A 72089-nucleotide genomic window follows, 5' to 3' on the forward strand; every position below is an offset into this window, starting at 1 on the left:
AATTTCGATTCCATGTTACCCTAGATTTCCTTGAGTATGATGATGTCGTCCTTGGTGGAACTTGGGTATGTGACTCGTTGTATTCAATTGATGAATCCATGCAAACTGTCACCTTGAACACTCCTACATGCATTGTGCAATTGCTATTATGGAAGAGAGAGACCTTGGAGGAGCTGGAACTTCCAACATATCTTACTCAGAATATCCCAAGAATTATGGTTGGATTAGAACTTTCCAAGAAAATCACCATAATCCAAGCATAGCTTTATCCACAATGAGAGCATAATCTCATGTCCCTCGAGTTATGGGATTTGTTAGGTCAAACAACGCTCATGGCTCATCCTGATAGAATTCCATTCACACAAGACTTGAACATGCCAAGTTTGGGGTACTTTGAACATACAATGTATATTGGAAACTAGCCCCCTTGCAAGTTTTTTGTGGTTTAGTATGTGTTGGAAGCAGATTTGATATTAGGGTATAAATGGACTAATGCTGCCCAAGCGTCACTGTGCTTTGCTGGCAATAGGGTCATCGTATGGTTCACGACACAAAGTTGACAACACCATACTGCCATAAGGAGGATCCAACCCTAATGGATTTCTATGATGCTGAACGCAAAAAGCTATAAACCTCTTCCTCAGAAGCCCCTCTACATGAAAACCTCCCATCTGCGTCACTAACCAACTCGGACAATGCGTCTACCCCTTCACCTCCATCCTCACCCCAACAAAGTCCAATGCCAAAACCTCGCAAATCAATAGCTATTCCTGAAGAAGCTCCCTGAGCGCAACCATTTATCTCTAAAAATGAACTCAAGGGAAAAGCCCTAGAGCCAACGCATCTTCAACGACCAACCTCACCAAAGGAGATGGCCGCATGCTTAAAAGCCTCAACATCAGAAGCCACTCCGCATGAGACTTAACCCTCATCGACACAACAGTGCCCACGAGTCTCAAAACCGCAACCTCAACGCCAACCAATGTGAAGGGGACCCAAAACCTTCCACTTCATCCAAAAAGAAAACTTCACCAAGACAGCAAAGATCAAGATGTCTAATGGTATCCAAATGTGGGTAGAAAAGCAACTTCTTGTAGCTCAATGTTGCTACAAAGGCGCCAATCCAATTTGGGTGCCTCGATAAAATCAAAGGAAGAATAAAAGTACTCCACAACATTGTCCACAAAAGACTAAACGAGTTCCTCATAGAACTCCGGTAACTCAACAAGTGTGGGTACCAAAAAGATTTATTGCGCCCAAGAGTACTACCAAGGTAATACCAAAGCTTGTATTCCCAAGTGCATCAAAAAGTCAACCAACCATGCACAAAGAAAGAAACCTCAACACCAAAAGCATCAGCCACTAATTCATAATGTTCATCAAAGATGGGTGCCTGTGCACGTGCTTCAGGAACAAGGGTATTATGATGGTAATCCCATCATATGGTTGCCAAGATCAAACAAAGGGAGGAATGCTTTACCAACACCTTCAACCCCAATAGCTTCACCTAAAGTTCGACAAGAATGGAGGCCCATGCAAAACCAAGCAAGCCACTCAACCCCACAACACATACACAAGAGCTCGTGTGTTCAGCCCACCCCAATGGTAACCAACTAGAAGCTGTACCTATCGCCTTGACAACACGAACCACAAATTCAAGAATCGATTCCCACATGTACAATGGAGACTTATGAACGCATCAAGGACAAACTCACAATGCTCTTTTCACCCCTTTAGATGAGAAGCATGAGTGCTGAAACTATGCGACAGAAATAAGACCCTATTCTCTCAAAAAGGAGAGTAGACACAAGAACCTGTTTCTCGCAAGGTAGTAACAAAAAAAAAACCACTTCACAAATTAACACTTCATGCCTTAACCCTTCACGCACCCTTCACACATTAACCTTTCACAGGTTAAGCCCTTCATAGGTTAAGCCCTTCACCGGCTTAAGCCCTTCACGCCTTCACACTTCAGGAATTAACATCTCACGCTTTAAGCTTTCATGCCTTAAGCCTTCACGCCTAACACTTCATGCTTTAAGCTTTTATGCCTTAAGCTTTCATGCTCTCCACGACACACAATTACTTTACTACTTCCCCACATCACTCCAGTGTTGTTATTACTCACTTTACGAACGCTCTTTCCATCACCAAAAAAAAGGGGGGGGGGAAAAGAAAAAAACACAAGGGAGTCACACAAATGGCCTACCTTTTAGGCTAGGTAACTTGGATAAGGATCTGAAAGAGGGGCTGGTGAAGTTCATTCCTAAGCAAGCTGTTTGTGAGATGTTCAATCATCACTGGAGGCCTATCACATTGCTGATGATTGTCATTTACAAAGTTCTAGCTAAAGTCATTGCTATCACGATTACTCATGTTCTTTAGGATGTTATCTCGAAGAGACAATATGGCTTTATTAAGGGAAAATCTATATATGACAATATCATGTTGTAATGCTAGGTAGAGACCTGGCCTTGAGGACAAATTAGAAATACATTCTTATACAACTTGATTTTGAGAAAGCTTTTGATAGAATACAATGGTCCTTTGTGGCAAGGGTAATGGAAAACTGGGTTTTAGTATCAGGATGGCCACCTGCATATATACCCTCACATTTGGAGGACATTCTAAATTTCTACTAAATGGCAGGGTGGTTTGATGTGAACAGGTTAGTTAGGCAAGGTTGTCCCCTCGCTCCTTTACTGTTTGCTATTTCTTCCCATCCTCTAATTGTGGCATTGGAATATGCTTTTGGTGAAGGGAAAGTCATTGGATTAAAGTTGGGCAATGAGGAGCAATTGGTAATACAATGCTTTGCTGATTATTCTCTTCTTTTCTTGAAAGCTGACAATGATAATGTGAGAATGGCCTTCGGGTATTATTCAAGATTTTAATGATGCCTTAGGATCTAAATATACATAAGTCCAAAATTATAAGTCTCTTTGAGGGCAATGATTTTGATCTTGAGAGATGGGGCTGTGAGGTCATCAGAAGAGGGCAGATAGTTAGACACAGTGGACAAAGATGATGAAGGAATTGGTTGAAGGTTCTTATGTCTATTTTGAAGGCAGATGGCTAGACTTAGGATGGAAAGATAAGATATTCTCCTATGCCCCCCCCCCCTTAAGGCTCCTTTCTTGCCGCCAGAATGTTGTGTAGGAAATGGAAAGACTTTGGGGCTAATGCTATGGGAGGGATGTTCTAGAGCCTGAAGAAACTCTTTGTTATGCCTAGGGATTTGGTGGAAACATAAATTTAACCCTCCCTTAGCTCATCAGGATCTTAAAACTGCTAAAAATTTGAATAATAAAGGCCTCGAAGCTATCTAATTGTTGGGATAGGGCTTTGGTGCGGTGGAAGAATCCTGGACAACTTGATGACGAGTTCAGCCTGAACTATAGGGAAGTACAACTAGTTAGATTTGTGCTCAAAGAGGTGCAAAAAGGATGGTCCTCTATTACCTATAATGAATCCTGTTGGGTAAAAGACAGGGTTTGGTACAATGGGGTCAAGTTGGATAGAGGGACCACTAAAAACTTGTATAAGGAATTAAGAAGGACTGAGGAGAATAAGGTTTACTACAATAAGATTTGGAGGACAAGTTGGGGTCCTAATAGTTGGAGAAAAAGATGGAAGACAATTTGGGAATTGGATATTCCTACTAAGTTTCAAGTCTTCCTTTGGAGAGTGTGTATGGGAGCTCTTTCTCTTGGGATCAAATTGGTGCAGAGAAACTTTACTAATGGGTGTTGTCCTAGATGCAAACCTACTCTTGAAGATGGGAAACATGCCTTTTGGGATTGCCCAGCTATCAAAAGCACATGGTCCAGAATTGGTAGATGGGTATATTGTTGTACTGGGATGCATTGACAATGGGAGGACTGGCTACTTGGAATATGGGCATCTAGTGAGGAGTATGCTGACTCTATTTTTAACATAATTAGATTTTGTTGTCTTTGGGAAATCTGGAATACCAGGAACTACATTGTATTTCAAAAAGAGGTTGATACGACAATGGATGTGACAAGACTGATGTATAAATGTGTTCATATGTGTTGGTCTATACATTTGGTTAATAAACTGAATAAGGATGAGATGGTGTAGATGATCCAGGCACTTCAAGTAGCCATATCTTGACTCTATTTATGGAAGGGGAAACATTTAGGCATACTGGGCTGAGCCTAATTAGTAGTTGTTTTTGTATTAAGGTATTAGCATATTTGAAGCCAAAGGTAAGACCAATAAAATTTGGCCCAAGGACTAAAAGATGGTACAAAAAAGTCAAGTAGGTGGACCATACCTTTGTGGCTTTTATTGAGAATCCAATTGGTACTAGACCAATTGTCAAAGTTTGGTCTAAAAAGGGTGATTTCTTTAAGCAATAGTCACCTAAAGGGTGCCCTTCTGAGGTCTTGATTGAACCTTGTATCCAGCTTGGATATCAAATATCATGGAAAAAATCTTCTTTTTTATTTGAAGATGATAGATGGACTTTGATTTGTGACTTGTTGAAAATTGTTAAATCAGGAATAAAGATACAAATTGTCAACTACTCGTGCTTCCACAAACTTTTCAAAACTTTTGCAAGGTCAATGCATGTAAAGAGTGGCTTGACCAAGCCACAACAGGCAAAAGAAAAAAGGTTATATTAAACTTTGACAAATAGACACAATCCCAACAAATCAAAGGATTTGGACCTTGCCCTTGGTGGGCATATCCTTTGATGAGTGCAGTCCAAGTGAGTACATCCTTGCTCATCTGCATGTCAAGAAATTCATTTGCTTTTGCAAGTACTGTACCTTGCTTTTGAGATTCATGCAAATGCAATTGCATTGGAAGAGATTCATGTGACATCTATTTGAAAAATTTTAGAACGTCCGAATTTGCCCTTGCCGGGCATAAACACACGATGAGTGCAATCCAAGAGAATACATCATGCATCTGGATAGAGGCCCCATATTCCATCTACTTGAAACAATTTAGTGCTTTCTCATCTTGGCCCTATTTGCCATATTTTGTGATTAGTGCACTCCAAGAGACACCATCCCAAGAAAGGAGATCCTCAACTACTTGTCATTCTTGTGACTACAATGCATTTGGCAATGCATTTGCAAACATTAGACCAACACATTGCCAACAACAAAAATATTAGTTCCTATATGAGCTTCTATTTAGAAATTTCATCATTCCCCCTTTCTAGCTATTCCTATGTTGCCATAGGTTACTACATTTTGAAAAGAGACCCTTTGAGCTCAGTGCTTACTCTACTTGGTGCTGTTGGACACATTTAGCAAATATCTATAAACTAGGTGGACTAGCAAGGTGAGTTCAAATCACAAAACTATAGATTTGTGCTTTTGGTATACCAAGAAAACATCCCGAGAAACGAGCTCCTCAAGTACATGTTTTTGTGCTTTCACAAGTGCACCACACTTGGCATACATCTCCACCAAAGCAATACTAAACAGTGGCATATGTTCAAAATAATTTGGAGCTCCCTAACCCTACTTCAGTTGGGCATATCATTGGAGTGCAATCCAACACAATAAATCCATACTCTTCCACATGTCAGGCAAAACAATTTAAAGCATTTGGATCTTCTTGGATGAGTGCAATCCAAGTGAGTAAGTCCAAGTGAGTACATCCATGCATGTCAATCAATCCTTTTGCTTTAGAAAATACTACAACATGCTTTCAAGATTCATGCAAAGGTTGTTGCATTTGGAAAGCAAGCCTTGTATGATATGTTTGGAAATTTTTTTAGCATCTGAACCTTTCCCTTATTACTAGGCATAAACATGCAATGAGTGCAATCCAAGAGAATACATCCATGCATTTGAGTAGAATCCTTGTGTTGCATCCATTTTAAATGATTCAATGCTTGCTCACCTTGGCCATGCAACCCATATTATGTGATCGGTGTATTTCAAGAGATAGCAATCTAAGGAAAAACACTCGTCGTGCTTTGGCAACTTTGCACATATACAACACATTTCCAAGAAAAATATTATTTGCCACAATAGCCCCTACTTAGAAATCTCATCATGACTTTCTTCCACCTTATCAACTGCTCCTATGCTACTATTTCAGGCTTTCACAATGCAAGAAAATTGGAGAGAGACACTCCCGAACCATTCGTTCAAAAGATATTAGTGCTTGATCTACTTGGCTCTGCTAGACATATCTTACGAAACGTGCATTCCAAGAGACAACATCCCAAGAAGGTATCTCCTTATGCTGTCATCATGATTTTGCAAGTGCACAACAAGTGGAAGTTAAGGACTCATCAAACTATCCAATAAGTGAGAGACCAACTAATCATGGAAGAATATGCTCTTGATATGGACCCTAACTAGTCTAGCTCGGGAACGAGAAGCACCAACCTTATAGGGGAAGGAGTAATCTTTCCTAGAACCACAATTGGAATGGTCACAGAGAAAGTGGTTACATCTATAGATTTTGGCCCAGCTAGCTCTCAAAACGTGAACCTTGGAGTGTTTGGAATAGCCTGGAGACCTAACGTTTCCTCTGACTTGCAACATTAGACCCATGTACGAGCAGTGTAAGAGGATTTAGGTTCAATAAGACCATAGAGGCCATAGTAACCACTCAAGCCACTAGGACTAAAGAGTTAATCCAAGATGTCGAGAATATATAACTATGGGAATCTTGCAGCCTGGAGTAGGGAGCTCTAGACTAGACTCAACCCTAGGAGGAGCATACATGCCATAGTATAAAGTGGCCTTGCATGGCTACCCTCCCCACTAATACCCCAACTTGCCTTAGGGTCAAGGGCAACACCCAGCATATACCACGCCTCCACCAACCTATCCATACCTATACTATCACCCCCAACCACACTGCCTCAACCTCCACCTACACCACTACCCTTTTCTCTAACCACTATTGAAGATATCTTAAGGATAGCAGCCCAAATAGGGAGGGGGTAGTAATGGGGCTATAACATAGCAAATATCTTGAGGATAGAGCCCGAATAGGGAGGGGGTAGCAACAGGGCTGCAAAGTAGCCAGATCGAACCCTATACACCAAATTTTTTTCAAACCTATGCAAATCGTAAAATTGATGACCAAGTTTAATGGGACTGGGGATCCCATTATGCACTTGGGAAGTGTTTAATCATACTCGTGGTCGGCCTGATGACCTTGTAAATGGGTGAGTTCTTTCAGCCTTACCATGGTAGGAAAGGCAGGTCAGTGGTTCCAATCTTTAAAACTAGAAGATAAGTCTAACTTTGACACCCCAAAGATTTCTTTCACACAATTAGGTACTCCTACACGAAACTCGATGTGAAACCTAGTCGATCAACTTTGACATGACAAATAGCAACAAGAAAAAGAATCCATCAAAGACTACATCAATAGGGTGAGAAACCTGCACTCTTGATGATCTAACAATGATAAATTCTTTGATGAACAATTAGCTAGGAGATTCCTAGAAGGAATCCTCGATTTAACTTTACATACGCTTTATACTTAGAAAAGAATAAAAACTTTGAGCCATGTAGAAGTTGGGAACTTCTTCAAGGAATCTCCATGAAGGAACCCCTTCTAAAGCATCCTTTGGTACATTGCCTTCAAAGGTCTATGATAAAGAGAAAGAGCCACAGGCCACACTAGCCATTAGAGGAAGAATTGAATCCCCAACCCACTAGAGACCTGGAAGAACTAGTCATTGATCCTAGCAACTGCCTAAGAAGCTGGTAGAGTATCCCAATCCTTTTGAGGAAAAGAGCAAGTTAGAAATAGCGTAGGAACTGGTAAGAGCATGCTAAGCGTAAATGGATGCTAAACCCCTTGGTGCCATGATGTATAGGCTACTATAAGGTGGTTGGATGTCAATTACAAAATATCTATCACTTCTCGTTAGTGCAACATGCTACTCAAGGTTGTTAAGTGTGGTAGTACAAGATGTCATCACCCCCTTGGGTGCATAAATTGCTACTCTCAGGTGGTGAGGTGTGATAAGAAAACACAATACACAGGAGTAGGTCTACTCACCGGTGACCTTTTTTACAATCATGGGCTAAGTGGTGAGGCTTGTCGATGTAGCTTTGGTTTAGAAGAGATGCTTGTCGGGAATCTTCTATTTTCTTGATAAAGCCTCCACGTAGTTGGCCTCCTGGTGCTTTAGTTTACATTCTTCTTCCTTATGCCCGAGTTTGTTGCAGTGTCCACATTTGGGCTTGTGTTTGAGCCTACATTTGCTTTTGAAGTGCCCTTTTCCTTCCGCAGTGGTAACATTATTTTATGCCCTTGTTGGTGTAGAGTTCTTGTTCCCTTGATGTACTTTGTATTCCATTCTTTAGTCGCTTCTCTTCTTCAAAAGTAGCGATGAAATACAACCCTCAAATGTTGGTTCAAGTAAATTCTTTAGAGTGGTCTCTAGTGCACCATATTCCTTTGGCATGCTTTTTATAAGTATGGCAATTTCATCCTTTTCACCTACCTTTACATCAATGCCATCTAACTAGGTCATGATACTTTTCATTTTTCTTAGGAATTGTGCTAGTGAATCATGAAATTCCATCTTTAAGCCATAAAATTTGATTTTCAAATGAATTTCATGATCTTTGGCCTTGGAAACAAATATTAAATTTAACTCATCCCATGCTTGTTTTGCCATGGTTTTTGAATCAATGTGATGAATAAGATTAGTGCCCAAGTGTAGTCCAATTAATTACAGTGCATATTCTTTTTCAGTCTAATCCTTAGTTGGATTAGCAGGTGCATTCTCCTTCATTAATTTCCAGAACTTCTTGTGCATGAGAAGATACTTCATTTGTGTGGCCCAGGTGTGAAATACTTTCCCAAAGAACTTCTCAACATTCATGATAGTGCCTGACGCCATTGCAAAGGTATTATCGAAGTTTGACTCTCGACAATGTCTAATTGGTTATACAAGAGTGGCAATTTGAAAGTTATGTTGCAATTAGTTATGTGATCGCATGAAATTTGCCCTGAAGGCTTCCCAAAACCCAATCAAATGACAAATGACAAATGTTGATACTTGTACAAAGCTACTATACCCAAAGATTTTAGTTTTACTTTCAATTGACCCCAATTTTAACTAATGGATGTGTTTAGCAAGAAAATAGGGTAATTAGTATGACTAGAATTTGGAGGAATCCATTTAGAACTAATCCATTCCATAACCTAAGAAAAATTGGAACATGGATTAGGGGGGACAAGGGTAAAAGCTTTGAGGCCATGGCCTCCAAACTCTTGGTGAAGTGTACCACACTAAAAGGGCCTGTAAACATTCTATACACCATTACCAACCCCAAAAGCTATGTAAGTGATAATAGACATACACCTACAGATATAATTTTGCACCTTCATTTCCTCTCAACAAGTGCATATTTCTATTGGCTCCTTACTCCAAAGGAAGTCTAAACCTATGGTGGAGGGACGTAAAGGATTGGACGGACAGAAAGTTAAAAAGCTAGTATGGAAGAACAACTGACTCAAGACTCCTCAGATGAGTTAGATAATGATGAACCCACTAAGGAAGAGCAGTTCACCAAGCCTTTCCAAAGGTATTAGTGAATAAGCTAGGCCACTACTTTAAAAATGACGACATAAATGCTATCCTCCCTGTAAAATACAAGGACAGCCAAGTCAATGCCATCCTAGATGAAGGGACTAGAGTCAGCATCATTACCAAGCAATGCTAGGAGAGGTAGGGTCAGCCACATCACTTGGCATTACATGAGGAATGTGAGATCTCAGAGTTTGCCTCAGTTCCAAATCTAGAGAAGACTCAAAAAATTAGATGCACATTCTTATAACTATGGAAATCCTCCCAAATGAGAATAGGCACAAGATATGCCACAACAGATGTCACACAAATTGCTTCCATATATATGTTGAGTGTTGCAACAATGCAATGTGCACCAAAATTTGAAGGTGATATCCACGAACAGGAGGTGGTAGATTAAGGTCCAAAAAGATAAAAAAGGGATGACCTATATCTCATCCCATAGAGGAAAAAAATACAATAAGCTTCAATGTGTCCAAGCCATAGACTCCCATGTAGACTTCTGCCACATCAGTGGTGGCAGAAAGAGCTCAATCTTTCTAAAGTACTAGTTAGGTTAATGCAATAGATAGAGATGAACCTACATGATCAAATGACTCTATAAAACTCTCTTGCTCCACAAAGAAGGGCAAGAACAAAGCCTTAGCAGAGGCTAAAAAAGAAGATAAGCATGTCCAACAAGAGAATGCATACACTAATGACCTTAGATAGGTGCCTGAGCATTTTAAAATGTACAATGTGGGTGACTACTTTGTACACTTTGAGAAGACAAAGAGAACCCTTGATGGTAGGGAAGCCTCAAACATCTTACGATGGACAGTACGTCAACATAATAGGACCTGAAGAGGATCCCAAACATGTATACATTGGAAAGGACCTATCTTCAGAAGAAGGAAAAACCTCATTGACACTTATAAAATTCTAGGACTACTTTACTTGAAATATACTGACATGAAGAGCGTACCCCTCGAGGGCGTACACCCTATCTTTAGCAGAAGGAAGAAAAAGACCTCATTGACCTACTCACAGAATCCTAGGACTGCTTTGTTTGAAATATACAGATATGAAGGGCATACAACCAGAGGTGGTCAAACACACTATTCCCATTATGGAAGGCGCACGGCCATCAAGGCATAGGTTATATTAAACGAAGTCAAAATACTCTAGAATGGTCAAGGAAGAAATTGACAAACTCATCGAAGGTAGATTCATTTATAAGATAAGCATATGGAATGGCTACCCCCAATGGTCAAAGTGCCTAAAAAAAATGAAAGATTCATTTATAAGATAAGCATACGGAATGGCTACCCCCAATGGTCAAAGTGCCTTAAAAAAATGAAAGATCCAAGTTTGTGTTAAGCTCAAAAAGGTTAATGTAGCCATAGTGAAGGACCATTACTCATCATGTGCTAGAACAAGTAGCAGGTAAGGAGGCCTACAGCTTTCTTGATGGGATCTTGGGCTATAATGAAGTGGAAATAGACCCGAATGATCTACATAAGATTACATTTTCCATAGAGTGGAACACCTCTACATGGGTGGAAGCATGGTTAGGTGGTACCAAAAAGTGGTGTCATTGACACTCCTTTTCTAGTGATTTTAAGGGTGGTTTGAGGACATTTTTCAAGATTTCATAAAAAAATTATTGTCTTTGTTTTTTTCCTCCCACATCTTCTTTTCCCATAACAGCTTCACGAGCCAATGGCCCACATCGTTCTCTCCTTTCCCGCTTGTGATTCGAATGACATGCTCTCTGAAAAAAGTTAATGTCTTTGTTTTTTTCCCTCCCACGTCTTCTTGTCCTATAATAGCTTTCCTCTCCTTTCTCGCTCTGAAAAAAGTTAATGTCTTTGTTTTTTTCCCTCCCACGTCTTCTTGTCCTATAATAGCTTTCCTCTCCTTTCTCGCTTGTGATTTGAATGAGATGCTCTCTCTCTCTCTCTCTCTCTCTCTCTCTCTCTCTCTCTCTCTCTCTCTCTCTCTCTCTCTCTCAGCACACATTGAGGCTTTGGATAGTAGGTTGCCTCTGAAACATGCTCTAATCACGTCTTTCTAGGCCGATACTTGGAGGAGATGGATTTTTAGCTGCTTGGGCATAGCATCATAGCCATCAAGATGAAAGTTCTCAACATGATGTTGAAAGTGCCCAACATGAAGCTGAAAATGTTCGACATGACAGGGGACATGATTAGAGTTTTCAGCTGGATGCACAACTAATAGTCAGTTCAACATGAGGAGATGGATTTTTAGCTGCTTGGGCATAGCATCATAGCCATCAAGATGAAAGTTCTCAACATGAAGATGAAAGTGCCCAACATGAAGTTGAAAATGTTCGACATGACAGGGGACATTATCAGAGTTTTCAGTTGGATGCACAACTAATAGTCAGTTCAAATGATATTAGGCAACAACAGAGAGCGAAGAGCAATGTTAAGGGTATTGAACCATTGTACATTGATGATAGGAGGAAAAAGAAGATTTGTAAAGTTATGGCTAGTTGTTGGCTTCAACAAATAGAGGGCATTAACCCAAAAACTCAAAAAGAGATTTTTAAGGAGCTCGTACAACATTCTAATTTGAGGGATTTGCAACCTGATGCATTAAACTATGATCGAGGATTTATGGCAAACATTCGAAGCACATTGTCTCACAGGTGAAAAGACCCAAATCAAAGAATGAACTTTTCTTGAAGAGATCGATGCTATTGACCCTGCTTAATGGTGAAGGATTTAATGGTGACAGTAGTGTAGTCAAGAATCTGTAAGCATGGCAAAGGCAGAAAAATTTCTAGGTGTCCATAAGAGAAATCTAAGTGTGCAAATTCTCGACTAGACTTGGAAGATAATGGAGTGTTACCCTTGGAAACATGCCAAAGACAGCCACACCTCAGTAACATAATCACACATGAGATCAAAGACTTGGTGTTTGACTAATGGGCGTCAGAGACGTGTGTATCTCCAAGCAAAAAAGATGTTTGTCATAAGAGGATTGGGCAACAAGCTATTCTCAAGCATCTGATCCACTTGCTCGATGAGCCTTAAGTACCTATCACTTTCTTTAATGGTTTTTGTTAGCATTTCCCAAAGGGTAATGCTATTGGGAACATTGGAGTGTTGGTTTGTAATGGAGTTTGTAAATTCATGTGGAGACAAATGTTGAGGTCAACTGACATCATCAAAAGTCTTTCATTTACTAATTTTGTGGGTCTTTTACTTTGAGATTCTCTATTGTGATGTTTCGCCCAATGTACATTTGCATTGCCATATTTTGAATATAGAATGACCCCTTAGTTGAATGACAGTTGTTGCCTTCCTCACCCTCATGTAGTTTCTTCTCCATGTTTTATTTTCTATCATTATGTTTTTTGCTTTCAGTACACTCAATGCTCTAGTGCTCCTTGCGCCTCTTGTTCTTATTACAATCTAAACTACTTGAAATTACTTATATAGTAGTTGTTCTTACAATCTAGACTACCCACAAGCACTTTTGAGAAGCACTTTAGTGTCTTTTTAGTGTGTTTATATGCTTAAAGCAGTGAAAAAGCACTTAAGAGTTTGATAAATAGCTTTCAAGGAGCACATAAGGGTTTTTTTCTATTGTTATATACTTATAGCGGTCCAAAAGCACTTTTGAGATTGAAAAGAAGTCAACAAGAACTTTTTAGTTTAAAAAGTGCTTTGAGAAGCACACAAGTGTTTTTTGCTATTGCTAAAACACTTTTTAAGATTGTAAAAGTGATGTTCAAAAGTCATAAGTGGTTTTGAGATTGAAAAAATGCTTTTCAAAAGTCATTAGTGGTTTTAAGATTGGAAAAGTGCTTATCAAAAGTCATCAGTGGTTTTTATTATGTTTTTCTTGTAGAGAAAAGCACTTTTGAGAGGCACATAAGTGTTAAAACAGTTTACAAGAACTTTCTGAGATTTGCAAAGTGCTTTTTAGAAGACATAAGTGATTTTTATTATGTAGATCTACCAGAAAAAGAACTTTTCATCTTAAAACAAGCACTTTTAAGTAGCACTTTTCATCTTAAATCAAGCACTTTTGAGAAGCCCATAAGTGTTTTGTGCTATTGTTGTCTGCTACTAAAAGTGTTAAAAGCACTCCAAAAAGCACTTTTTGAGATTTGAGGCTTCTCTAAAACAAGTGTTTTATGTTGTTGTTATCAGCTATTTATTGTCTCAAATGCCATTTGTTTTGTTTTCCCATATTGTAATGGTTGTTTTATGCTTTAAGCTCTCTCATGACTAAAAATTTCTCCTTCATGTAGGCGGAGCTATTCAAGAGATTTAAGTCAACCTATCCCCATCTCGTTGAGATACTTTGAGGGGCTGAAGCCCTATTTCATATGACAATTGAAAGAAAGATATACTTGTTGCTGCATAGCTCATGTGTAAATGATGTTTCTCAAGGATGCTTTCAATTATATGTGTCAAAGGCTTCATGATAGAACTTGCATATGTACCTGCTCTCTTTATGTCAAGAGTGTGGGAAATTTTACCTGTGCAGTAGGTCATTCTCTTTACAGTGGCGTCACATCTATTTGGGAGTCTTTGCTTTACACAAAAGTTGATGATTCTGCGTTTCATGATAGAAAATGTATTTTTGGAGCGTGTTCTCATTGTGAAACAAAAAAGCTGGCTTTGCGCCGACGACTGGAAATTGTATCACTTTCTTTATAGAAGGCCTAATTTGCATGTCCTTATTATGCAAAAATTCCCTATTGCATTGCGCTTCCAATATGCTCTATGCTAAACTCTACTCACCCTTACCTTCTGTCTCCCAACCTTAGTTGTCTCGTATCTTACAAGATGGTGGAATTCAAGTATCTCTCGTCCACCCTATACAAGGAGACAAATAAGCATGTTGAATGACTAGAGAGGATGGGACTAAAGAAATTCACGGAGCTACCTTGGGAAGAGCTCCAGCACACTTTCAGAGCTGCGACGAGTAGCTCGAGAAATCGAATGTCATCACACTACCCTCAGGTGAGAAGAAAGAATTTGACTCTCTATATATTGTAGAGAGGGAGAGTGAAGACTGAAAAAGGAAGTGGAGGCAAATACACCTATAAGAGTGACTAGAGGCAAAGGTGGGAAGATGATAATAAACAAGTTGAACATCCTTTGATAACAGCTAATGTTGACCTCAAAAAGAAAGCAAATCAGATGGAGGCTATGAAAAAGGCACATGCGGAGGAAGTACAGTCCAAGGATAAAATGCTTGAAGACTTCTAAAGCTGGGCCAAAAGAGAAAAAAGGGCAAGGGAGGACCTGTAGAGAAAAGTCCAAAGAGAAATGGGCCAAAAAAGTATGTGTCTACAAGGAGACTGCCCTTAAGTGTATGCAAAATATGGTCCAGAAGACGACACAACAGAGGCGGTGCCATGAGGCTTTCTAACTGGGACGACATTGCAAAATTCATGAGCCAGTTGGAAGTGCATAAGGCGGCAAGACAGGGCTAGAGCAGCTCTCCCAGGCAGCACGACATCTGGATAAGGTAGAAGCCCCTCCCTTGGATCCAAAGCCATGCAGGGAAGCACTAGGCTCTTATCACTCATGGATCTAGGTGAGAAGGCAACAACTCACTTAAAGAGCAATACTGCTAGTGCCCCTCACCAATGGAGTCACCTAGCAGACAAAGAAAGGGGGTGCCAGGGTCAAAACCATTAGGCATACCGCCCTATGGGTAGAAATGGAGTTGGGGTAGGAGAAGAGGGCCAAGAGAGCCAAAATAAGCCGTTTTTGAAGATGGTTTGGCCACCACCCAAACTGACTCGTTGTGCAACAAACTATTATGGTTTGACCCTTCTTATTTTGTAACAAACTTGTAACAATTTCTTGGAAATGGGGAGTACCCAGATGGATGTAAACAGTAAAGAGGGAATTATTTGGATATGTGTGGATTAGAAGGTAAGGAATTTAGGGGATAGTTGAGTACAATGTGGATGAGTTGAGCCTTTGCCATTGTACTGCATTATATTGTTCAAGCTATTTACAGGGGTTGGTCTCTAACTTATCTCTACTTTGATGTGCATTGTTTTGTCTATTCTGCATCCATTCCATGTTAAGTGCATTCTTGTTTGGATGTGAACTTTAGTTCGGAATCATGATGGGCCTAGGAACTAACCTGCATATGCAGACACGATTAACTCCCCTAGATTAAGCAGACGGGTAGCTCAACGTGCCAGTGTTGGCTTATTGCATTGGGCACATATGCATTAGTTGTCGCTCTTCAGAAGCTGACTAGGTGGTCTGGAACCACGTAAGTGCCGGATCTTGACTAGATACCGACATGGACCATATATTTGGCCTTAATATCCACCACCTATGGGGATGCCTCTCTATATCATATTGAGGTAAGTCTTAGATCTTGAGTTGGTGAGTGAAGGGTCTGGGTCGTCTCTATGTGTCTCGGATATGTAGGTTGAGTGTTTAGTTTGGCCAAAAAGAAGTTAGAGGGGCGCTCACTCAAGGGGGATGTCTAGCTTTGTCCTAATCTATGTGTTATGAGACTCACAGGCAACACTAAAAGGTAAGTAAGACTAGGAAAGATTATTTATATGTAAAAGGTTGCATATAAATAAGGTTCAGAGGATTTCAAATAGAAAACACCTAAGCAATGGTTAATAGGCATTAGAGTTAAAGTAAAAAGGGAAGTAGATGGTGCACAATGGAAGCCCAAGGGACACAAGGGGTAGTTGAAGAGGCATTGGACAAGGAAAAGACAATGTCTAGGCAATGAAAGATCAAGGGACTGAAGTTGGAAGGTCATGCACCACTTAGGCCTATATAACCATGAGGTAAGGGACTATTTGGGATATGGTTGGGTGGAGAATCAAGGTTATATTCTTATAAGTCCTCAAGCTTGTAATGCAAGGAGCATTACATTGGTATCAGAGCTAGCATTGACTCTTCATGCTTCTCTCGATGAACACAACGAATGGATAAGTTATCCTTTGCTCTTTTTAGTAAGAGGATACGGTGCTTTTCTTCATCTTTTGCTATATTATTTTGATTGAAAGCATGAGTAGCCATACCCATATTTTTGGCACTGATGATATGGTTTCTCTTTGTAAAAACAAAGGAAAGTTTGAAGTTTTGCTTATCAAAACTTTGCAATCCATGTGTAGTCTCTTGGGCAAAAGATGGAAGAAATTTTGCTTTTCAAGAGCAAGGATTAAAAAAAAAGAGTCTCTGTAGACGCTCTTTTTAGTTGTCCTAAATTGAGAATGAAGGAAACTTAAGTATGAATCCCCAATTATCATGTTGTTGCTCGCGATGTCATCAATTAGGCCAAACATGATTGATCCAACATTGGAGATCCATAATCTGCACTACTATTGTTCATCTTGTGGATGACACTGAGTTCGTGTTGGTGTGTGAAGCTCAGTCTTATGTGGAAAGCAACGCCAACGATCTTAATCATCTCGATCAAGCAAATCCAGTAGGGATGATCGGGCAATAGCACCATCAAGGATGATTTATAACCAAAGGCCATCCACCGGCATAGCAACGTCGACGGTGCATATAGGCCATGAGAAGAGGAAGAGTCTCTCTCTCTCTCTCTCTCTCTCTCTCTCTCTTCTATGAATAGCATTCTTTGCCGTTATCTCCAACAAGACCAGATTCGTGTGTGTTGTTAGGCTCTTCCAGACGAGAGAGAGAGAGAGAGAGAGAGCCCCCAACTAATGTTGCATGCCTCAAGTGATGTCTCTATTAGACCTTCGGCGAGAGAGAGCTGATGGTTCTTTGGGGTGAGAAAGAGACGATGAGCACGCACCTAATTGAAGAGACCAAACACATATACACAAAAGATGCCAAAAAAAAATCAAGCTAATTGATTTTGTTTTTAATTTTGAAAATTTACTATTTTCGCACTCTTATGATGCAAGCGTCACAAACCTTTGAAATAGCTTATATCATGCAGCACCAATTAATTAATTCATGGAGAAAACATTTTGGGTGCTTATGATATATGTACGAGACGATGCCCTGAAGCACTATGGCGGTCGCCTCCAAAATCCTGAGGAAATGCCAAGCTCGGCTGCTCGTCGGCAGCAACACTACCACATCGATCGTGGCCCGCTCTTCCAGCCTAGCCCCCGTCGACCCGGTCCCTCATGTACGGGATGCTCCGCGACGCGTCCTGCGGTCGTTGGGGAAACAGAGCTCAGTGCTGCCCCACTTCCAGAGAGACGCCATCGCTTTCCGCCGTCTCATCGAGGAGCGCAGGTGGGACGCCAAGCTGGAGGACGTCCTTCGGTCTTCCGACATCCCCCTCTCCGACGGCCTTGTCGTGGAGGTAATCAAGGCTCTCTCCGAAGCCAAGCTGGCCCTCCGCTTCTTCATCTGGATCGCCCATCAGAAGCACCCCCACTTCCAACCCTCCGCCAACGCTATCGGCGTCCTCTCCCGGAGATGGTGCCATCAGAAGCAGTTCGACGCCTTTCTGAGAACACTAGACATCACACGAGACGGGCTCCAATCCATGACCCCAGGTTCGTTTCTGATCTTGCTAACGGGGTATGGATGGGCTGGAATGGCGGTCAAGGCTGTGGAAACCCTAGAAACCATGAAGACCCTAGGTGCTGGCCCCGATGCTTCTCACTTCCTGTGCGTTCTGAATATCCTGGAGCGAGAGAAACTTTTTGATGACGTGCCTAGGGTTCACGAGCACATGCTGGAAGCTGGATTCTGCCCCGATGCTGAGACTTACAACAAACTTATCACAGGACTGTGCATTGCTGGCCAGAAAGAGGAAGCCCTGAGGCTCCTGGAAGAAATGAGGGCAAGGGGTCTCCGGCCGGAGGTAGAAACCTACAGAATCATCCTCTCTATGTTCAGCAAAGCCAACAGAGTTTTGGAGGTTCTTAAGATCTTCAGTGAGCTTCTCAATGATGGCATTGAACCAGATGCCAAGGCATGCAATGCTCTCATTAAAGCTCTGTGTGTGGATGGGAAATCACGGGAAGCCCTTGAGGTGTTGGACTTGATGTTAGGGATGGGTTTAAATCCTAATCTGGTCAGCCTTACCATGGTGATTGATGGGCTCTTTAATTTGGGGGAGGTGGACAAAGTTTTTTCCCTTTGGGAAAAACTGAACGAGAACTCTACCCCCACCATAACATTTCAAGACAGGCTTGTGATGGAACTCTGCAATGTGGGCAAACTGACTGAGGCTGATAAGGTTTTCGAGGAACTAAAAAAGAAACATGTTGTGCCATCAAAAAATGTATATGATGCATTCATCAATGGGCTATGCAAGACAGGAAACTTCAGCAAGGCTTGTGAATGTCTGCTAGAGATGCCAGAAAAGCTAGGGAAACCTGACATGGAGACATGCAGTGTGGTATTGAGTGGACTTTACAAAAATAGCAACATGGCTGTTGCAGACAGGGTTCTCCATCACATGATACACGATGGATCCATTGCCGCTTCTGCTGTTTACCACACAGTTTTGGCTGGGTTTTGTGGGGCAGGTGACTATGAGGGGCTCCAGAAAGCTGTAATCTGCATAATAAAGAGCTGCCATTTTGACCGTGGGAAATTTCACTCAGCGATAAGTAGTTTGGGCAAGGATGCTGAGGCTGCAAGGTTGTTACGCAAAATGATCAAAGAATGCAATGCTCTTGATGTTTCTTTGTGTGACCATTTTCCAGATGATCTAATAAAAGAGGATTTTCTAAGTAAAGAGGTTGAAGCCGGTGCTGAGTATGTTCATGCAGCTGCATGTTGAATATGTGGGGTTCACACCACATCGACAAGTTTTCAAGGAGGTTCATTGAATGACTGCAGTTCTGTATGTTGTCTGCAGCTAGGAAGTGTTGTAGAAAATGGGACAACACAGCTTGAAAAAGAAATGGTGGCCCATGACAGCAATGTGCAAGACATATAAGTTTGATATCAACTTCAGAAAGTAATTGTTAAAATGGCTGGTGATGTCAGAGGCTGCAATCAAGGCAAATGGATGTAATTTTTTAGCTACCTTATCTAATACAACGGTGACTGAGGTTCCCTGTACCACTCTCGAGTGCTGACAGAACGCTGATTGATGATCCCTCTTTAATCGCATGCTCACATGAATATGCAGCATTCAAGGTGTCTCTCAAGATAGATGTAAAAGTAGCCAGCCTCTGTTATTGATAACAGGCTTTTAACTTTGTGGATGGCTTTCAGAACTGCACTATTTTTCTTGATATGACTGAGTTTTATCCTCATTTGAAGGTACTACACTGAATTTGGGCATGATCGCTTGCCAAGCTTCATGCAAATATAAAAATCCGGCTGTTTTTGTTATTATTTAATATGTGAGCCCTTAGCTTTTAGTAATGGCTTCAGTGGACAGAGAGTTTTTTGGAAGAGAAAAATTGAATTATCAAATGTGATCAATTTTGCTCTTGTGGCCAGCTAGCGTTTGCAGTTCAAACTGGGAAGGGACAATGGTCTTCTAAACTGTACTCCTAAGGATAGTGCCCACCGTCAGTTGGTATCCTTTTATATAATATGCTGTTGGCATTATCATGTCATCCATGTATTCTCAATGACAAGCATGTAGATTTGTAGGTTAAGATACGTCTCAACAAGTAGGTTGAGGGTGACGCATCTTCAAAGCTCAAGGTGGAAGCACAGTAGTGCTTGTATTTTAGCATCTAGGGTTAGTCACACATCAGGACTGAGTGGGTACTATATGTTGAAATATGCCCTAGTAGGATGGGGCCAAATGGACCTTGTACATGTGAAAGGGATCAAATCCTTTAGCTTGTAGGTGAAGCTTCCTTAGCACCTAGTTTTGAGCAAAACCTCTTGGTTGATGAAACCACTAGGTGGCATTTGGTTTGTAAAAAAACTATAAAAGGGCACTTGCCTATGAACTAATACATCAAGTTCTATTTGCCCACATCGTGTGTGTATTTGTATTCATTATGCTATTTGAATCAACTCTTAGCTTTGAGCTTCCCTAGCTCACATGCATTCTCAACCAGTTCTTTAACATGGTATCTAGAGCCAAGTTATGAGGGAAGGATGTTTTTAAGTAGGTGATTTCATTTATAGCCTTCTTTCCCACAAAGCTCCAAAATTCCAGCAGTACCCACAGCTAGTGGAGGAGTGATTGCTCCCCCCTTGCTCCACTAGAGCTCACATCGTTTTGTGGGCTTCTTCTACACCTCAAGGCGAACTGGACTGCACCATCAACTGCACTGATCTGGCTGCCATCACCGAATTCCTCTGAGATGAGGATGCACTCTTATGTGCTCCAGCTCTCCCTAAGAGGGCTTGCCCAATAGTCTTTCCATTGAGGAGAGCAGTGACAACCAATTGGGAGTATGATGTAGAGAGCTTTGAAAGAAGAGAGAGTTGCATCGATTATGGCACATTGGTCGAATAGGGGGCCACAATGAGTGAAAAAAAGAAATGTATTAATTAGTGAAGGAGATGCTTTTCCAAGGTCCTTTGGATTAAATTTAGAGGTGGGAAAAAAGTGGTGTAAAGTTATTGTGGTGTTATGGACCCGACGGTTATCCTCTATCTCCCTTTGTGTCTTCGTTTCACCTCTGCATGCAAGAAAATCGTTGTTGCTGCGTTGGGAGCGTCACACAAAATATCAAATCGTAGCCTTGTTTCGTTCCCAACACACAAAACAATCAATCGCCTTTTTTTTTCCTTCTCACGCATCTCACGATACAGAAAAAATATCGTGCGAATGAAATATTTGCAGCGCATATATCTCTCTCTCTCTCTCTCTATGCTAGAGATGCCAGACACAACCACTACCTCTCGCTCCTCCCGTCCTCTAAACATGGCTGTCTCCCTCTGCGAGAGATGGCTTCTTGGGATGCATTTTTTCTTCCATAGGAATTTTTTAAACAATTTTTAAAAAATAACTATGGAGCTGGAGTTTCCATTGATGCATTCGATTGTCGCCTGTGATTTTCACAGGCGAGTAGTAGCGAGTAGGCAATAGTAGGATTCCCACAATATGTTACATCTTGTTCTTTTTTTCTTGAGAGCTAGAGAGGGCCATAATAATTAATAAAGCTAATTATAGATTTTTTTACATTATCCCTTACTAATAAGCGCTCATGAGTTACTTATTCTTTACATGTTCCATACCGTAAGTATAAGCCTAGCCTCCAATTACATACGAACCGCATTATGACATTTTGGGACTAAAACAAAGATTTCCAAGACAGAAAGTCACATTGAGTAAGGTTTTACAAATGGCAATTACAAGGGTTGATAAGCTCGTGGGTCCTTTTTTTTTTGGGGGGGGGTGTGTGTGTTCCAACTGGGTGGTGATAATGGTTGTTATTTTGAGGGTTTACTTTGAGTGGGGTAGATGGGTGGATTTTGAGGCCAGGGGGTTTGGGTGGGGGGACAAAGGGAAATGGGGAAGTTGTAGTAGCAAGATGGGTGTTAGGGAAAAAGCATGTATATGCACGTGTTGCCCTTTTCCCCACCCAAAACCCACCTAACCAAAACACCACCTTCCCTCCCCACCCCAAAACACACACATACTCTCACTTTTCCTTAGTTTCTCTTTTTATTCCATTAACCAATTTTTAGGCATAGATAATTTGGTAGCATTTTTATACATTGACACATCTAAGAGGTGGAAATATAACATGCTATGGATTGTCTTATCCTACATTGGTTTTATTTGAGTCCTCCCAATTAAGGAATTCACTAAATGGGGGAATATTTACCTTTCATAGGAAGAGTCTTATTCTTGAAATGAAAATCATATAAAAGGGGCACATTAAGTAGTCTACTAGGGGGACTTCCCAAGTAAGGAAGAGATAAAATAAAACATGCAAGCACAACCCCCTAATCCCAAAGAGGAATTGTGCAAGGATGACAATGAGTAAGTTGATGCTCAAAATGGGGAAATCATGGCTTTGTCACGGAATCATCTAGCTTGCTTAGCTACCCATAGAATCATCTATCAAAAGCACCTAGGCGTGTACCCATAGGTGTGTCACATTCTCCAACACTAGAATTATAATTTTCCTATAGGTCTATATCCTTATGGGTGTAAAATACCTAGTAGAATCCCCCCCAAGGAATTGACTTGCTTGAGATGTGGGAAACTAGTTTGTAACCACTCATGAAGCTAACATTTCTATTTCACTTTGTCAGCTATATCCTATACTATTGCCATCTTCTCGCAAGTTGTAAAATTAGTACTTTTTCATCCTATGTCCTATAGGATTCTACCTGCTCATGATCTTTTGCATCCATGTGATGAACAAAAAAGATGTCACGAGTTAGACCCTTCCCAAATCCTACTATAATCACCTCACTCTGAAGAGAATTCCCCTAATCATGTAAACAACATGTGGCAAGATGGAAAAGAACATAAGAAAAACTAACCATGATCCCACTCTACAAGCTCTAGCATTAATGATAGTTAACACACACATAGGGTGCCAAGAAAGGAATTTTTAAAGCTAGGCTTAGCTTTGATACCACTAGTGGTGGTTTCCAACTATAGAGCATCCACGTGTCTAGCATACATGGGGTGGCCACGGTCATAGTTGATGGCACCACCACGCACAATGTGTGCTTGGCCCATAAAAAACTACCAAATATTTCCATGCAAATGTCCCACCTCCCATGCCTCGATTTTGGCCCATAATGTTAGGATATTGTGTCTACGTTTAACTTAGTCCACCTACTCTATGATTATTGTAGGATTATGGTCCACTTAGCATGTAGCCTATTTGATAGTGTGCCAAATCTTACCTAAGTCAAACATTTAGCCTCTTAGGTCCCCATCTCTTGTGAAGGCACCACCCAGGTTACTTAAGCATGGGTATTCCTTACAATCAAGATCATCCAATCATGCACTAGATGGTGCCTCAAAATTATAATATGAGACTAGATCATTGATATCTAACATCTCCTCCCCCATAGAGTTAGTTCACGTGTGGTTGATGCTAAGTGTTAACGCATTTTGGGGTTAACAAAAGTGGTCACTATAATTCTACATCAAATAGCAAAGACAGAAACACCAAAAGCATGTATAATCAATCTATGAAGCAATGGTGTCCAAATCTACCACTTGGATGGGTGCCTCGACGGAATACTTAAGGGTATTCTTGCTCTAAGAGTGTGTGGCAACAAGGTAGAAAGAATTCCCTGTGAATGTACTTTACAAATGTATTATGAGATTTAGCATTTTATAAGCAATAGGCCTTTTATGAGCTTTGGGCACCCGATCGACCGTAGTTTAAGTGTGTGTGAACACTTATGGCCTTGTATATAAGTCACTTTCTCTTGTAATACCATATACTCTCTCATTGTGTAATTGAGTATTGCTCTTGCTAAATTACCTTCTCTAATGCATGCTAGTAAGTGTGTATGAGTGATTTAAGGTGAGAGGAGGGACGAGGACCTATAGCCCAATGTGACATTATGATAATTCTCGCGAGGGACAAATATGGAAACTATTAAACACGGAGGTATGGAGCTCTTGAAGCGGTGTGCTTGATCTCGGCCATTGGAAAGATCCCTCGTCGATGGTTGTAGCTCACAAAGGTAAGCTCTTGTGATTGTGTTTCTAGGAGTGACTGAACAGGCCTCAAGGGGGGTCACTCATAAATATGTAAGTGTAGCACGTGGGTTCAATAGAAGGAGTTTTTAAATTAATGTTTTTACACATTTTTTACATACAGAAGGGTACCACTTAAAGAGGGTATTTACAGATTGAATAGACAAAGGGTGTGTTTTATTCATAAAAAATTTACAGATAAGGAGTTTTTAAATTAGGCCTTGAACACACTTGATATGGAGGATTTACATATAGTGAACCCCTTGAGGAATGGGCTACAATCCTTTGACTTTTTCCATTGTTTGTTCTCTAAATCTGTGCATAAGTTATTGTTTATTCTCTAAATCTGTGCATAAGTTATTGCCCAAACTCTCTAGTAGTGGATTTTCACAAAAAAGAAGCGGTTTTGATAAAGGTTTGTGTGAGTTTTGGTGATTTTTTTCTCTTTTTGTGTATAAAATAATGCTTGGTAGCGTAATTTTGGTTTGATTTATTGTTTCGATCTCTTATAGAGTAGTTTTTAGTGTTCATATAGCATGCATATTTCATCTATTAGGTTTATTGCATCATTCACATCAACTAATATGCATTAGAATGCATATTAGTTGACTTTTTGCTCTCTTTAAAAGTTTAACATAAAGCTATTTTTTGCGATTTAGAGTGTTGTTCGCTTAACCCACGAAAAATTTTCCAACCAACCCAAAACTTTTTATTTTCATTAATTTTCCTTAATGGACTAGTTTTTGATTAATGAGGCGATGAATGATTTTTAAGAATATAAAAAAAAAGGATTTTTCATGTCCAGTTTGATCATTTGGGTAGTCAAAATTGATGTTTTTGAGTATTTTGAGTGTGTTTCGATGCATCAAAACATCCAATTACACAAATTACTCCATCGATTTGAAGGTTTTTGCTCTCTTTTCCTCATTTCATATAAGAAAAAAGAGCAATAAATCCAATTATAATTAATCTTAAATTAGTGATTTGATGACACCTTAAATCATGCACATGGTTTAGAAATCACATAAGCAATCTAATGATATGCTTGGTTATGTTAATTAATTCACAACAATTAAAAGATTAATTTGAGCCTAAGGATTTGAGCACATTAATCTAATGATGTGCTTGGTTATGTTAACTAATTCATAATTAAAGATTAATTTGAGCCTAAGGATTAGCCACAAAGGGGGAAAATTAGCAAGGGTGTTAATGCTTGATTAATTCTTAAGCATAATTTTCATAACTCATTAGAGTTAATTAAAGTGGGATTAGTTGGTTTGACTCTTTTCTTTTTTGGAATGTATTCATGTATTCAGGGCGTGTGTAAGAGGGAAAAAAATGGGAATGTGCCATAAGCTTTAAAGATGGTGTAAGTGAGATGCTGATTTTTCTCACCCACCCTTTTTTGAGATCCACTCTTGGGGAAAAAAAACACCATATCTACACAACCTGAATTTAAAAAACCATTATAAAAACCCTAGGAAAAAATGTTGAAATGTCAAGCTCGTATACAGCTGGAGGATAGCACATGGGTGCTGACAGAGTGACAGTATGGTAGATAGATATCGTGTGGTGTGTTTATGACCGCGTCCAGCTGGTCATGTGTGTGTGGACATTACATTAGGTTTACTTTGTAGTGTGGACATAACACTATGTTGTGTTCCTTTTGTGTGTGTGAGAGAGATGGTGACTATGGCTTCTCTCCTTCTTTATGATTGATGGATATGGATTAGGGTTTGCTTCTCTTGTGTGTGTTTCATCCTGCTTCTGTTTTTTATCATGGTATCAGAGCCAAGAGCTCATTAGCTGTGTTGTGAGAGTGAGTGAGAGAAGAGGAAAGAAGAAGAAAAAGCTGTGAAGGAAGCCATTGGAGCTTGGAGCAAAGGAGAAGCTGTGGAGCACACATCGGCATCAGATCTGAGAGCTAAGGACCATTGGTGAGTGTAGCAAGACCCCCTCTGCGGATTGCAGGTATCAAAGAGCAAGTTCAGTGAAGATTGAAGTGCATAAAGCAAGCAGAAAATTTCTGGTTTTGAAGCTTTCATGGAAAGCTTGTGAAGGAATGTATTTTGTCAAATGTATTGGGACAAATACAAAGGAAACACAGAGGTTCTCATGTATTGTGAAAGGGCACATGTATTAGCAACACTGGAGCAAACCATTGCATGAAACATTGATGTATTTCAGAAGATTTGTGAAAGAAAAATTCTGTTTTTTTAACTCCTGCAAACCAGAGAATATATGCCCCGTGGAGGATCAATTGTGGCAATTCTACTCAAAATTGGAGCTAGCCCTTTATACCCATGATAGATTAGGTCATTTCTAAGAGACCTATCAACTCAATTGTGATAACCCCTCTTCCCTAGAGCTTCAGGAGCAGGCGGCGCATAAAGAAGCAGATACTTGGATAGTTTGCAATGATTAATGTCTAATTCACTCATTTGGACACCAAATTGGATGCTTTAAAGCTTGGAGTACTTAGCAAAAGTGTGATAGAGAGCTAGATAACATTTGGGGCAGCTCACTTGATGTATTTGGAGCTCATTGAACTCAATTAGCAGAGGTTTGCAGGTTTGCAAAAAGTCTGTCCAGAAACAGAGCAATTTTAATCAAGGCATTAATCCTTGTCTATATCAAATTGGCCTAATTCCTTTGGTACAAGTAGAGTCCTATGAGTTGCTAAACTTTTGATTCAAAAAGTTTTGGATTTGGATAAGATTTGAAGGAGATAAAGCATTTTTAGTGAGAGGTGGTACCTGACAGATGCAGAAAAAAGCAAACCAGGGAGCTACAAAAATTGGTGGTTCTCATTCACCTTGAAGAATTTGATCAAACCCTTCTAGGATATGTTGGAGCAATGTATTGGGAAGCCAATTCAAGTTGAATCATTGAATTTGGACAAGATTTGAAGGATTTAGAGCATAATCTTGACTGGTTTACTGGCGAGAAATTACTGGCGAGAAAAAAACCAGAAATTTTTTTGTGAAGGAGTATCATTTGGTTTCAACTTTGATCGAGTGTACATTGTTGATACATCATTGTGGGATGTTAATGCACACAATTTGCAAGCATTTGATGTGATTTGGAGAGATTTGAAGCTTTAGAGGTCCGGCATACAACTTGTCAAAGGGGTACATCTACTATATTTTTTGCAACAATGGGAGATGGTCCGATACAGATTGTTGAGAGAAGCTTGATCGCACTAACTTTCAAGTGTGGAAGTTTTGAATGAAGAGTTTTTTGAAAGGAAAAGGTTTATGGAGTCTCATCTCGGAGGAAGACCCGGAGCCATACCTACCTCCTCAACCAAATAATGCTCAGTTACTGGCTCACAAGCAATGGGTAGAGCGATCTTCAAAGGTGTTGCATTATTTTTCCATATGTGTAACAGATGCCTTGCTTATTCACATCCAAGATGCAGATACACCGAAAGAAGCATGGGGTATATTGTGCCGAATGTATGAGACAGACACTGGTGCAAGGAAGATTCAACTAAAGCAACAGATTCACAGTGTAACACGAAGGAATCGGAGTATACATGAGTATGTTCAGGAAATCAAGGGTTATGCAGATTCCTTGTCATCAATCCATGCCCCAATGGATGATGATGATTTGGTTGCTCTCACATTGCGTGGTTTAGGCAAAGAATACAAATCTTTTGACACTTCCATCTCAGTAAGGTTGGGAGGAATGCCAGACTTTAATGAGCTTGTGTCATTGCTCATTGTGGAAGAATTGAAGCTTGGCCTTGGTGGTATGAGTGTTACAGGTGGTGCATCCTCGTCAAGCAATGATGAACATGCAAGGAATCAGGCTTTTTACTCATCTAGAGGCTTTCGAGGCAGGGGGAGATTTACCCCTCGAGGCCGTGGAGGACGTGGTTGGAATGACAGGTCTACTCCACCACAATCAAATCAGAATTTTCAGAATTCACAGTCATCATTTGGATCACGTGGAGGTCGTGGATTTCAATCCCATAGGGGGAGATTTGGAACAGGTGCTCGTGGTAGAGGACGATGGCAAGGTTCTCAACAAAATTTGAATGGGATTGAATGTCACTATTGTGGCAAACTTGGACATATGGCAAAAGATTGTTACAAAAAGCAGAATGATATGAGGAATGGAAGACCACAACATGGAAATTATGCATCTACTAGTAACAATGATGGGAGTTCAAATCACCTTTTTGCAATGAAGCACATTATGGGGACAATGGATTCTTAGAATGCAGGAGATGAGTCATGGTATATGGATTCAGGTGCCTCAAACCACATGACATGTCATGGGGAGTGGTTTGAGAAGATGCAACCATTGGATACAAATGGTTATGTGGTCACAGGAGATGATACTCAGCATCTTATAACACATGTTGGCAGTGTGCCTTTGAGGATGCATGATGGAAATGTGAAGAATATGTCAGAAGTGTTATATGTACCATCCATCACAAAGAATTTGGCATCAGTAGGCCAAATGGTTGAGCAGGGATTACAAGTAAGATTCAATGAGAATGGTTGTTTTGTGGAAGACTTTAAGCATGGCTGTAGATTGATTGCCAAGGGCAAGAAGGAAGGAAGGTTGTTCAAATTGGATGCAGGCATACCAGAATTGAGCTCAGCCATGTTTTCAAAGAGCAATGGGATTGTGCAGGACATTGACATGTGGCACAAGAGGATTGGACATGTCAATATACAGAGATTAAAGAACATGCAAACAAGAGGCATTGTCAGTGGTGGATTGCCTCGATTTAAATATGATGGACATATGCATGTTTGTGAAGCCTGTCAGTTTGGAAAGCAGGCAAGGTTGAGGTTTCCTAGAGAAGGAAATATGAGTAATAGACCACTTGAGATAGTGCACAGTGATGTATGGGGCCCATCACAAAACCCATCTATCAAAGGAAGTCTATACTATGTGACATTTATAGATGACTTCAGCAGGATGACATGGCTATATTTTTTGAGAGAGAAGAGTGAAGTGCTGGAAAAATTCATGGATTTCAAAGCTCTTGTAGAAAAACAATATGGCTGTTGGATTAAGTGTGAGAACAGATGGAGGTGGTGAATACACCTCAAAAGCTTTTGAGCATTTCTTGCGGAAGCATGGGATAAGGAGACAGTTGACATGTAGGTATACACCTCAGCAGAATGGTGTGGCTGAGAGAAAGAATCGAGTCATATGTGAAGTGGCAAGGGCAATGCTCAATGAAAAGAGCATGCCAGATTACTATTGGGCAGAAGCATGTGCTACTGTAGTGTATATCCTGAACAAAACACCTACAGCAGCCATTCATGGAAGCACGCCAGAGATGCGGCTTACAGGTTACAGGCCAGACATTGGACATCTCAAAGTCTTTGGATGTGTAGCTTATGTCCACGTGCCTGATGAAAGAAGACGGAAGTTGGATCCTAAGGCAGAGAAATGTGTATTTGTTGGATATGCACAGGATCGAAAGGCCTACAAATGTTATAACCCTCAAACTAGACAAGTAGTCATCTCACGTGATGTGGTGTTTGTGATGAGCTTGCTAGTTGGTACAAAGCAAGAGATGAGGGAGTCATTGACACACTTGAGGCTAATGTGCCTGTGAACTTGCCATCACAAGCAAGTTCTAGTTCTACTACTATGTCTGGGCCAGCACAGCAGAAGCTGAGAGTAGCAGTGTACGTCCATGGTCAGGACGTTTGAGGCATGAGAGTGTGAGCACTGGCTATGGATAAAGGCAAGAAGAAAGTTGAAGGAATTGGGATCACAGGCTATGAGTCCTCTAGTTCAGAAAGTTTGGATGAGGAGCTCGGAATACCTGTTTTACGCACACCTGGTGCTAGGCAGGACAGATATGTACCACCACATGCTCGAGTTACAGGTATACAGAGTGACCCGCATGCATTGCGGAGATCCCAGAGAGAGTCAGATATCCAGTTGAAAGATTGACATATAGAGATTTTGCTATGCATTATGCATACATGACATCTATGGTAAAGCATGTGGAGCCTACATGCTATACAGAGGCTATTGGAGAGCATGTATGGGAGAAAGCCATGGATGAAGAGATGGATGATTTGGACAAAAATGATACATGGGAATTGGCTGAGTTACCTCAAGGAAAGAATGCAATTGGTTGCAAATGGGTGTATAAGGTAAAGTGCAAGTCGGATGGCAGCCTAGAGAGACATAAGGCAAGGCTGGTCGCTAAAGGATATGCACAAACTTATGGTCTGGATTATGATGAAACTTTCAGCCCAGTGGCTAAGATGGCTACTGTGAGGTCTATCATTGCACTAGCAGCACAAAAAGGTTGGGCTTTACATCAAATGGATGTAAAAAATGCTTTCTTGAATGGTGAACTACAAGAAGAGGTGTACATGGAACAGCCAGAAGGATATGTACATCCAAAATATCCGACCTTTGTTTGCAGGTTAAAGAAAGCAATCTATGGTTTGAAGCAAGCACCTCGTGCTTGGAGTGACAAGATCAGCAGATATCTTGTCAGTATTGGATTTGTGGTTGGCAATGCAGACTCTTCACTTTATGTGAAGAAGACACATGATGGTATCGTGATGATAGTCATTTATGTTGATGATTTGATTATCACAGGTGATTGTGGGAAAGGCATTGATGAGGTTAAAGCCTCTTTATGCAAAGAGTTTGATAATTAAGACCTTGGTGATTTAAGGTTCTTTCTTGGCATTGAGGTGATTAGAACAAGCAAGGGTATATGGTTGGTGCAAAGGCAATATGCACTTGACATGCTGGCAAAGTATGGTATGACAGCATGCAAACCAATGTTGACACCATTAGAGCAAAACATGAAGCTTAGGGCTGATTTGGGTGATGAGCTTGATGATATCACCATGTACAGGAAAATGGTTGGTAGCCTTATCTACATGACCATTACGAGGCCAGATCTCAGTTATGCAGTTGGTTTGGTAAGTCAGTTTATGCAGAGTCCTCGTAAACCTCACTTGGATGCTGTGAGACGTATTCTGAGATACGTCAAAACTACCATGCATTATGGTCTTTTCTATGAGGCAGGAAAAGACATGCATGTCTATGGATATACAGATGCAGATTGGGCCGGTAGTGCATATGACAGGAGGTCTACCAGTGGCTATGTTTTCAGCCTTGGTAGTGGAGCTGTGAGTTGGAGCAGTAAAAAGCAACCTACAGTTACTTTATCTACCACAGAGGCAGAGTATCGTGGAGCAGCCCATAGCTGCATGTGAGGCTATGTGGTTGAAGAAGTTGCTAGATGATGTCAGGTTACAGAGTGATATGAGAGTTGTCATTCATTGTGACAACATGAGTAGTATTCAGCTTGCTAGCAACCCAGTTTATCATGCCAGGACCAAACATATTGAGGTCCACTATCATTTCATCAGAGAGAAGGTGCTAGATGGGCATGTTGATTTGACATATGTGCAGACAGATGAGCAGGTTGCAGATATCTTTACCAAAGCACTTGGTAAGGATAAGTTCGAGTATTTTCGTACTAGATTGGGAGTCCTAGAGATGGACATGTCGAGCTTGAGGGGGAGTGTTGAAATGTCAAGCTCGTATACAGCTGGAGGATAGCACATGGGTGCTGACAGAGTGACAGTATGGTAGATAGATATCGTGTGGTGTGTTTATGACCGCGTCCAGCTGGTCATGTGTGTGTGGACATTACATTAGGTTTACTTTGTAGTGTGGACATAACACTATGTTGTGTTCCTTTTGTGTGTGTGAGAGAGATGGTGACTATGGCTTCTCTCCTTCTTTATGATTGATGGATATGGATTAGGGTTTGCTTCTCTTGTGTGTGTTTCATCCTGCTTCTGTTTTTTTATCAAAAAACTGACTTTATCTCTCTAGAATTCACCCCTACGTTTCTCTCTCTAGAATTTGGGAATATGCCATAAGCTTTAAAGAGGGTGTAAGTGAGATGCTGACTTTTCTCACCCACCCATTTTTGAGATCCACTCTTGGGAAAACAAAAAAAAAAACACCCTATCCACACAACCCGAATTTAAAAAACCATTATAAAAACTCGAGGGAAAAAAATATGACTTTATCTCTCTAGAATTCACCCCTAAGTTTATCTCTCTAGAAGTTATTCACGTCGAGAGATAATCAAACCTTAAAAATGTGATTTTCTCTCTGTAGGATTCACGCATGAGCTTCTCTATCTAAAAGTTATTCACATTGAGCGATAATCACGCCTTTAAAATATCTAGATATTCACTTTGACAATGGCATGAAAAACCAAGATCCACATGTGAAAACCTCCAATTTTTCACGATTGTGAAAAACTAAAAAAAAGAAGATATTCATGCAATGAAAAACTCAAAGTTTTTCATGCGTGAAAAGCCAAGGGGGTAGGGGGGAAAATACAAAAAATTGAGATATGCTATGTGAAATTGAGTTTTTTATGCGTGAAAAGGGAGGGTAGGGAAAAAAGTGACCCTATATGCGCAAGCCTATATCTCCCAAATCTTGAGGTCGGTGACGTATTCTAGTGCTCATCTTCAAGCTCTTTCTAGGATCTTTAAATCTTTTCTTGAGTGGACTAAGCATATTTTCATTGTTTTTGCCTCCAACCAACCCTTGCAAAAGCTGACATGGAAATTGAGGCAAAAGATTGTGCTAAAATTAGCAAAACAATAATCTTGTGAACATCGTTTAGTTTACCGTTTGAGACCAAAGGTAAGAATTTTGATAGGGTCAAGGAGCAAAGTTGTAGTACTCCAAAAATACTACAGCTCTCTCAAATTCTTTTTCTAGCACATTGGAAAGAGGGATGCAAAAATTGAAAGGCATTTTTACATTTTCTAGAAAAAAATTCATGATTTTATAGTGATGGGAAACAGGTTTTGAGACCACCTCTACCATCTAGGAAACTACTGGCATGTGCACTTTTCAAAAAAATATTTCTAAAGAGGGTGTTCACATGCCCTAGCACCTAAGAGGAAATTCATGTAAACAGACCCTAATGGACCTTTGTATATGGATAAGGGGTAGACTAAGTATATAAAGGTTAGTTAAGGCTACAAGGAAACCAAAAGACAAAAACAAAAAACAAAAGTACAAAAAAAAGGAGAACAGTGGCCGTTAATGGCTAGGGGTTAAATGTGCCGATATTGGAACTTACACTTGAAACCTACTAGCCCTTAAGGCCCATGCCTCACTACAACCCCCAATCACCAATCCTCACAACATCTAGATGTCCAAACTCTAGCAATATTAAACAATCTAGGAAGGGGGTTTGCATAAGGATTGCATAGTGTTTTAACCAAAGAAGGACTTGCACATGACCCAAAGGAGTCATTTAGACTATTGTCCATATAAATTTTTGAGCTCATTGGAAAATATGATGGATCTACTAATCCTATTCAATTCATGCATATGTTTGAGCAGCGATGTAAAGAATTTGAAAATCTAGATTACCCTACCAAGGTGCATGCACTTAATCTATGCTTAGTGGGCAAGGCTAATAGACGTTTTCATCACATTGATGCCTGTGATTAAGGCAAATTTAAGAACTTAGAAGACTACCTTTACCTATAGACTCTTGAGACAAGGTCATAGGTGGAGTGTTGCAATAGAGCTCTACGCAACAGAGAGCAGAGACCTAAAGAAAGCGTTCGAGATTATATATTATGCATGAAATGAAAATCCTAAACTCACAATGTGAGGAGTGAGAACATCAATGATGCACAAATGAAGCGAAGTTTCCTATGGGATTAAAGAAAAACACTTTAAATAATTTGATCATAGTCTCAAATCTAGATCTCTAGATTCCTTTTATTAATGTTGTAAAGAAGAAATCCATTTAAACGAGAACAATATGATGGAAGATACCATTGATATGAATTGTTCCTCATCTACACCAGTCAAAACAAGGAGTAAAGAGACTTTCGATATCCATGATGTCCATTGTGGAATTCTATAATACCTTGCTTGAGAGATTTCAAAGTCACTATAACAAGAAAGAGGATGCATTAGATTATCAGCAACCCTCACGATCTCTTTCTGTTTATAGACGAATTGTGTTGTACACATTGTAGGCACCACCATCCTATTTCACATTACATCTATAATAATCCAATCTTTCTATACTGCAATCATTTTAAGGCTTTTGGTCATGATATCTCACACTATATATATGCACATGTAATAAGTGCAAAACAATCACCTCAGAACCAAGGAGTCCCATGCACATATTTAGTCTCCTCAAACAAAAATAAGACTAGAGATAGAAATTGCTAAGAAAGAAGTTAGACCGACACTACAATGCTTCTATTCTTGTGAACCACACAAGGTTGTTGAGTGCCTAGTGTGGGATGAATTTGTACTACTCCTAATGCCGCACAACCCATGTGTGAATGATGTGTCATCGTGATCACATTCTCATAGTTTTCTCGAGAAATTACTGCAAGAGTTAGTATTCAACTAAGAATGATATTGACAGAACTAGAGAGTTTGCAATGACATCTCATTTTAGATTTGCAATGGGAGATAAAATTTCATCTTATGATGATGTAACCTCCATCATTGCACCCCTCCAATATAATCATGACTTATATTGGGATCTAAAAGCCTACATAGAAGGGTATCCTAATGACGTACATGAACCTTCAAGTTTTTCACAAGATTGCCGTAGAAAAACTCTTTGGGAATATATTTGGGAAAGAAGATTCAATTATTCCATCTCAAAATGATTAGGAAACTGAAACTAAAGACATCCATGATTACATTTAAGGAGCGTATCAAAGTTTGGAAAAGAGCACTGATTAGTCCTGTTAACCACAATTTGGTTAACATTACTATTTTTTTGATCCAAAGTGGAGTTGTACTTCATGTAACACATTTTTATGTAAAATGGTGCTACGTGCTTCCTATAAAAGATATGGGATGACATTACTCCTATTTTTGATCCAAAGTGCGGTTGCACTTCATGTAACACATTTTTATGTAAATGGCGCTAAAAGCGCTTCATGTAAAAGATATGGGATGACCGAGCTTACATATGTAATGCTGGCCATGAGCTAGAAAGCCTAAGTGTACATAAAGCTGGATAATTAGTTTTGTCCCCCCAATTGTCAAATGGGTGGTTGGCCAATGTAAAAAGTGAGCTCTTGTATATATAAGTGACTTGTAGAAATATGAAAGTATACAATCCCATTATCACATTTGAGTTTTCTCTTCTCTCTTGCTTTCTTGGACACTTGACCATGTTAGGTTGTGAGTGAATTCCTATTCCTTCGCAAATGAACATCCATTCCTCCCTGGGTGAACAATCGTTCCCTAAACAAGCCCATGACTGTTCTCCTATGAGAATTCAAATGCCTATTTACCCTACTACTCATGGCCGCACTCTTTCAAAATCGAACGTCCATTCCTCTCTAAGAGAACGTTTGTTCCTTAACCTATCCATGGCTTCTCCTATCCCACTTACAAACGTCCACTGGTAAAAATCTTCATGTTCTAGATCATGACTATACACCTTTGCGCAACACACTCATGCACCTATGCTCATGAATATTGGTGCAAAATAATCCATTGTTTGATGATGTTGAACCCTCTTACGTGCAATCTCTTGCTAGATCCAACCCACTGGAATCACTGCATGGAACCAAACGATATTGGTCTTTCGATAGCACTAGTGGGAGTGAAGAGCACTTGAGCACATGACAAACCACCCTTGACTTAGAGGCTAGTAGACCAATTAGAGGCTAGTAGACCAAACACCCGATGCATGGACAAACCATCATCTCGAGATCAAGCACTAAGATCCCCTACACATTAACAAAGGATTATGGCCTCAAGACTAAGGAATTTCCCTTGAAAATGTATAATCATAAGAACCTCATCCCCAAGAAATAAGCATGGACCACCAACCGGAGAGAACCATCACACCCCCGATAGACCCAAGACCAAAGGTGGGGCTGAGTCTAGATAAGATAGTCCAACCTAATCTAATAGTTTGGGGAGAACCCATACCAAAACTAGGCCCAGGTAAAGAACTAGCCAACCCACGACCGAAAACTTCATATCAAGTAGAGAGACTCCACCCATAGCACCCCAGGCCAATAAACAACACCCATGTACAGTAATTACCCACCTCGAGGAGTATATCTTGGATACTATATAGATCCCTAAGGAGCACACCGCTGGGACATAATCCATAGATGGGATATTACCCTCCGAGCTTTGCTTTCCTATCTACCATACCTCCACCTACACCAGCTTTGGTTGCAGCAGGGTTGACCCCTAAAATATTGAGATTAGCAATGGACATAGGGAGGGGGTAGCTTCAGGGATTGTACCACCAGTACCCATGCATATGATGCCAATGCCAAGACCAGAGAGGTCCAAATCGATCCACATCTCCAAAATTATTACCAAATTTGATGGATTAGATTTGTGAAGCATTTGGCCATGTGGAAGATCAGGTTAAGGTAAGAACCTTTGGCCTCACACTTGATGGTAAAGCGGGTCAGTGGTTTCGATCACTAAAAATGCCATCTTTGATGCCTTGAGATAGGCCTTCAAAGTAGGATATTTGAGACAAGGAACTCGATGGAGTCCTATTAATAACTAGCTGCATAATGTGAGGCAAGAGGAAGGAGAATCCATCTAAGCCTACATCAACTAGGTGGGATATCTTCACTCTCGTTGTAATGATCGAGAGACAAGTTCTCTGAAGAAAGACTGATTGGTTGATTCCTAGAGGGACTTGAAGATGTGGCCTTTCATAACTCCCTACATGCAATCCCTTGCTAGATCCCACCCATCGATCAACATTGCATGGAGCCAGATAGTATTGGCCTTTGATAGTACTAGTGGGAGTGAAGAGCACTTGAGCACAGGACAAACCACCCTTGACTTAGAGGCTGGTAGATCGAGCACCCAATGCATGGATAGACCATTCTCCTGAGAGCAAGCACGAGGATCCTTTACACATTCATAAAGGAGTCTTGCCTCGAGACTAAGGAATTTTATCCTAGGAAACTTGCAATTATAAGAACCTTACCCCCAAGAAACAAGAATGGACTATCACAACCAGAGAGAACCATCACAATCCGATAGACCCAAGATTGGAGGTGGGGCTAGGTTGATATAACCTAGCCTAACCTGATCCAGTAGCTTGGGGAGCTATATCAATTACCGTGTCGATGAATTTGTTTCAAGAGCCGAGACCAAAACCACGCCTAGGTAGAGAATCAACTAACACATGCATGGAAACTTCATATCAAGGAGGATAGAGACTCCACCTACACATGTATAGTAATTACCCAACTCGAGTAGTATATCCCAAATATTATACGGATCCCTCTGCTGGGACATGATCCACCCACGGATGGGATTTACCCTTTGGGCTTTGCTTTCCCATCTACCATACCTCCACCTGCACCATCTCCACCAGTAGGGTTGACCCCTGAAATGTTGAGATTAGTAATGGAAATATGGAGGGGGTAGCTTCGGGGATTATACCACTAGTACCCATGCAACCGATGCCAATGCCGAGACCAGAGAGTACCAAACCGGTCCACATCTTGACACTTATTATCAAATTTGATGGATCAAGGGATCCCATTCCTTGTTTTGAGATGTTTAATCAAATTTATGAAGCATTTGGCCATGTGAAAGATCAGGTTAAGGCGAGCACCTTTGGCCTCACACTTGATGGTAAAGTGGGTCAGTGGATTTAATCATTGAAAAATAGAAGACAAGGCCACTTGAAGCCTTAAGAGAGACCTTCAAAGTAGGGTATTCGAGACAAGGAACTCAATGGAGTCCTGTCATTGAGTTTCATAATATGAGGCAAGAGGAAGGAGAATCCATCGGAGACTACATCAATGGGGGGTGAGATATCTTCACTCTCGCTCTCTAATGATAGAGATAAGCTCTATTAAGAAAGATTGATCGGTTGACTCCTAGAGGGATTTGAAGATATGGACTTGTATAATTCCTTATATGCTCATGGACACACCTCCTTTGAGCAGTGTTGTCGAAGTGCCATGGACTTTGAAGATAGTCTCAAGGGAACTTGCTCTTGAGAATTACATTTAGGCACTTCTAAATCTTCTTTTAAAACCACTAGCATGAAACCTGAGGGCAACAAATAGATTAGTTAGCAACTGCGTATTGATGCAACAAATGACCCAATAATGGAGAATGGGTCAAGGCAGGCCGGCCAACCTCATCTTTACCCAAAGAGAGAATTAGTGTGGTGCTTGATTTGCTGAGCAAACCACACTAGTACGGAATGTCCACAAGCTAAATCTCTACTACGCTTACTACCAAGGATGGAGGCTTTACTAGCGCTTGCACATCGCAATGCACCTCAACCTGGCCATGAAGTGGCCCAACAAGGTATTCTCAGGGTACTTGACATACCCTTGCCACACAACCTCCTTTACCTCGACGAGTGACCTAAGCTCACTACTTGATCCTAGTAGAGAAGAAGGTGAGGAGGAGGAGATGACCCCATGAGATTCACTGCACCCCCACTGTTCAAATAAATAAACTCGGACAATATTTTGAAGGCAATGAGCTCAATGCTACATTGCCAATAACCTTTGATGAACTCCAGGTCATTGCAATCCTAGATGGGGGAGAAAGAGTGATCATTATTACCAAAAATAATGATGGGAAAAATGGAGGACACCCGCCATGGATGACATGACATTACTAGTAAAACTCATTGATAGAGCCACCGCTAGACCCATTGGTCTTTTGAAGGATTTGAAAATAAAGATACTTGGAACCACATTTTCCCACACCTTTGTGGTGATGAACTTTGGCCGATAGTCGATTTCATACGATTGCATCCTTGGCTAACAACCAGTTTCATATACGACTACATCCTTGAACGACCCTTCATGAGGGAAACAAAAATGATCCATAACTGGCATACCGACCATATCTACATTCAAAGGAAAGATCAGATAGTTAAGATCAACCTATGCACGTGGAAGGTACATCCCATGAGCGACCAACCCTTCTCAAAGGACTCAATAACAACTACCAGATCCATTGTAGTCCACTTGTGTCAAACGTGCCATAAAACAATAGATGATGAAAAGGATAGCAAGGGATGTGCACCTCTTCTAGAGCTAGAAGACTCTGAGAATTGGATGCATATCCTTGCTACCTTCCAAGGTGCGCAGGAACCAAGTTTGCAATAGCCACATGAGCAGGAGATCACATCTCTCTATATGCTTAAGACTACATACTTACCTGATGTCACCACTCATGAACCTGAAAAGGCCGATAAAGCGGAACCATCATGGGGAACATGCTCACACATAACGTGCAAACCTGATGGATTCCTTGGGCAAGAATGCTATGTTTTTCCTACCAATTCAAACACCCACTGGCTAAAATACATAGGGGCTATTGAAGCTCGTAAACACTTCAACCAAATATGGTAAAAAGAATTCACAAATAACTCCCTCCTGGTCCACACGACCACCCCCAAGCCGATAGAACCCATTGACTCCCAACCCGAATCCCAAAACACAAAACCACGTAATAAGAAGTTAGCGATGGTGGAAAAAAAAGTCAAAAAATTGATAGAAAAGGAAAGAGCTATGGCAGAAGAGACCAAGCAAGTGCCCAAACACTTCAAAGCCTTCTAAATGGCCAACAGATTTGTGCAATATGACTTGGCCCAAAGGTCCCACAATGGACAAGCATGGACCTCATATGACGGTCTAGCCAAGGTAAAGGAAATTAATCTGGAAGGCCCGGGCAAAGACACAAGGCCAATATACATTGGAGATGACCTCTCTATCGAGGAAAAGACCAAACTCATCGCTCTACTCACAAAATTCTAGTACACGGATATGAAGGGTGTACCTCCCCAAGTAGTCAAACACACCATTCCTATGGTCGATGGAGCGAGATCAGTCAAGCAAAGGGCTTACCCTATGAATCCAAAGCACTCCAAGAAGGTCCAAGAAGAAACTGATCAAATCATTGACGCTAGATTCACCTATGAAATTGAGCACACAAAATGGGTATCGCACATTAGTGACAGTACTCAAAAATTTGGGAAGGTAGGAGTGTGCGTGGACCTCAAAAATTTGGGAAGGTAGGAGTGTGCGTGGACCTCAAAAAGGTCAATGCCTCCACTATACGAGATCACTATCCCTTACCCTTCACAGAGCACATGCTCAAACGAGTCATCTCAGAAAGCAAGCCTATGGATTCTTGGATAGATTCTCTGGCTACAATCAAGTATTGATTGACCCCAATGATCAACATGATGACCTCTATGTCAATTCCACATGGAAAGCACATCTTGAATGTCTATGAAATACAATACAACCTAGAAAGATCTAGGTTGTATTGTATTTCATTAAACCCTCCGAAATGCCAGTTCTGGGTTAGGCACGGAGTTATCCTGGGAAACATTGTCTCCAAACAAGGAATCTCCATTGAAAATAGCAAGGTGCAGCTCATCCTTAAGCTGCTCCCACCAACCAATTTTAAGGGAGTCCAACGCTTCATGGGACATGTTGGCTATTATTGGCATTTCATTTTCATGTATGCCAATATACTTCGACCCCTTTGCAGACTCTTGATCCTCTTTGAGTGGACAGAGGAATGCCAACATGCTTATACCACCCTCAAGAAAGCCCTGACAAGTGCTCCTATTCTAAGGTCCCCTATCTGGGATATCATCTTTCATGTCCACAGCATCGACGCCTCTGCCTTTGTTGTTGGATGTGTGCTAGCCCAACCCGGTGAATACATGATGGATTTCCCCATCAGCTTTTCTAGCTGCCAACTAAACGGGGCAAAAAGAAATTATACCACAACTGAGAAGGAAGGGTTTACATAGTGAAGAAGTTTCACCATTATCTTTTGGTGACCAAATTTATCTTCTTTGTACTTTAGATCCCGTGAAGCATACTCTCATAGCGTCCGTGCATCACATGGGGAAGTGCCAGAATTCGCCTAGGGCTTCTCACACATGGCCCAAGAACTTATCACTCAGATGAGAGATTGCATCTATAGGCAGCAGGAGATAGCTACAATGGGGGGCAGCACCAGAAGTTGCTTATTACGAAGGCACAAGAGAGGCAAAATGTGGAGGATCTCTATGTGGCCACCCTAAACAATATCCATGTCCAACAGTAGCAGGCTCTGGATGAAAAGGAGCAGATACTGGCATACCCTCTCCTCCCTTTCTGAGCTCCAGAACTAGCTCTACAGGTAGCACATGACGTAGCGCATCAGACCCACAATGACCTCTCCCTTGTGCCTAGGCTGCAGGACATGACTTCCAACAAAGAGTTGCAACAACTGAAGAGGCCCTCAACCAAACCACCCTCGACTTCTAGTGCTACCGTGAGGTCGTAGAGGAGACACTCCATCACAAAGAAGAGCACGAGCCGCCCAACCACCATCCACACCATATGGCCCTGTCTCTCTAACGTGATCGAGAAAAAGGTTGACGCGTTGATGGACACAGCCGCACAAAGCCCCCTCTCCTTGCCATTCCTCCTCCCCAGAGCCCATACCAACTCCTCGAGCTCCATTATTGAACCATCCGCCTTAATCTACTCTAACACAATATATTCCTCGACGAACCCCTCTCTCGCACCACCTACTCTTATATCCTAACCAAGCTCCCACTTCATAGCATTGCCCTCCTGGCTTCCTTCTTTTTTCAGGGTCAGATTTCATTCACCCACCCCACCATCTTCTTCAACTTCCCTTCCCATCCCCACCAAGCTAACCTCAATAAACTAGTCCCATCTCCTCTGCTTTGGGCAGCCCATTGACCAAAATGACACCATCGACCTCTCCATCCCGAATGGGCTATGCCCTTACCCCTACCCACCCTAGCAAACAACCTACGCCCTCTGCAACCTCCACTGCACAGGGTGGGAGATTTTGCATGCTACCTACAAATCCCTCTGGCGCGATGAGATCTCGTCGTACTCCGCAACATGCCTCCTTATACTCTACCAAGGATGCCATTTACAGATGGAGGTCATACAGACCATAGGAATAATACAATTCGATGACTCACATGTGGAATTCCCCATGGAGTTCACCCCCAAAGAAGTCATGGGGGCCAAGGTATTCTTCCACTCCCACAACCCTGACTACTCCTTAAATGAGGACGACAACGACGGAGGAGGTGCACCAAGAGAGAGAATCTATGTTATCGTGTATTGGAGCCCTAGAGGATGGAAATGTAGAGGCTAAGGAAGCCACCCTCCTCTCTCACACCCGTGGTCCCCAATCTACAGCGACCTCTCGACACCATGTGCTCTAGAATGATGCTCGATGCATGCCCTACGCGGTTCACTACTGGCCCAGGCCGGTATGCACAAAAGAGCTCTATTAGCATTAGCAATTAGAATTAGTAATTTGCAACTAGCTTCACACGATCGGTTATGTGCATGCAGGTGAGCCAGCGTATCTACACAAGGCATGAAAGTTATTTTTTTTATTGAAGTTGAAAGCTTTTTAAAATGTTTTAATAATCTCGCCGTTTTGCATTGGAGCCCTCGAGGGTGGACCATGTATGCACACAAGGCATGTAAAAACACACACATATATATGCCAATGTTTTATGTTTCAAAATTGAAAGGTCTCTTTATTGAAGGTGAGTTTTTAAAAATGTTTTAATAATCTAAATAGCAAGTGTGTGTGTGTGTGTGTGTGTGTGAGAGAGAGAGAGAGAGAGAGAGAGAGAGAGAGAGAGAGAGAGAGAGAGAGAGAGAGAGAGAGAGAGAGAGAGAGATTACTAATTAATAAATTATATGTTGCTTTCATATATAACCTTCAAATGTGTGTGTGTGTGTGTGTGTGAGAGAGAGAGAGAGAGAGAGAGAGAGAGAGAGAGAGAGAGAGAGAGAGAGAGAGAGAGAGAGAGTGTTATTGCATTAACTTTGTGTGTGTTTAAGAGAGAGAGAGAGAGAGAGTGTGTGAGAGAGAGAGAGAGAGTGAGTGTGCATACATATACCCATGTGTGTGTGTGTGTGCCCTTACATTTTTGTTACCTTTAAAGTGTTACAAATGGTTACGTGGGGTTGTGAGTTATTGCATTAACTTTGTGTGTGTTTAAGAGAGAGAGAGAGAGAGAGAGAGAGAGAGAGAGAGAGAGAGTGAGTGAGAGTGAGTAAGTGTACATACATATACCCATGTGTGTGTGCCCTTACATTTTTATTACCTTTAAAGTGTTACAAATGGTTACGTGGGGTTGTGATTCGAATGGCATGTATTTTGTTTATTTGTATGTGCATAAACTTGTGCCCTTACATTTTTAAAACCTCTTTAAAGTGTGATAAATGGTTACTTGGGGTTGTGATTTGAATGGCATGTATTTTGTTTATTTGTATGTGCATAAACTTTGGCATGTATTAACTTTGTGTGCGCGTGTGCATGCGCACACACACACGCCCGCTTACACACGAACACATTATGTACGCACACGCTTACTAACAATGATTGTGTGAAGGTGTGTGTGTGCGCTCTCACACACAGACACATTTGCACTCACATATGTTGATACATGTACCACATAGATCACACACAGATGTAGATGCTCAATCACATGGTTATTTGAAATGCAATATTGAGCTTTGATGTTTGAGTGAGTTTCAATTAACTCATTGTAGTTGCAATTATGATTTTTACACCCATGCACATGCACACAGTAGTTACAATTATGATTTGTACACACATGCACACACACACACACATAGTAGGCACAATTAAGTGTGATTGTGCGCGCACGCAAGGCATGCAAAAGCACACATATGTAAGGTGAAAGTTTTTCTTTTAAATTAAAGGAACTTTTATTATATCTTTGTTTAAAAATGTGTTTATGGTGCATTAACTTTGGCATGCATTAATGTGTGTGCGTGTGTGAGAGAGAGAGAGAGGAGAGAGATGCTACCCGCATTCACACATGTAGATACAAGTAACACATAGATCAGACATGGATGTACATGCTCAATCACATGGTAATTTGAAATATAATATTGATTCTCTCTCTCTCTCTCTCTTTCTCTCTCTCTCTCTCTCACACACACACACACACACACACACACACACACAAAAGGGTAAGCATATACAAATTCAAACACATGCACAGACATATAGTAGTTACAATTATAATTTTTACACCCTTGGGCACGCACATAGTAGTTACAATTATGATTTACACATGTACACACATAGTAGGGTGGAAGCTTGAAAGAGTGGAACAAAAAGTATTGATTTCGGCCAAAATTTGGAGGTACTTTTAGTACTTCTCTACCAACAAAGCACTTGATTGCACAACCGTTTAAGCCCTATATGCTTATTATAAGGCTCTTGTTTCCTCCCCCCCCCCTCTCTCTCTCTCTCTCTCTCTCTCTCTCTCACACACACACACACACACACACACACACACACACACACACACACACACACACATACACACCTATGTGTTCAATTGAAAATTGCTTTATATCTCTGTCATATACCTTTGAATTCATATACCTATAAAGTAAATAGGAAATTGCTAATTACCCATGAAAAGGTCTCTCTAGGATTTGTTTTTAAAGCACGACAAAGTTGAGGGAAATCTTTTTTTACATGCGCAAGAGCTGGTGTTTTCTGATTTAAGGAGCAACATGGAAGGTGCTTCTCACCTTGTGGAAGAATCCAACAATGTTATAATTGAAGGTGTAGCGGATGCATCGTCCAGCAACATTAGGCGCCACGCACTACATGTCATCCATGAATTTGTGAAGGCTACTAATGGCCTTAGCTTGTGCTCAAAGGCCCAGGTGCTAGGTAGATTCTTGTAGCATCAAGACATCAAAAAAATGTAAGACAACCAATTTAGGGACCGATAATGTTTGTGCAACTATTGTCAATAATTTTGAAAGGCCTCTACCTAATGTAAATTGTGCACAAAGCAATGATCAATTGGCTGCAAAAAAGGTAGCCCTACACATGGCATGTATTGGGAATAATGATAGTAGCAGTACCAAAGTTAGTGATAGGAAGCTTGCTCAGGCTTTGCTCATTCATTCTCGAAACATTAAGAAGTACCGTAGTGACATAGCTAGGCCTAGATTCAAATGGGCTATAGGTTGTCGTGGACGTAGGGTGGATTGCTTGAGCCACATGGTGGTACAAAGTGTGGTTGAGCTATAGAAATTTAATGCCAGGGTATCACTAAACAAGGACATTTGTCAGAGAAGGATTGGAAGAAAACAGTACTAGACTCATCCCATGCACCTTCTAGAGCAAACATAGGTAAATTAACTACTTTTCTGTACGGTTCAATATGACCTTTGTTCTATGCATATTTTTTCTATTTCGCCAATGCCTACGAGTATTTGTACAAAATGTGTCCTTTGAATAACTAAATCTAACAGCTCTACAAAATATTTGATTTATTTATTCAAAGTACACATTGTGTATCAATACTAGAAGGTAATCTTAAAATACTGTTGAATATGGTTAAGTAATTCAACCTCATGTCCTACCTCTATATATATATCCAATCCAAGTATACAAAGTACTATGTGTGGATTCACAATTTGTGTATTGGTTCTCATAGATAAAGTAATGTAAATATTACTTTCACTATGGTTAAGTATTTCCTCCTCATTCCTATTTGTATATACTTTGTACTAGTATAAAATAGGTGGCCACCTCATGTCCCTCCTAAATATTACTTTCACTATGGTTAAGTATTTCCTCCTCATTCCTATTTGTATATACTTTGTACTAGTATAGAATAGGTGGCCACCTATTCTATACTTTGTACTAGTATAGAATAGGTGGCCACCTATTCTATACTTTGTACTAGTATAGAATGGGTGGCCACCATAATATGTTGTATTTGATAAGTTACTATAAGTACAAATCATATAGGATCCATGATGTATGTCATAGCTATCCATTTGATCTTGGTGGAGAGACACAACTAGCTTCATCGTCGACCTTGATCCTCACAGCTTCCATTTGACCTTGGTGGATGGGGAGTCATTTCCTCTAGAGTTTGGATGGCCTAGATTTCCCTCTGATCTAGGTAGTTGCATGGTTGTCTTCATCATTGCCGTGGGAGTCTATTATCCTTTCCACTTGACGCTAGAGGTCATTCAACTCCTTTTTATGTGATTCCGGTGGGGTCATGTGACTTTGGTGTTGACATTGCATGACTCATGTTTTTAGCATCCATTTGCTTCGGCATTGACACCTAGTATGGTTTATATTGGTTTTTATATGTAGCCTTCTATATGTGTCTATTTTGTGCATGACCACCCTTTGATTTCAAGAACAAAATCATTATAGGAAGGGATGGTTTGGAATGAACCAACAACTTAGGGTGCACATGCACCAGGGAATGATTCTAGGCACATGGGCTTAGGACATCTCTATACATGTGGGTTTAGGGCACATGTGGCCTTGGGACTATAAAAGGCACATGGCCTATGCACTTTGTACCTTCTTGGTATCTTTTTCCATTCTATTATTTGACATAATCTTAGAGCCTTTTGGCTTACATAGATTTGGGCTTATGAAAGGCTATTTTCATCCTTTTATTAGAGGCTAAATCACTTAGGCACTATGGATTTATATGTGATTATCATCCTAATTACATGCAACCTTTCATGGTGATTTTCCCATATCCGAGCTTCATTTCAACAAGGTTGTTAAGAGAACCAACATTGGCTACTTTGTTTTGGTAACTACCCCATCATCAAACCTCCTCTTTATACTTTGTAACACTAATCCTCTCTTTACTTAACAGTGTCATTATTGAGGACTTAACCCCCTATCATATGGCCAGTATATTTCAAAACATATATAGATATACAGACCATACGATAATTATGGCACTTATTCTTCATGTTAACCTTTATCTATCTAACCCTGCAACTATATATCATGTTACTTTCCCTCCAATAGTTCTAGACTTCAGATCATAGTGTAAAGTGTTACAAAACTCCACCATTTTGGATGATAAAAAGGACCTTTTAAAACTATCTGTTCTAGATAACCTAGAGTACTAGCTATTTTAGAGGCTATACATGCTAATCTGGAATGGTTCCAAACATATGGATGGCTAGAGGCTCATGACACTTTATTATACCTTAAAGTTGATGAAAACATATGATATTACCCACATGGTATTTTAAAATATACCAATACATATTTAATTATACCAATATATCTTTAAATAATATATGTATTATTAAATTATACCAATATGTCTATCAACATTTAATAGCCATGCTTACTTTTCTACTTAATGATTTTTCCCTAGAGCACATGGAATACCAATTTGTAGATAAAGGGGAATGGGCACAATTAGAGTCCTTTTTTGACTCGAAGGACCCAGTAGCACCACCTAAGGTTGATGATGGGGTTTATAAAGAAGATATGCCTCCACTAACATACAAAGTAAATTACTAGGCTAATCCCTTCTCTCACCCCATGCCTAACTCTTATTAGTGACGTCACTAAAAAAAATTTGTCATTTCTTCTTCTCTTCCACATTTGGATATTTTCTCTAACCCTCTCAGTCTTGAGGAGTTACTAGCCTAGGATCTAGTATAGATTCCTCCCAATGTGGTGATTCCATTACAAAATTTGAACAACAACCTCCACATGTCATGGCTAGGAAGCAACAATGAAAGAATTTTTAGAAACAAATTACAAGGAGATCATCAAATAGGTTTTTTTTTTTTGAAGCCTAAATTGGTGAGTAAAGCATCCAAATTGGAAATAAAGATATACCCTGAAGCTCACACTGATAAATCCAAATAGGCAACCCATGGATGCTAATTAGAGCCCCACATCTAGAATGGGAAGAGATGATGCCCATGGTAGGTGATAGAACTTTATGGGAAAATGTGGCCAAGAATACAAGTTTTGAAAACCCTTGATTAGAATATGCTTGGTGACATACATTATTATGCACATTTATAAAGATGAAAGAACAAGTTTCATGTTAACATAAGAGAAGGGGATATGTAAGTATAAAATATGATGATATGTAAGTATAAAATATGATGGTGTGAATTTGCTAGCCATTGATGCATTTAGCATACAACCCGCCTAGAGACCTACCTCTACCCTCATGCTCAATGTGTGATTGCTCAAATATATACACTATAACCACATAAATAGTGCCAGGTAAGCTATGAGAACTACTAGTGGTATCATGAATGTCTCCACTTGTGAAAGCCCTAGAAGAATATCCTGATATATCTAGCACACAAAACTCAGGCCTATGCTCATGTATATCCCGTGACTCTACATGCAAAGTATCACTAACCAAGTGCTGATGGGATAGTTCACTAATCAAGTGCTGACTCACAAAATCATCTAATGCCAAACTATGATCCCTAGGAAGGTAGGTAGGCCTAGGTGTATCAACACTTGTAATGGGGTCGATGTCATCCCTACCCTACCCTCGAGATCATGCACCCACATGATTTAGCTCACACACATCACACACATACATAATCATCATGTGCATATGCATCCATGTCATCATGTGCACATGTATCACAATTAACGTGTGTGTGATACAGTATCATCATATGTGTGTGTGTAATACATCATCATTTGTATGAGTATAAGATACATCATCATCATCATCCAACTCTATGTCGATGTTGTCTACATCTTAAGGGACATAGTCATGATGGCTTAAGAGTGTTTTCTTACATCATCAAGGCAATAATTGGAACAAATAATGCATCCACCTTGTCAGAGTTCAAGAAGAAGCAAAACATCAAGCACCATCAACACCCACGAGGGGTCAACCAACTTGAGGCCAAGCTCATAATAAAGATTTTTACTCTCTAAGTTTCTCTTGTCTTTCCTTGGCTTCTTTTTATGCTGCCTTTTTCATTTCATTTTGTTTTTGTTTTTCCTCCTTTTGAGGTGAACTATCATCAAGGTGTTTTACATGAGTGGCCCATAGTAGCATTGTAATTTTCTACCATTAAAATAACCCACCATTTCCATGCCATCAAGTGTTTCAATGTGTACAACACCCTGTGAAGTTATTTCAATTACTAGTAGGAAGGGTCCTAGTCCTCTATATTTAAGCTTCTTTATATGATTTTCATGTTGTTGTAAAGAAGGACCATATCCTCCTCACTCATCTCCTTGTCTCCTTGAGTTGGTTATCAAACCATTATTGATGCCTTAGTTTTTCTACAATCATGTTGTATATAACTCTTAGGTGTGTTTCATCTAGTTTCTCTAGATCAAAGAGTCAATCAATCGAGACATTCCCAATGAGCTTTTCTTGCACCACAATCCTTAGGCTTGGCACACTAAGAATTCTATGGGCATGACTGCGTCAATTCCGTACATTAAGCTTAAGGGTGTTGTGTTAATGACCACTTTGTATGTAATCCTATAAGCTCAAAGAGTATCTAGCAACTTATGTTCCCAATCGTCGATTGGACCCATGGTCTTGGTTAGGATGGCACATACCATCTTGTTAGTACTCTTTGCTTGGCCATTAGATTGGGGCTAATAAGGTGAAGATTTACAATGTGTGACCAAGAATTCTTGTAGCAATAATCACACTACTTCGTTGATGAATTGGGTGCCTTTGTCTCACTTATAAGATTAAGAGGACATCCGAATCTAGTGATCACACACTCATAGAGGAATTTGGTCGCGGATCCTACATCGACCTTTCTTGTGGCTCTAGCTTCCACCCATTTAGTGTAGTAGTCCATTGCTGCTATGATATATTTTGCTTGGGTGTTTTGAGCAGCTAGACTAATGGGACCAACAAAATTAATGCCCTATTTCTCAAATAGTTTTAAGGAAATTATGGGATATAGGGGAATTCTATCCTTCTCATGTGCGAAATTACAAAGTGTTGACATTCATCACATCGCTTGACGTATTTGGTCATATCTCCAAACAAGGTTGGCCACCATAAGCCTGCCAGGAGAACCTTTTGAGCAGGCATCTAACTGAAGTGTCCACCTACAGCCCTAGAGTGGGCTTGTTCCAAAATAGAGATGTACTCATCCTCTCACGACAGACTCCTTGTCTCATCACTCCATCTTTTCCTTGTTTATACAATTATCATTTTATCAATACATTGGGGGGCACCTTAATAATGCATCTTGCTCAATCTCTAGTAGGGCATCCATTGACCCCAACCGGCGGTTCTCCATTGGGAATACATAACATGTGGTTGAGCTACATATGTTGGGAACCTTTCCGAAGTGTGACGATAAAATCAAACTCCAATAAAATTAGGAGCCATCTTGTGATTCTTCCCATGTTGCAAGGCTTATTCACAAGGTAAAGAAGATCTCGATTGTGTACAAAGAAAATAAATTTATTTTCTAGAAGATAATGATGAAACTTTTTGACTGTATAAACCATGGCAAACTTCTCTCGCAGTGTGGTTGTGTAAGTTCATTTTGATTCGTTCAACTGGCAAACTAGCAAAACTTTGAACAAGAAAGTCCATGTTATGTTCTCCAAGTTGAGCTAGTATATGTAGCATTATATGGTAGTGATGTGATGTGTGTGAACACACTTAGGACCGGTCGGGGCACTTTTTCCCTCACTAACAGGTTTTTTCTCCCGTGCATATGTACACCCTCTTATCTACTCATCTTGGGGTGTATACTTATCTTTTGTATTTGGCACACATTTGTTAATTCTAATCTAGTGATTTTGTGTGCTCTCAAGCTTCTCTATCTTATGTGTGTACATTATTGCAACCCTAACCCTAATTCCAACAATTGGTATCAGAGCTAGCTGCCTTGACACTTGATCTAGTAGTCTGCCTCCCTTCTCACACAACCCTGTTTTTCTGTCTCTGATTGAGATACCCTCTTAGGAGAAGAAGGTATATACTATAGTGTGTTGTATACAAGTATACAAGTATATACCCTCTTAGGAGAAGAAGGTATATACTATAGTGTGTTGTATACAACATTTTTGGAGTTAGCGACGTAATTCGGGTGCATTTTTGGGCACCGCAAGGTTTCTGTAGAGGCGTCATTTTGGATTGGCTCTGCTCGATTTTGGGTGTTTGGGCTATGTAGCGGCAACAATTTGGTGTGCAGTAACATCTACAGTGTCTTCAACAACATTGACCATCATACTTTCCAATAACACTCTATTCTCTACCCTATGTTATTTTTCATACACTTTGCAGGTGATTCAGTCAGTTGGCAACCATCCAGGGTTGCATTCAATGAATACTAAGTACTTGCAGTGTGTTGAAAGATGTTGCATTTGGTAGAAAGTCATGGCTGGCAGTAGAGTGATGTATTCAACATGTTATTTGCTGAGGACTAACTACCCATTGTGGTCCTATATGATGAGGCATGTAGTACTGGTTGCTAAAGGCCTTTGTTGGTCAGTGGATTGGGCATCATTTCCAAAGGATGGATCTGTGAGAATTGTTAAGAAATTACAGCCTATACATAGTGATGTATGTGGTCCTATGAGGACACCATCTATTTGGGGATATCTCTACTTCGTCACTTTTATTAATGATTACTCTAGATATAGCTATTTGGGGATATCTCTACTTCGTCACTTTTATTAATGATATAGCTAGGTGTATCCCCATTAAAGCAGAATTGAGAGGTTTTTATATGATTTAGGCACTTTGTATCCATGGCTGAAAATGCATGTGAATGTAAAGTTGGCACCCTTCGCTTAGATCGAGGGGGGGAGTATATGTCCAAGGAATTTAATGCATATATGGCTGAAAAAGGAACATGCATCAATGTACAGTGCCATACACACCTCAGCAAAATGGTGTGGCTGAGAGAAAGAACATGTCTCTCATGGAAATGGCACGATGTATGGTGAAAGCCCAAGATTTACCTCATGGTTTTTGGTTAGAGGCAACTATGTGCACAGAAACTGTGTTGAAAAAATGCCCTACCAAAGACCTTGCCGTCTAAAACTCCTTATGAAGCTTGGCATGGCAGGAAGCCTTATGTGGCTCATTTGCATGTTTTTGGTTATCTTGCTTATGCACTTGTGCTTGAGTAACAACGCAATAAGCTTAATGATAAGGCCTCTACCATCCGGCCTCAAAGTAGATTTTGGTAAGTAAAGATGTTGTTTTTGTTGAAAACTCAGTTCAACCCATGCTTTCATGCAAAAAACAGCATAATGTATGCTCACAGGACATGTTTGATTCGCTCCTACCTTTGTTTAATGGAGGGTAACCATATGTAGAGCGATTGAACGCTCAACCAAGTGCTGAAATTCAGCCTTTGCAGGTGCAAAATCAGCCTTTTGATGAGGCAATTATTGAGGACGTAGTGGATGAGAAGCGAGTAGCCATAGAAGAATCTAGGCGTCTGCCAAAATGAGTTGTGTAGACATTGAGGGATAGCAAGTTGGTAGCTCCTTTACCTAGCAGAACTCGTGCAGGTTCTTATCATGTAGATTATTCTCATGTGGATCATGTTCTCATTTCTACTTTATGTAATGAGGAGGAACCTATTTCCTTTGAGGAAGCACAGGATGATGACCATTGGATGCATGTTATGCAGGATGAGTATAACTATATACTCAAGAATGACACTAGTATTTGACAGATCTACCTCATGGCAAGAAGGCCATTGGTACTAAGTGGGTTTACAAGTTAAAATGCAAAGGAGATGATAGAATTGATCACTACAAGGCCAGAATTGTTGCAAAGGGGTATGCCTAGTAAAAGGGAATTGATTATGATGATGATGAGACCTTTGCACCCACATCTTGTATGAGTACCATTAGGTGTCTCATTGCTTTGGCAGCACATCATGGGTGTGGAATGTACATCAGTTGGACATTAAGACTGCATTCTTGAATGGTGATTTACATGAGGAGGTGTATGTAATGCAGCCTCCTGGTTTTAAAGGAGAAAAGTCTAAAGTATGCAGGTTGAAAAAGGCTCTTTATGGCCTTAAGCAAGCTCCTAGAGCATGGTATGAGAAGATTCATACATACTTGGTTGCAAATGATTTTTGCAATAGTCTAACAGAGAGTACCCTCTATCAAGAAGAGGAGTAAGGATACATTTTTAGTCGTCATTTATATTTGATGACATGCTGCTCATAGGACCCGATATAGATCAGATTTTAGCCTTTAAGGCTAATTTGCAGTCATCGTTTTAGATGACAGATTTGGGGCTGTTGCATTACTATTTGGGGATTCAGTTTATATAGCACAATGATGGCATTATTATCTTGCAGTCTAAATATATACAAAAGCTATTAAAGAAGTTTAATCTTGAAGACTGTAAACCTGTGGCTACACCTATGGAGATAGGTACTCGACTTAGTCTTCAAGATGCAGGAGACTCTTTTGATGCTAGTTTGTATCAGCACGTTGTTGGATCCCTTCTTTATGCATGCAATACGAGGCCAGATATACAGGATGCGGTCTCATAGTTGAGCAGATTTATTTATAGCCCAGGTACGAAGCATTGGCAAGCTGTTAAGCGAGTTTTTTGCTATTTACAAGGCACTTAGTATTTTGGGTTGTTTTATCCAAAAGGGAGTGAGTCACAACTGCATGCTTTTGGTGATTCAGATTGGGCTGGATGTTATGGCACACGAGTGTCCACTAGTGGGTTTTGCTTTCGCCTTGGTGTTTCATGTATATCATGGCTCAACAAGAAGCAACCTACAGTGGTGGCCACTTCCAGCTATAAAGCTGAGTACATGGCAACTTTTATAGCTACAATTAATTTTGTGTGGCTCAGACGTCTTATGGCTGATTTGGGTGTTGGACAGTTGTTTAGCACTATGATTTTCAATGACAGCCAGAGCACATTAGTAGTTGCGAGGAACCCAGTGTTTCATGCTCGCACTAAGCACATTAAGGTGGATTACCACTATGTCAGGAAAGACTCTTTGCAGCAACAGAGATCAGCTTGGTCTCTACACAACATGGCAGATTTATTCACCAAGGCTCTTCCTCGTGAAAAGTTTGAAGCTTTTTGTAAAGCTTTGGGCTTACTGCCTTTTCAGGATTGATCAGCCATACCCCTGTACATGTTCACATCATCACTCCAAGGGGGATTTGTAGCATTATATGGGAGTGGTGTGTGAACACACTTCGGACCACCGGGAGGCTTTTTCACCCATGCGTATGTACACCCTCTTATCTACTCATCTTGGGGTGTGTACTTATCTTTTGTATCTGGCACACATTTATTAATTCTAATCTAGTGAGTTTGTGTGCTCTCAAGCTTCTCTATCTTGTGTGTATGCATTGTTGCAACCCTAACCCTAATTCCAACAGTATACAACCAATTGCAAAAGCTGAAGCATCTATGTGGACATGGAATATTATTTTCCAATTAAGGGATCTCAAAATGGGAGAACTTGCTAATTCTTTCTTGAGAGTATCATGTGCTTATTTCTGTTCCTCTGTCCACCATTAAAAAACAACTAGGAGTTCGTAGAGAGGATGAGCTATGTCGACATACATGAAGATGAAACGCTGGTAATAATTAACATGCCCCATGAATTGTTGGACTCCCTTGAAGTTGATAGGAGGTGAAACTCGAGAACGAGTTGCACCTTGCTGTCATCTATGGAAATTCCATGTTCTAAGATAATGTGTCCCAACATCACTCCATGTCAAACAAAAATTGGCATTTCAAAGGATTAAGAGAGAGATTCTATAGAGTCTGTGTCTTTCTAGCACTTTTCTCAAACACCATAGATGTGCATTCCATTTAGAGTTGACATGCAGGTCATTTTGATAAAGACTTACAGGAATTTCCATAGATACTCCTTGTACACATCAAGCATTAGAAAGTTCCATGTGAATTGGTCCGGCACAATGTGGTATGCATATGTGCCCCATTCTGTGGTGAAAGCCATTTTATGTTGATCTTTTAGATCTATCAGCACTTGGTTATAGCCTAAAGTCCATCAAGGAAGATGTAGGCCTCCTTTCCTGCTACATGATCTAGCACATTCTCTATGAAGGGTAATGGCAGATAGTGGACCCATATCGTGTGGATACATTGACCTTTTTGAGGTCCACACACAGTCTAACTTTTCCTTTTTTCTTGGGTACTATCATGATGGGTGATACCCATTTGGTGTGCTCTATTCATAGATGAATCCGGCATCTATGAGTCGATCAATCTCTTCACAACCATCTTGGAGTATTTAGGATTCATACAATACATTCTTTGCTTTATGGCCTTTCCCCTTCCACCATGGGGATGGTATGTTTGACCACTTCAAGAGGTACACCTTTCATATGAGTGTACTCCCAAGAAAAGTAGTCTTGTGATTCCGTGAGTAGGTCTATAAGCTCTCTCTTCTTTTGAAGAGAGGTGTTTTTTGATATAGACAGGTTTCGGATCCTTACCTAGACTCGCCAGGTTAATCTCCTTAACCTCGACCGGACTATCATAAGATATTCAAGACTTTCCATCATGAGATCTTTTAGCTTTATCATACTGTACAAAGTGATCGCCCACATTGTACACTTTGAAAAGTTCGAGAACCTGTTTAGTCTCCTTCGCTTTAGCGCTTTCCTTGTCCATTCTTTTTTTGGCTTCTCTCTCAGCTTGCACCAACTTTTTTTTCCATATTCTATAAGCAGAACGATAGAGTTTTTGGGGTTCTGATTGTGTGTTCAGTGACTCTTCCCCTTTAGTGGTTACCTTGTTAACCAAATGGGAAACTCATTAAGCTCCTTTTGCTAGACTTAGCAAAAGTCTGAATGTACATTGATAACCCCTTCATACCTTAGCAAGAGTGTTCTTCAAATTTTATTGGGAAGATATAAGCATGCTCTCCCTTAAAACCTCTAGTTCTAGGGGTTTTACAAGAAGGTTCCCTTGGTAAATGTCCTCACCTCTTCTATTGTCATGAGTTTGTTTTTTGTGGTGTCAAGCATGTATGTGTAGAGAGATGTAATCTCTTGCCCTTATTTCGTAGCAAATCTTGTTCCAGTTTGTTTTGGAAGTATATCCATGGTCAAGAATATGCATCTAGTTCCTTAGAGTCTTCCAGCTCTGGGAGAGGTGTGGATTCCATACTATCCCTTTCATCTTCCAATGTCTTGTTACATGTCTCGCACAAGTTCACTATTGTATATCTAGCAGTAGTTAGTAAATCTTTTGCTAAGGCCCCCCACTCATTGGATGGTCCTTCCAAGTGTGTAGGTTCACCTTTAGTGTTTGATCCTTTTTCTGAATGTAAAAGTCATACGTATCCCAATCATGGATCAATCTGGTCTCTCTCATGAAGAGTCTTCCTAGGATGTAATCGTAGGAAACTAGCCTGCTGGCCAAAGTTCATCACAACAAAGGTGTGTTGGAAACTGGTTCCGAGAAGTTTAATTTTCAAATATCACAAAAGAACCATGGCCTTTGTAATGGCTCCATCAGCTAGTTTTACAATCAATAGAGTGTCATCCATCGGAGGTTTACCCTATTTCTCCCAATGCTGCTTGGTGATGATGCTCACGCTTGCACCACCATCTAGGATGGCGGTGACAGGAAGTTCATTGAAAGCTAGGGACAGTGTTGCATTAAGTTCATCTCCTTCAAACTATTTCCTTAATTTATACACCCATACCATGCCTATGGTTTCGTTTCGTTCTATAGATCCTTCGTCATCTAGACTCCTTGTTTCCAATAGCTCCTCCATTCTAGCTTCAACATCCCAACCATCCAATCTTTCAAATCCTTCCATATACTTGGGTTACCTTGAAGCAAGGTGCTAATGGAAATTTGGATTTGTGAAGATAAAAACGAGGAAAGATGAGCAATGTCTCTTGGAACGGGGGTGGAGTCATGAGTTCGATGATCCATGTTCATTCTTGGGCTTCTTGGAGTGTATGGTATAGGGATATGAACATCAGTGTTAGATTTCCTTGGGCAATCATCCCTCAGATTCTTAAGATAAGCAATAATCGGATCCACGTGATGCAAAGCTGTTACTAGCTTTGGTTCAACATCTTGAGGGAGATCCCCAAAGAGAACCTACTAATTAAGTCATGTATTTGTCTCATGGATTTTATCAAATCGGTTTCATGCTAGACATCAAAGGACTTCCTATAGCATGAACTACCTCAGGTTCCTTCTCCAATTAAGCTTGGCATTCTTTGACTAGCTCTTGAGAAACCTTTAGCCTACTTTTCTCCTCGATTGGGTTTGGGTACTAAGCCAACTTTCTAGGTAGATGATCAAGATCTATCTGCTCCCTTTTTTGAGGGGAGGTTGGTAACAAGGCATTCTCCTCATCAAATGAGGAAGATGACACATTTGTAGATGTCCCCTCATTGGATCCACTTTGTATAGTGACACGACTGTCTCCCTAGCCAATCTTTGTGGTCTTTCTCTTTTGATTGCGTGTAGCCACTCATGCTTGTTCAAGAACCTCTCTAGAAGATAAGACCCTTGCTTGTCCTAGGGTTCCTTATTTTTGTGGAGCAGATGCTTCAGCGGGGTAGCATGAGCTCTCCTCTTTCTTTGCATCTGTGTGAGTGCATTGAGAGGCAATGTGTGGATGAAGCCATCCCGCACACTCAACAAGTTAATGATGGTGCTTGGTTTAACTTCATTCCCTTTTCCAAGTGTACCAGTTCTCAATGGGAAATCCTTATAAATGTGGTCTATCCCACAATCCTGCGTATAAGGGAGTCAGGATGGGGGTAAAGTACTTTCCATCCCTTTCTTGATCAGAAACTCAGCTATTCGAGGAGGTCCAGCGTAGTGATAACATTACATAGGCAATCATTTTGACGCACTGTTTAAGTCCCACCCTCGCGGTGTTATTAACTAGGTATACAAGGTACATGTGCTCACCATCCATCACATAATGACTTAGGATTTATTGGGGGCTACTTGGTTTAGGTAGTTCATCTTTCTCTGTGTCTCATTAGAGCTATCTAGCTCCACAGATTCTTGCATGCCTGCCCCGAGGTGTCTCTTCATCCAATCTTTTACATTAGGAGAAATATGGACTCTCCATTTTGCCCCTTAAGGAGTGAATAAAAAAAGATTGGCCTAACCAATGAGAGAGCTAGGATTCTAGATCCATGTAACATGGATCTTTTTGTCATATCTTTGCCTAAATATCTTAAGACAATAAAATAATAGAGCCCATATCTTAAAAAAAATAGAGAAATGTCAGATTTCATGTCAGATTCCATATCTGACAGATATGGAATCTTTGCCTAAATCTTTTCATGTCAGATATACATGGAAGTTTGAAAATCGAATTTTATTTTTTTCCATTTTTTTTGTTTAACTTTTTACTTTCCCTCCTTTTGCATTTCATTACCTTTTCATTTTCTCCCTTTTTTGGTGGAATTCAATTTCGCCATATCTTCTGCAACTCTGGTTCTTTCTTTACGAAAATTTACAGTCATGTTGTTCTACACCATAATCACCACAAGAATTTGAGTGATTATCATATGTTTAGGGTTTGTCTATGTTTTGTCTGGATGTGAGTAATAATCATAGGTTTAGGATTTGTTTATGTTTTGTCTTGATATGTTGATGTATATTTTCTCAGGAGCAAGGTTGTGAGCAACAAGGTTGTTGTAAGATCCCTGTTCCCACCGAGCAACGGATTCGGGGTATTGGCAGCGGAAGTAGCGCTTCTCGTGTGGGACAGGGGTCCCACACTCGGGGCCTCGCCCACGGATATCCGGATAAGAGACTAATCCGTCGGTTGTTCCAAAACCAAACCCGGAAAAACTTCCTTTACCGGAAAGCACGGGCGATTCCACCAGGATAACTTTTTACTCTAACGTAGTCAAGATCATTTCTGATCGAGATGATCCAATTACAGCTATAAGATACTTGGTCAGTTCAAGGACGAAACTTGCACTTGGATCATTGGGATCAACGCTTTTTTCCCCATTCAAGAGGCACAACCGTTGATTCCTATCCATAGAACAGTTACTGTCCGGGATTTATTTTTTTTTATCGTAAAAACAAAAGTTTGAGTCTCGATTTACGGATCCATCAGTCCAGCCTAACCCCATCCAGTCCCATGGGTTAGCCAACCGCCCAACCACTGTAGTGATGGGATCCAATTAAGAATTTGGTTACGTTTTGTCCCAGGTACCAAGGAAAAGAGTTCCAAGGCCCCCTAGCCGGAAGTTCATGCAAAATAAAACTAGTCACACCACTCACACACCCAATATGAAATTGCCTTTTCACAGATTCAACCAGTTTAAAACAATCCTTTAATAAAACCATAGTATCACTGATCACAATCTTCCAATTTATCCGGTTGATTCTTAAATTTTCCCATCATTCCTTCATCAGAGTATCTATGGCATCATTGGCAACTAGGACGCTCACCACCTGTCCACTCAGGGGCCGTTTCCTAATTCCTAGCCCATAATACTCGGCAATATAATCACTTATCAAGATGGACTCTCGTTGAAGATCAGCAAGATCAACCAACAGATCCATATAAGGAACCATGGACTCATCCATTGAAGACCAGCAAGGTCAATCAACCAGATCCATGCCCGATTTCAGAAAACAACTCCAACTCTGTTCCAATATCTTCCTCGACGCACGCGTGGGTATCCTAGGCGACCCAGAGCCCGAGCACCGTATGGTCAGCACCCTCTAGGATCCTTCGCAGGTGACCTAGCGCTTCACTCATAGGCCGCTTCCTTGGCCCCTCATCCACCGTACCGGAAGCTCACCATTTTAATCGCACCGAGGCTGGTCAAGACCTCGGCCGACCTTGCTACGTGAGACGTCCTTCATTGACTCTCCGTCAGCAGTTGCAACATTATCAGTTAGGTCTCCACGACCTTAATCACAAGATAGTCACAATGCTTTCCCAGCAATCTTGACATAAAACAATCATTTACAAACAGCATTTACAAACAATCACAAAATATAGTTTCTATATTAACTCTCATTTTTCCACATTATCCCTCATCAATCCACATTGCTTATTCCACATTCCAGTTATATGTGTACTCATCCCATCACATCATTTTCCATCTCATCACTTCAGATTCCTTCACATCACATATCGTATATTCACATCCATACATATATCCACATCCACATCCACATTCACATCCATACATCCACATCTACATCCATACATCTATTTTCACATCCACATCTACATGCACATTCATGCATCCACATCCATACATCCACATCTACATGCACATTCACATCCATACATCCATCTATATGCGTACATTCACATCTACATGCATACATCCACATCTCTATGCATACATCCACATCCACATTCTCCTCCATACATCTACATCTACATGCATACATCCACCTCCACATTCACATCCACATCTATACATCTACATCTACATGCAAACATCCACATCTCCATGCATAATAAAATTCTTTTAATTAATCTAGGATGATAGTTCCTAGAATATGGTAGGAAGTCCTCTTTTTATGCTTTGAATGAAATTATTTTATGCGTAATTTCTATAAAAATTTTACCATAGCTCCGCTACTATGACTGATAAATCTCAATTTTTTCTAAGGAATAAAGCTTATCATTAAGGAAATAATTAGAATGGTCTCTAATTGGATCATCAATCCATAATGGATTGAATCATCAATATGCATAAACTAAAAGCATAGAAAAAAGTCATTAATTTGGCCTCAAGCATAGCTTAATCTTGGATTAAGGAAAAGCCTTATGAAAAGCTTCATTTGGATTGAAAAGGGTCATGAGTATGACCATTTCTTAAGTGAGAGAGAGAAAAACCATTAGAATTAAATATAAATAGAATTTTATGTAATTCTTTACTATCATTAATTAATTAACTTCAATAGCATTTCAAAAACCATACCAATTAAGCTTCTCAAGCTTGAGAGGGGTTGAGAAGAGAGAATCATTGAGAAATTATAGAAAAGATCAAAATTCACTATACTTATCTTATAATTTGCTTGATTCTTTGTTCACGGTAGAGGCCCCCAACCAATCAATTGGTTTAGTATGTTGATGGAGCCACCAATGGGAATTGAAGAAAGAGAGAAGTATCAAAAACTAGTGAATTATTAAAGAATTCACAGTTCTTGGCTTAGGTGGAGAAGAGTAACAATGCATAAGACACTATATATTTTGGCTTAGGTGGAGTAGAGTAACAAAGCATAAGACACTATATATTTTGGCTTAGGTGGAGTAGAGTAACAAAGCATAAGACACTATATATTTTGGCTTAGGTGGAGTAGAGTAACAAAGCATAAGACACTATATATTTTTCAACAAGGGGGAGGCTTCTATTTATAGGAAAAATTGAGCTCCTAACCAAACAAACTGATTCTAGAATTTTCTAAATCAGTTTGGTCAATATTTGACCATTTTTAGGTCAGTTAAGCTAACTTTTTGGAACTAGACTTGAATGAGGAGAGAGGAGAGATGAAATATCTCCATTTTTATGAGTTTAAAACTCATTCAAGCATGTGAAATATGCACCTCCTTTAAAGAACTCCCCTTCCTTACATATGTGTCATAATGGAATCATTTTAATATTGCTCATAGTTTTTACTAATAAACCTTGTACATTTTCAACTCTTCATCTTATGTGAAATATGCACCTCCTTTAAAGAACTCCCCTTTCTTACATATGTGTCATAATGGAATCATTTTAATATTGCTCATAGTTTTTTACTAATAAACCTCGTACATTTTCAACTCTTCATCTTATGTGAGCATTTACTCATTTTTGGATACCCAAAATATCTCATATTTTTAATATTGCTCATAGTTTTTTTACTAATAAACCTTGTACATTTTCAACTCTTCACCTTATGTGAGCATTTACTCATTTTTGGGTATCTTCTTTTTACAAATTGGATTTATCTCCTCCCTACACATGTATTGATGCTATTGGCCCATAGGAACCTTAATTGGACCATAGTCTAAAGATTTCTAAAAATCTAGACCCTTAGACTAAGGTTCTTTATACCTATTTCCAATTAATTCCAATTGCACATTTGAAAATTCTTTTTGAATTTCTGTTTCAGGGGAATTCATCTTAATTATATGAGATATTTTTCTATCCAAAAATATTCAAAATCTGAATATTCTCTCTCTAGAATATTTTCTCTCTCTAGGTTAAAACAGTTAGAAACAAGGTCTTTATATTTCTGAAGAGGGATTGATTACAGGGGAAGATACTAGACATCAAAAAGGGGGTTGGGGGAGGAATCTTACAGTTGTGTAAATCAAAGCAGTAAGTTACTATTTATTTCTTGTTGTTTTAATCTTTATTTGTTGCTTTCAATATTCTTTGCATAGTATTGATTTGAAGTGGCATAAAATACCATAGTAATGATCATAGGTTTACGATTTGTTTATGTTTTCTCTTGATATATTGTTGTTTATTTTCACATGAGCAACAAGGTTGTGAGCCCTAAGTTGCTATTTATTTCTTGTTTTTTTAATATTTGTTTATTACAATCTTCTCTGCATATTAATGATTTCAAGTGGCATAAAATACAACATTAATGATCATAGGTTTAGGGTTTGTTTATGTTTTGTCTTAATGTGAGTAATGATCATAGGTTTAGGGTTTGTTAATGTTTTGTCTTGATGTGTTTATGTTTATTTTCATAGGAGCAACAAGGTTGTGCAAATCAAAGCAACAAGGTTGCTGTTTATTTCTTGTTGTTTTAATCTTTATTTGCTGCTAACAATCTAACATATATATTTATTAATCATGTAGTCTTATTTGAAGATGATAGATGGTGGACTTTGATTTGTGACTTGTTGAATAGGGCCCGAAGTTTGCTAAATCAAGAATAAAGATGTAAATGCATCCTTTTGGCATATAAATATATATCTATTGGTCCAAAACAAAAAAAAAAATATTTTTTTGGAACAAAAGTAATTATATATATTTATAAGACACTAGTGACATGACCCGTCTCTGACATGCATAGGAGCTACACACCCCATTAAAGACAACTTTGCCAAGGAGGCATCTTTGCATATAAAAAAAGCCACATAAACATTTGTCACACATGGATACTCACATTGGAATCAATGAATTGAATGAGACATGTATAGAGTAGCATACTTGCACATCGAGTGTAGTTTGAAGCACAAATTGTCAACTACTCATGTGCTTCCACAAACTTTTCAGCTATTGGAGAAGCTCATGAGGAGAGGAGTAACTCTGGTGTACCATGTCAAAATATTGAACATGAATCCTCAAGCATGCATAGCTATGGTGTGCTTAACCCGAATCATTGCCAATTAAAGAACACTAATCTATGGTGGGTGTAGCCTAATTAACAACATAATGATAATCCTCATGACTTAATCCAGCTTGACTCAAGCACAATTAGATTATAGGACGAAAACTTTACTCATAGAGAGGCTTGAGAGCTACTTGTTTTCATTGCTTGAAATGCCCCTTTTTATATGAGGAGAATACACCTCTTACAAATGTTCTCATGTGGGATAATGTCCATGTGGGATAATGTTCGCATTCTCCTTATCCTAGAGTCAGCATCAAGCAATGCTAGGAAAGGTAGGGTCAACCATCACTTGGCATTACTAGCCTTATATAAGTAAAGCTTGCTTATGGGGCCATAGCAAAACCCATGGGGTTATTTTGGAATATGAGAATCAAGATTTTCGGTCTAAGTTTTTGTCACTCTTTTATGGTGATAAACTTCTTACTAGCAACCTAATTCCTATGACTACATCCTGGGTAGGCCCTTTATGAGAGAGACATGAATGGTCCATGATTAGGACACATACCACATCTACATTCAAAAAAGGAATGAAACCCTCAAAGTAAACTTGTAAACATGGAAAAATCATCCTATGAGTGGTGGACCTTTTGCCAAAAACTCAACCACCAATAACACCACTGAGCTGAACATGTGCCAAACTTGTCATAAAATGTTAGAGGAGGAATATGAGATCTCAGAGTTTGCCTCAGTTCCAAAGCTAGAGAAGACTCAAAAAATTAGATGCACATTCTTATAACTATGGAAATCCTCCCAAATGAGAATAGGCACAAGATATGCCACAACAGATGTCACACAAATTGCTTCCATATATATGTTGAGTGTTGCAACAATGCAATGTGCACCAAAATTTGAAGGTGATATCCACGACCAGGAGGTGGTAGATTAAGGTCGAAAAAGATAAAAAAGGGATGACCTATATCTCTTCCCATAGAGGAAAAAAATACAATAAGCTTCAATGTGTCCAATGTAGACTTTTGCTACATCAGTGATGGTGGCAGAAAGATCTCAATCTTTCTAAAGTACTAGTTAGGTTAATGCAATAGATAGAGATGAACCTACATGATCAAATGACTCTATAAAACTCTCTTGCTCCCCCACAAAGAAGGGCAAGAACAAAGCCTTAGCAGAGGCTAAAAAAGAAGCTAAGCATGTTCCCAATAAGAGAATGCATACACTGATGACCTTAGATTGACCTTAGACAGGTGCCTGAGCATTTTAAAATGTACAATGTGGGTGACTACTTTGTACACTTTGAGAAGACAAAGAGAACCCTTGATGGTAGGGAAGCCTCAAACATCTTACGATGGACTAGATAAAGTTAAGTACGTTAACATAATAGGACCTAACGAGGATCCCAAACATGTATACATTGGAAAGGACCTATCTTCAGAAGAAGAAAAAACCTCATTGACACATAAAATTCTAGGACTACTTTACTTGCAATATACTGACATGAAGAGTGTACCCCTCGAGGGCGTACACCCTATCTTCAGCAGAAGGAAGAAAAAGACCTCATTGACCTACTCACAGAATCCTAGGACTGCTTTGTTTGAAATATACAGGTATGAAGGGCATACAACCAGAGGTGGTCAAACACACTATTCCCATTATGGAAGGTGCACGGCCATCAAGGCATAAGTTTTATTAAACGAAGTCAAAATACTCTAGAATGGTCAAGGAAGAAATTGACAAACTCATCGAAGGTAGATTCATTTATAAGATAGAGCATACGGAATGGCTACCCCCAATGGTCATAGTGCCTAAGAATGGCTACCCCCAATGGTCATAGTGCCTAAGAAAAATGAAAGATCCAAGTTTGTGTTAAGCTCAAAAAGGTTAATGTAGCCATAGTAGTGAAGGACCATTACTCATGTGCTAGAACAAGTAGCAGGTAAGGAGGCTTACAGCTTTCTTGATGGGATCTGGGGCTATAATGAAGTGGAAATAGACTCGAATGATCAACATAAGATTACATTTTCCATAGAGTGGAACACCTCTACATGGGTGGAAGCATGGTTAGGTGGTACCAAAAAGTGGTGTCATTGACACTCCTTTTCTAGTCATTTTAAGGGTGGTTTGAGGACACTTTTCAAGATTTCATAAAAAAATTATTGTCTTTGTTTTTTTCCTCCCACGTCTTCTTTTCCCATAACAGGCTTCACGAGCCAATGGCTCACAACGTTCTCTCCTTTCCCACTTGTGATTCGAATGACATTCTCTCTGAAAAAAATTAATGTCTGTTTTTTCCCTCCCACATCTTCTTGTCCCATAATAGCTTTACCAGCCACTCCTCTCCTTTCTCGCTTGTGATTTGGATGAGATGCTCTCTCTCTCTCTCTCTCTCTCTCTCTCTCTCTCTCTCTCAAAGCACACATTGAGGCTTTGGATAGCAGGTTGCCTCCGAAACATGCTCTAATCACGTCTTTCTAGGCCGATACTTGGAGGAGATGGATTTTTAGCTGCTTGGGCAGCATCATAGTAGCCACCAAGATGAAAGTTCTCAACATGATGTTGAAAGTGCCCAACATGAAGCTGAAAATGTTCGACATGACAGGGGACATAATCAAAGTTTTCAGCTGGATGCACAACTAATAGTCAGTTCAAATGATATTAGGCAAGAAGGTCTAAGGGAGTAACAACAGAGAGCGAAGAGCAATGTTAGGGGTATTGAACCATTGTACATTGATGATAGGAGGAAAAAGAAGATTTGTAAAGTTGTGGCTAGTTGTTGGCTTCAACAAATAGAAGGGCATTAACCCAGAAACTCAAAAAGAGATTTTTAAGGAGCTCATGCAACATTCTAATTTGAGGGATTTGCAACCTGATGCATTAAACTATGATCGAGGATTTATGGCAAACATTCGAAGCACATTGTCACAGGTGAAAAGATCCAGATCAAAGAATGAACTTTTCTTGAAGAGATCGATGCTATTGACCCTGCTTAATGGTGACAATAGTAGGCAAAAATCTATAAGCATGGCAAAGGCAGAAAAATTTCTAGGTGTTCATAAGGGCAATCTAAGTGTGCAAATTCTCGACTAGACTTGGAAGATAATGGAGTGTTGCCCTTTGAAACATGCCAAAGACAGCCACGCCTCAGTAACATAATCACACATGAGATCAAAGACATAGTGTTTGATTTTTGGGTGTCAAAGACGTGTGTATCTCCAAACAAAAAAGATGTTTGTCGTAAGAGGATTGGGCAACAAGATATTCTCAAGCATCTGATCCACTTGCTCAATGAGCCTCAAGTACCTATCACTTTCTTTAATGGTTTTTGTTAGCATTTCCCAAAGGGTAATGCTATTGGGGGGACATTGGAGTGTTGGTTTGTAATGGAGTTTGTAAATTCATGTGGAGACAAATGTTGAGGTCAACTGACATCATCAAAAGTCTTTCATTTACTAATTGTGTGGGTCTTTTACTTTGAGATTCTCTATTGTGATGTTTCACCCAATGTTGCATTGCCATATTTTGAATACAGAATGACCCCTTAGTTGAATGACAATTGTTGCCTTCCTCACCCTCATGTAATTTCTTCTCCATGTCTTATTTTCTATCGTTATGTTTTTTGCTTTCAGTACACTCAATGCTCTAGTGCTCCTTGTGCCTCTTGTTCTTATTACAATCTAGACTACTTGAAATTACTTATATAGTAGTTGTTCTTACAATCTAGACTGCCCACAAGCACTTTTGAGAAGCACATTAGTGTCTTTTCAGTGTGTTTATATGCTTAAAGCAGTGAAAAAGCACTTAAGAGTTTGATAAATAGCTTTCAAGGAGCACATAAGTGTTTTTTTCTATTGTTATATACTTATAGCAGTCCAAAAGCACTTTTGAGATTGAAAAGAAGTCAACAAGAACTTTTTAGTTTGAAAAGTGCTTTTGAGAAGCACACATGTTTTTTGCTATTGTTATGTTGCAAAGTAGTCCAAAAACACTTTTTGAGATTGTAAAAGTGATGTTCAAAAGTCATAAGTGGTTTTCAAAAGTCATAAGTGGTTTTGAGATTGAAAAAATGCTTTTCAAAAGTCATTAGTGGTTTTAAGATTGGAAAAGTGCTTATCAAAAGTCATCAGTGGTTTTTATTATGTTTATCTTGTAGAGAAAAGCACTTTTGGGAGGCACATAAGTATTAAAATAGTTTACAAGAACTTTCTGAGATTTGCAAATAGTGCTTTTTAGAAGACATAAGTGATTTTTATTATGTAGATCTACCAAAAAATGAACTTTTCATCTTAAAACAAGCACTTTTAAGTAGCACTTTTCATCTTAAATCAAGCACATAAGTGTTTTGTGCTATTGTTGTCTGCTAAAAGTGTTAGAAGCACTCCAAAGAACTTTTTGAGATTTGAGGCTTCTCTAAAACAAGTGTTTTATGTTGTTGTTATCAGCTATATGCCATTTGTTTTGTTTTCCCATATTGTAATGGTTGTTTTATGCTTTAAGCTCTCTCATGACTAGCAGGTCATTCTCTTTACAGTGGCGTCACATCTATTTGGGAGTCTTTACTTTACACAAAAGTTGATGATTCTGCATTTCATGATAGAAAATGTATTTTTGGAGTGTGTTCTCATTGTGGCACAAAAAAGCTGGCTTTGCGCCCCCAACGACTGGAAATTGTATCACTTTCTTTATAGAAGGCCTAATTTGCATGTCCTTATTATGCAAAAATTCTCTATTGCATTGCGCTTCCAATATGCTCTATGCTAAACTCTACTCACCCTTACCTTCTGTCTCTCAACCTTAGTTGTCTCGTATCTTACAAGATGGTGGAATTCAAGTATCTCTCGTCCACCCTATACAAGGAGACAAATAAGCGTGTTGAATGGCTAGAGAGGATGGGACTAAAGAAATTCACGGAGCTACCGTGGGAAGAGCTTCAACACACTTTCAGAGCTGCGGAGTAGCTCGAGAAATCGAATGTCATCACACTACCCTCAGGTGAGAAGAAAGAATTTGACTCTCTATATATTGTAGAAGTGTTTAACTTGCTGGCTGAGGGAGAGTGAAGATCAAGCCGGCAGAGGATGATGACTTAATCAAGGAATTTGGCCTGCTAGAGGGAAAAGCAAAGGAATATAAGATAATAGGTATAACATATAAAGATAGGCAAAAGCAGATGTGCTTTGTGGTGGAGATGATTAATCTCACTCACAAACCATATTGCATGTCAAGAAAGACCTTCAGGATGGTAAAAGCTGTTGAGGCCCATTGGAGGAAAAAGTAAAGGAATATAAGATAATAGGTACAACAGATGAAGATAGGCAGAAGCAAATGCACTTTGTGGTGGAGATGATTAATCTCACTCACAAACCATATTGCATGTCAAGAAAGACCTTCGGGATGGTAAAAGCTATTCAGACTAGAACGAGAGTGGCCTGGGCAGCAGAAGTCCTATACCACAACTTAAAAAAATAAATAGGGAAGCTCACCATGCCCAATACCAAAATGAAGATTGGCCCATACCTAGAGGCTATGTTCAAAGGGAAGGCATAGCGAGGGGCTGGAAAAGATAAGGAGGAAGGCCCCAAGGAAGATGCATCAAGAAATCCTCAAAACTAGACGACTTGTGGACAAGCGAAAAAGCCTTTGGACTAGGCATCTTTGGGACTAGGGAAGAAGAGAACATTTGAATTTGGAAAGAAAAAGACTGGCAACAAAAAGAGGAGGATTGCCAAGGAGGGGGCGGGCAAGGCAATGGAAGCAACAAGCAGCCCCGACAGTTGGAGGAGGACTTGGCCGATATTGGTAAGTTAGTATAATCCCAAAGGCTGGAGGTAGCAGTAGTGGGAGGCTACCACCACTGCCAACTTGCAGCTAGATACACAACCTTCATAGGCCAGTTCTCTCTACACCCATGTTTGCCCAAACTTTGTAAGTAACAAGCTTTCTAGATACCATCAACATGGAGTGGGTGCAAGGAACCCTTAATTACCTTGAATGCTAAATGAATGATGGCCTAAAGGAGATGACGAAGCTACAATCAATCATCATCAACAAGGAGAGGGACGTCACCTTACAAATTGTGATAAGCTAGCAGGAACCCGTACAAGAGGAGCTTCATGAGAGAAGAATAGAAGTAGGCCGATTGGATGAGATGCAGAAACATATCCAGGAACTCTAGTAGGCCAATAGAGAAATGAGAAAGAACATGGAAGAAATAAAGAAGGTGATGGCCCCCATGAAAGACCACGTAACTGTACAAATGAAGGAAGAATGGGATACGGCCGTGGAAAACCAAGCTAGAAAAAAAGGACAAGTCACCCTGATCCGTGAAGAGTACCTCAAAATCATAAAAGACGTCTAGGATAGGATTGACAAAGATAAAGTGAAGCTGGTAAAGGTAGAAGCCAGACTGGCAATTCCAAATACTGAAGAATTCTCGAAGGTGTAGGAGAGAGAATGGAGCAATGGGAAGGTCATGCGATGGATGACCTTAAGGAGGTGTGGGGAGCATATGTGGAAAAGTTGACAATAGTTATACAAGCCCCCACACCTTCTTGTTGCAAACAATTGGCTTCCCGTGTCAAGAGGTGGAAATCCGGATGGAGGATCGGGAAATCCAAATTCGGCCGGCCCAGAGCCATGCCTTGGAAGAATTAGCAACATAGGCCAAGTGAAGAGAAGGAGAATGATGAGGCTACACTCAGAGTGAAGAGCTGGAGGCACTCATTGAGGAATTCAAATAATAGCAAAAGCAAGATGGTAAGATAATAAAGGCCCTGAAAAAGGAAGTGGAGGCAACTACACCTATAAGAGTGACTAGAGGCAAAGGTGGTGGGAAGATGATAATAAACGAGCTGAACGTCCTTTGATAATAGCTAATGCTGACCTCAAAAGGAAAGTAAATCAGATGGAGGCTATAAAAAAAGCACATGCGGAGGAAGTACAGTCCAAGGATAAAATGCTTGAAGACTTGTAAAGCTAGGCCAAAAGAGAAAAAAGGGCAAGGGAGGACCTATAGAGAAAAGTCCAAGGAGAAATGGGCTAAAAAAGTATGTGTCTACAAGGAGACTGCCCTTAAGTGTATGCAAAATATGGTCCAGACGACACAATAGAGGCGGTGCCATGAGGCCTTCCAACTGGGATGACATTGCAAAATTCATGAGCCAGTTGGAAGTGCATAAGGCAGTCAGGGCCAGAGCAGCTCCCAAGCAGCACGACATCTGGATAAGGTAGAAGAACCTCCCTTGGATCTAGAGCCATGCAGGGAAGCACTAGGCTCTTATCACTCATGGATCCAGGTGAGAAGGTAACAACTCACTTAAAGTTTTATGTGTTTCACAGGGTAGTAGGACCTAATTAAATGACAAAAATGAATCAGGTGAATGGGTGGATGGATGCCGCGACAGTGCCATCCTATGGATGGGTGGACCCAATGAGTCAAGTAACTTTTCAAAAGATTTATTTAGTAAGATCCATAGTAGTAAGAATAGGGCCCCAAACAAGTTTTGTTTTAGAGGAACAAGCCATAGTTGTACCTCGAGAAGAATGGCATTGGCTTCTATGAACCAAGTGTGTACTTGTTCCATCCTCGATCACATACATTGAGTGTTGTTCGATCGAAGGAATAGATTCCTATTAGAATGACTACATTTCCCCTATGAGATAGAGTTAGGTCCCTCCATTTACTCGTATCCTCATATTTCAAAGAGATTGAGGTGTCGTCCAATCGGAGACCAGCAGGGGACTTAGCCATCTATTAAAAGGATCCCCGTGGCCTAGCTAGGGCGGTACCTGACACGTGGTATCAGATCACAGTTTAGGTTTAGGAAATTGCATCTTTTAATTGCTAGGCTTTCTTGTTAAACTAATCTAGTTGATTGGGTGTAGGACAAGATGGATCCCTATTCCCAATCTTGGTGTTCCAGTATATATTCATGGCCGCTTGTTTCTCCTTGAACTTTGAGTTCCTTAATGCCATGATGCACATCATAGACAAGCTAACCCTTCGTCACTACACTTGCATCAAAAGGGGATGGAATAGAGATGAGTCGGGAAACGATCATTGTATTTCATTCTCTGAGCTGAACATGTCGGCACATCAACTTAGGGTGAATCCGTTACGTTAAGATGTTGCGTATGGTTTGCCTATTCTGGTTCATTGGCACTCCTCTCATGATACCTATGTGACCATCAATTCAACACATATGCTACATATACGATGGGTTTATGATCGCATGATTCAGGTTTTACCCTTGACAAGGACAGGGTAGATGTTGTGCTTGTAGTGCCAGACATGGCTTACCTCCCCTATCAGAGACTTATCGAGTTTTAGAAACCTTGACAAAACCCACTTACTTTTTCAGTGCTAATATCTCAGATCTTTGCTAGTAGGTTTCCTAGAAAATCTTACTATATAAATAAATAAGATTTGGGTTGTATAGCCTAACCTTTCTAATTGTTAGAATTAGGGTTGCAGGAAAGCACACAAAGCTTTGAGAAGAAGAAGCAAGAATGCACACAACACACAGCATTAGATTGTGTCAATGTACAAAAGATAAGTTAGCCCTAGAAGGATGGGCGTATATACAAGCCGGGGGAAAAAACCTCCTAAAGAGGGAAAAAGTACCCCGGCGGTCCTAAGTGTGTTCACACACATCACTGCCTATATATATATGGCAACAAATCCCCCCTGGGAGTGATGGTGTGAACGAGAGCTGGCACTCATGTATAGGGGAGTGCCATGCCCGAAGTAGATCAGTCCACAAAGGGGAGCAAGCCCAAAGCTTTGCGGAAAGCTTCGAACTTCTCACG

The 72089-nt window shown here is 40.1% G+C and overlaps 1 protein-coding gene across 1 annotated transcript; it reads left to right on the top strand.

Moving 5' to 3' along the window:
- Positions 1-17507: 17507 nt before the first annotated feature.
- On the top strand, positions 17508-19887 carry LOC147602665 (uncharacterized). Its single transcript, XM_086797533.1, has one exon. It carries the CDS (start codon positions 17561-17563, stop codon positions 19292-19294), a length of 1734 nt encoding a protein of 577 aa, XP_086653659.1. The 5' UTR covers positions 17508-17560; the 3' UTR covers positions 19295-19887.
- The last annotated feature ends 52202 nt before the right edge of the window (positions 19888-72089 follow it).

Source organism: Cibotium barometz, chromosome 66 (genome assembly GCF_041138505.1).
Source record: "Cibotium barometz isolate CiBa-2024 chromosome 66, ASM4113850v1, whole genome shotgun sequence".
Taxonomy (NCBI): Eukaryota; Viridiplantae; Streptophyta; class Polypodiopsida; order Cyatheales; family Cibotiaceae; genus Cibotium; species Cibotium barometz.

Excerpts from the sequence above, each read along its gene's own strand:
- LOC147602665 (XM_086797533.1), top strand. The coding sequence starts at position 17,561 with ATGGCGGTCGCCTCCAAAATCCTGAGGAAATGCCAAGCTCGGCTGCTC.